Source organism: Pelmatolapia mariae, linkage group LG7, assembly GCF_036321145.2.
Source record: "Pelmatolapia mariae isolate MD_Pm_ZW linkage group LG7, Pm_UMD_F_2, whole genome shotgun sequence".
In the NCBI taxonomy this organism is placed as follows: Eukaryota; Metazoa; Chordata; class Actinopteri; order Cichliformes; family Cichlidae; genus Pelmatolapia; species Pelmatolapia mariae.
This window is the reverse complement of record NC_086233.1, coordinates 36,918,000-36,987,716: the sequence shown is the minus strand read 5'-3', so window position 1 is coordinate 36,987,716 and position 69,717 is coordinate 36,918,000. Positions and strand designations below refer to the sequence as shown.

The 69,717-nt window shown below is 44.7% G+C and overlaps 4 protein-coding genes and 1 long non-coding RNA gene across 13 annotated transcripts; 1 reads left to right on the top strand and 4 right to left on the bottom strand.

Annotated features, from left to right (window-relative positions):
* Positions 1 to 18,371: 18,371 nt before the first annotated feature.
* LOC134631039 (fibroblast growth factor receptor 1-A-like) lies at positions 18,372 to 36,602 on the bottom strand. 6 transcript variants are annotated; one of them, XM_063478945.1, is made up of 17 exons: positions 36,422 to 36,602; positions 31,788 to 31,917; positions 29,437 to 29,541; positions 29,186 to 29,358; positions 28,982 to 29,105; positions 28,649 to 28,839; positions 28,358 to 28,502; positions 28,074 to 28,276; positions 27,053 to 27,198; positions 26,596 to 26,717; positions 26,202 to 26,312; positions 25,911 to 26,101; positions 23,752 to 23,874; positions 23,598 to 23,668; positions 20,392 to 20,529; positions 19,883 to 19,988; positions 18,372 to 18,815 (listed from the first exon to the last, which is right to left on the bottom strand). In XM_063478945.1, the coding sequence occupies exons 2-17, from the start codon at positions 31,882 to 31,884 to the stop codon at positions 18,720 to 18,722; spliced, it is 2,142 nt and encodes a 713-aa protein (XP_063335015.1). In that variant the 5' UTR covers positions 31,885 to 31,917; positions 36,422 to 36,602; the 3' UTR covers positions 18,372 to 18,719. The 6 variants fall into 6 exon arrangements, with proteins under 6 accessions (XP_063335015.1, XP_063335019.1, XP_063335018.1 ...); XM_063478949.1 differs by having other exon boundaries at positions 28,086 to 28,276; XM_063478948.1 differs by having other exon boundaries at positions 29,437 to 29,538.
* Positions 36,603 to 40,710: 4,108 nt separating this feature from the next.
* Positions 40,711 to 43,596, bottom strand: LOC134630249 (uncharacterized). The gene is made up of 3 exons (XR_010094269.1): positions 43,370 to 43,596; positions 41,517 to 41,666; positions 40,711 to 40,955 (listed from the first exon to the last, which is right to left on the bottom strand). It is a non-coding gene; the product is annotated as an uncharacterized LOC134630249 (long non-coding RNA).
* Positions 43,597 to 50,067: 6,471 nt separating this feature from the next.
* LOC134631036 (BTB/POZ domain-containing protein KCTD9-like) lies at positions 50,068 to 56,763 on the bottom strand. Of its 2 annotated transcripts, XM_063478939.1 has the most exons (12): positions 56,607 to 56,763; positions 56,354 to 56,475; positions 56,009 to 56,052; positions 55,637 to 55,730; positions 55,210 to 55,268; positions 55,012 to 55,140; positions 54,871 to 54,938; positions 54,683 to 54,778; positions 54,257 to 54,406; positions 52,902 to 53,007; positions 52,668 to 52,801; positions 50,068 to 52,014 (listed from the first exon to the last, which is right to left on the bottom strand). In XM_063478939.1, exons 1-12 carry the CDS (start codon positions 56,652 to 56,654, stop codon positions 51,898 to 51,900), a joined length of 1,167 nt encoding a protein of 388 aa, XP_063335009.1. In that variant the 5' UTR covers positions 56,655 to 56,763; the 3' UTR covers positions 50,068 to 51,897. The 2 variants fall into 2 exon arrangements, with proteins under 2 accessions (XP_063335009.1, XP_063335008.1); XM_063478938.1 differs by having other exon boundaries at positions 55,012 to 55,268.
* An 874-nt stretch (positions 56,764 to 57,637) lies between these two features.
* Positions 57,638 to 62,164, bottom strand: LOC134631038 (E3 ubiquitin-protein ligase MARCHF5-like). Of its 3 annotated transcripts, none has more exons than XM_063478944.1 (7): positions 61,766 to 62,164; positions 59,919 to 59,988; positions 59,296 to 59,495; positions 58,979 to 59,109; positions 58,740 to 58,911; positions 58,162 to 58,328; positions 57,638 to 58,045 (listed from the first exon to the last, which is right to left on the bottom strand). In XM_063478944.1, the coding sequence occupies exons 2-7, from the start codon at positions 59,954 to 59,956 to the stop codon at positions 57,902 to 57,904; spliced, it is 852 nt and encodes a 283-aa protein (XP_063335014.1). In that variant the 5' UTR covers positions 59,957 to 59,988; positions 61,766 to 62,164; the 3' UTR covers positions 57,638 to 57,901. The 3 variants fall into 3 exon arrangements, with proteins under 3 accessions (XP_063335014.1, XP_063335013.1, XP_063335012.1); XM_063478943.1 differs by lacking the exon at positions 61,766 to 62,164 and adding an exon at positions 60,925 to 60,956; XM_063478942.1 differs by lacking the exon at positions 61,766 to 62,164 and adding an exon at positions 60,882 to 60,944.
* Positions 61,476 to 67,852, top strand: actr1b (actin related protein 1B). Its single transcript, XM_063478940.1, has 11 exons — positions 61,476 to 61,667; positions 63,296 to 63,360; positions 63,449 to 63,524; positions 64,219 to 64,344; positions 64,456 to 64,580; positions 65,813 to 66,029; positions 66,104 to 66,196; positions 66,278 to 66,452; positions 66,526 to 66,587; positions 66,888 to 66,928; positions 67,019 to 67,852. Exons 1-11 carry the CDS (start codon positions 61,620 to 61,622, stop codon positions 67,119 to 67,121), a joined length of 1,131 nt encoding a protein of 376 aa, XP_063335010.1. The 5' UTR covers positions 61,476 to 61,619; the 3' UTR covers positions 67,122 to 67,852.
* The last annotated feature ends 1,865 nt before the right edge of the window (positions 67,853 to 69,717 follow it).

Sequence of the window (69,717 nt, the reverse complement as noted above, 5' to 3'; positions counted from 1 at the left end):
TTCATGGATGCCTGGATGTTAAACTTAATTGCTACACCTGGTAAAGCATCAACGCTGATCATTTTATTAAAGATGAAAGAATTTAGTTTTTAACTCTCGGTGATGCCGCAGTGTTCGTTTGACTTTGGGACCTGAAGCGGACTAAGTTTTGGACCCAGATTACTCCGCGAGGCTCCTGACTACGGTAGCCATGATGCTCAGACAATCCATCAAGTGGTGCGGCTTCGTAGCTTACCAAAGAAGTACAAAAAAATTTTTTGACAGATTTTTAAGCGGCACGTACCACATAAAATCTGTTTGAGGTCAGTAAGCACAACCAGAATTCATACATAAGGCGCACCGGATTATAAGGCGCACTGTTGATTTTTGATAAAATTAAAGGATTTTAAGTGCGCCTAATAGTGCGGAAAATACGGTATACAGAAAAAAAAAGAAGATATCGCTATACATATTGTTACCGCACATGCTTCAAATTATACCGCAATATGGATTTTAGGTCAAATCGCCCAGCCCTAAGCCCCATCCACATGCACCTTCACTCTTTGGTTTAGTCTAGTTTTGAAAGATTATGCCAACTCTTATAATTAACTTTGTGTGAAACAAATGTTATTAAATGACCAACTTACCAGGTTCCAGATACAATAAAAAGAACAGAGGATACAAACAGATGTTCTGTGGTTATTTGTTTATTGCTTGACTTGAGGCAGTGCTTGGGGATCAGGGAGGGGCTCCGAAGCTTGACTGAATGTCAAAAATGGGAAATCCTCCAAAGATAAATGTTCAGATACAGCTCTTGTTGATTCTTTGACTGTCCTGTCCCAGAACTGGGACCTGGGCTGGCACACTACTGGAAAGGCCTGCTGTTTAATTGGTATTAGCTCGAAAGCTCTGACTTATCCAATAGCAATACATCTTTCAACATTTTTCAGTGTCAGTAAATTTTTATCACCATAAAATGTTTGAAGTGAACAAGGTGGACACTGGGAACGTCTCAGTAATAATGGAAGGTGTCTAGTGGCAAAGACTAATAACTGTCTGACCCAGAGTTCTTCACTGTAAACTGATGAGGTTTACCTCGTGGTATCTCCTCAGCAGTGATGGCTCCACAGTGGGTACAGCCAGAAATGAAGAAGCTCTATGCTGCGTTTGTCTCCAGCACGATAAAAATACAATGCAAAGCAACAGGAGACCCGGTTCCCACAATACAATGGTACAAGAACGGGAAACTGTTCAGGAGGGATCACAGAATCGGAGGCTTTCAGGTGTGTTTCTGGCTGTAAAGTGGAAATTTTAGAGGCACGACCAGATTTTAAGCTTTACTTTATTTTCTGTCTTTACCTGTGCTCAATCTTTCAGATCAGAGAACACACAGGGACTCTAACAATGACGTCATTGGTTCCCTCAGATAAAGGGAACTACACCTGTGTGGTGGAGAATAAATATGGGCGCCTCCAACACACCTACCAGCTGAATGTACTTGGAAAGAGAGATTATCTGGCACACAGGGTCGTAATGTTAGTTTAACATAAAATGACAGAAAGGTCTCGGTCCAAACCAGTCTTGTTATTTTTCTTCAGTGTCCTTCCATGAATGGGTGACAGTATTCATGTCACCCATGACATGAATACTGTCACCCATTCATACTGATTGTGAATGGTACTGTGACCGATAGAACCAGAACACTCAAAAGTTCATTATTAACATTTTGCTCACAAACTGTTTCACTGCTAAATGTAAAAAGCCATTCTCTGGAAAAACACGATGGTTCGTGGATGACTACAGTTAGAAAATCTATCCTCAGGTACGTCCTCCAGGTGTTACTGGCGACGTGCTGTTCTCCTCTCTGTGGATATCTAACTCATTCGTAAAGCTTAAGCTTCAAACTGCTCACTCTCTCTCAGACAGGTGTTTGTAATCAGGATGCTTACGTCGCTGTGTCTCCTCGTTAGCGCTGGAGCCGCAGTGGGTGATGCCAGATAAGATGGAGAAGCTGCTTCACACCGTTCCTGCCAGCAAGACGGTGAAGTTTCGATGCCAAGCAATGGGAAACCCACTTCCCTCCCTGTGCTGGTACAAGAACGGGAACGAGCTGAGGAAGGATCAACGAGGCTACAAGGTGAGTTTGTGACATCAGAGGAAGCTTCAGAGTTAGTTTTCCTTCTCATCCTTTTCGTTTACCTGTGTTCTGTCCTTCAGATCAGAGACCACATGTGGACTCTAATTATGGAGTCAGTGGTTCCTTCTGATAAAGGGAACTACACCTGTGTGGTGGAGAACGAATATGGAAGCCTGCGACACACTTACCAGCTGGACGTAGTCGGTAAGAGTGATGGTGAACGTTTCAGGCACAGCCGAAGCTCTGTGAAACCTCATATTCCTCCAAACTGAACAAAAACACAGCAAATCATCATTCTTGTCCTCTTGTTTTACCCCTGTCTTCATCTCCAACCCCCCTGTTTCAGAACGCCCTTCTAGCAGGCCCATCCTGCAGGAAGGGCTGCCGGCCAACCAGACGGCAGCTGTTGGCAGTGACGTGGAGTTTGTGTGCCACGTCTTCAGCGACATACAACCTCACATTCAATGGCTCAAACACATCATCATCAACAACAGCAGTGTGGGACCGGACGGGCTGCCCTATGTTCGTGTTCTTAAAGTACGTACCAACACCACCAAATTCAGCTTTAGACCAGTTTTAGTAATTTTCTTTTGTTAGCTTTACTTTGCTGTGTGACACTCTTTACATCTATAATGAAGGAGGATAAATTTGATCTCCATCAGAGCCCTTAGAATATGTTTAGTGAAATAAGCAGATCTTGGCTTAATTGGCTAAGTGATGAAGGTGAATTTGGTAGTACACACCTCTCCAATTAGAAGGAATACACTTTGTATCCCGGTGGTTTTCCCAGTGCTGGGAATGAGAGTTCTCTACTGGCACATAACTTCAGATCCACATTCGGCCACGTTTCCCTCAGAAAGGAAAAGGAGAAGGGGAGGGCATGTTTGGAGACAGCGAAGGAGAAGGAAAGTCATTTCAAATTGAGGGACTGTGACTGGTAAAGGGAGAGAGCTGCCCATGTGATGACGTGAAGGAAGGTAGATATATTGCGTGTGCATGTCATAATAAAGCTGCTGTGGCAGAATATACATCAGAAGTCCCCAAAATTTGCAATTTGTCTTCATATTTTTGTTTTTCCTACATGGATAGATGATCCCAGTAGTCTTGGCTCGAGACAGGTGAAAAAAAAACACAACTCTTCTGTCCTGCAGTAATACCAACTGTCCACTATTAGCTGGCATGATGGAGTAACGAGTCAGTCATGTGACCATGTGTGCAACCACTTCTTAAGAAACCTGGGCTAGATACAAACGCTGTTGAAAATTTTAGACCAATATCTAAGCTGCCCTTTTTATCTAAAGTCTTGGAAAAAATTGTATATGACCAATTGATCCCATACTTGAATGCACAAAATGTTCAGGAGATTTTTCAATCTGGTTTTAAAGCAATGCATAGCACTGAATCAGCACTTTTAAGAATTTTTAATGATATATTTTTATCATGTGATTCTGGTGAAAGTGTCATTCTCATTTTACTTGATTTAACTGCTGCATTTGACACTGTAGACCATGAAATTTTAATCTCGCGTTTGGAGCAGTGTGTCGGTATAACAAGTGTGGCTCTGAAATGGTTCAGGTCTTATTTAACAAATCGAACCTTTTCAGTTCGCTTAGGAAACTGTGAGTCCTCCCGTGCGCCGTTGTCTCATGGAGTACCACATGGTTCCATTCTGGGCCCTATCCTGTTTTCGCTTTATTTACTTCCATTGCGCTCAATTCTTAGGAAACACGGACTGTCTTTTCACTGTTATGCAGATGACTGCCAGATTTATGTTCCTCTTAAAAAGAATGATGGGTCGCCTGTAAATCGTTTGCAAACATGTCTGGAGGACATCAAGTCATGGTTGGCGCTAAACTTTCTTTGTTTTAACGATTCTAAAACTGAAGTAATGGTGTTTAGACCTGCCTCCACTGCTGTTCCGTGTGTTGATTTGCAATCCCTGAAATCATTCTGTAAACCAGAGATTGTTAATCTGGGTTTTAAAATGGATCCTGAGCTTAAGCTTGAAAGCCAGATTGGGTTGGTTGTAAGGTCTAGTTTCTTTCATCTGAGGCAACTGGCCAAAATTAAGCACTTTCTTGCAAGACAGCAATTTGAAACAGTAATCCATGCCTTTGTAACCGTTCGGCTGGATTACTGTAATTCTCTTTATTTTGGGGTGAGTCGATCTTCTGTTTCTCGACTGCAGCTAGTTCAGAATGCTGCTGCACGCCTTTTAACTGGTACTCGTAGATGCGAGCATATCACCCCAGTTTTATATTCACTTCATTGGCTGCCTGTGCATTTTAGGATCCATTTTAAGCTGCTTTTATTTGTTTTTAAATGTTTGTCCAATGCTGCCCCTCTGTACCTCTCTGAGCTTCTTCATCCATACATACCTTCCCGGTCCCTCAGGTCAGCAGACCAGCTCCTCCTGAGTGTGCCCAGGACTAATCGTAAGCTCAGAGGGGATCGGGCGTTTGCTGTGGCAGCACCAAAATTGTGGAATGAGTTGCCTTTACATGTCAGACAGGCACCTTCCTTATCTGTTTTTAAATCACGTCTTAAAACATATTTATTTACCTTGGCTTTTAGCACAGCAGGACTTGTTGATGTCTCTTAATATGTTAATTATATTTTTAATTTTAAGATATTTTATATGTAATTTAAACTGTTTTTTCTCTGTTTTATATTTGTAGCACTTTGGTCAACATTGTTTCATGTAAAGTGCGTTATAAATAAATATGCTAAATATATGCTAAAACTATCAATCAGATGTGCAAATATCTGTGCAGTTATTAACAAAAAACAATAAACAAACATAAAACCAAACAAATATGAAAATATATCATTATGAACATGAGCAGCTTAAAAACAGAAGAAAACCCTGAGATACATTTCAAAGAAATACATTTAAAGTTACTAAACATCATGACATAATACAAAGGCTCTTGGCACCCGCTGCCTAGTTTTAGTCCGCAGCATTCTTAACTCTCAGAGCCCCCTGGAGCCATTTTTCATCCACAGCCTTTTTTAATTTCAAGCCATTTTCACTGTTTTGAATGGAATATAGCCAAACTTTCCAAACATTTTTTTTTTTAACTTTAGAATTGCAGTCTGAGTTCATTAGATTAGCTTAAGGTGGCTAAGCTACAAAATTCCATCCACTTTACTCCCTAGAGCCAAAAAACGCCCCATTGAAACCCATTATAAACGCTATTTTTCACTGCCCAATCATTACCATCAAATTAAACTTTATCTTTCCAGTTTCACTGAGACTTTGGACTGGGGGCCTTAGAATTGTAATTTTTTTTATTTGTCCACCAGGTGGCGCCCTTTTTTCATTTTTGGGCATTGAACAAAGTGAGGCCAAAAATTCAGGTTTGGAGCGCCTCTTGGAAAAAAGGAGTGGTGTTGTGTGTCACTATCAATGACCTTTATATTTTTTTTAAAATATAAAGGTCTTTATGCCTAAAAAAAAAAAAAAAAAAAAAAAAAAAGACAAAAACTGACTACTTATTTTTCAAAAGTATTTTCTCTGAGACGGCCACACTCTAATACAAACAAATGAAATATAAAAGCAAGGACCAAAACCAAATTACATTTTATTTTCCCCTTCAAACTCATATTTTAAACATAGCCACGGTTGATTGACCCCTGATTGACCTCTGCCCCCGGAAGTAGTCATTGATGTAAGGCTAAGGAGCGCATTTGAAAAGACGCACATTTGAGCAGAAAATGGAGCTTCTCTCATCTCAGTGAGAGAAGGGTTATGTAATGGATCATGTAGCGACACCATATATCTGTCAATCGATCATGTAGCGACACCATATATCTGCAAATTGTGAGCGAAGAGGAGACCGATGGAAGCAGCCGCTGGACGGACGGATTATAGCGGGGCACCGGTCTGACTCGTGTTGTGCGCACATTTGCGCACAGCCTCCGCTGTCGGGGCTGCGAGAAGCGCTGATGTTTTCGTTTGAAAATGTGAAAAATAAGTATCGTTAGATTACCATTGAGTTTGAGTGTTACAACAAAAATGTATATTTTTAAATCTGAAGGCGGGACGTTGACGTCACGACGACTTCCTTCCGGTGTGTCTTGTTTACGTCCTTTCGCTAAATTCTCCCTCACCAAATCCTCTAGTTTTATAGTAAACGACAGCAGATCACTTCTAAATGTCGGTGATATGGTTGCACATGTAATCTTGGACACTTTTAAACCCGACCAGCCTGACCGTCTGCACGTCTGGCCATGGGGCTAATCCATGCGCACAGGCTCCGGTGAGTAAACAGTGCTCGGCTCTTTTTTTTGATATATTTGAGTGCGTCTTGTATACTTGTATAACTATGCATGTGACAAAAAAAAAAAGAATTTTTCTTGCTATCATGCTATGTGACCTGCCGTGCCAAATTAAATGTTGGAAAATGTTTTCCACGATTTGGGATTATGCGCATCTTCATAACACAAAGACACTACGTGTTTGTGTCATGAAAAACAAAAATGACAAATTAGTATCCTTACATTCAGTTTGAGGGCTACAACAGAATATTATTTGTTTTCATGTGGTATCGGACGTCTTGTGCTGGGGACACCGACACTATCCCACCGCTGCAGCTACTGGCACCGGGGACTGCAGAAGCGGCCACCGGGGACTGCAGAAGCGGCCACCGCGGGGCAGCTGGAGCCTCCGCCGGACGCACAACTTTCCCGATTCCCAGCAACATAAATGTTTGTTCATCCTTGTAAAATAAATGTTTTTCTGGTTCAAAGTGATCTTGTATTGTTATTTAGACATTTTTTTTAATTTTTATTTTAGAACAAAACAAGGTAATAAGCATTTAGTGTAAGCAAAACATGATAAACCTGATATGGCACTATATGACATTTAGTGTGCTTCTGCGAAAAAATAGTAACGTATCAAAATGAATGTCAGTGGTAATCTTTGGACCATCCAAAGGCCTAATTATAATTACAATAAAATATTACTTCAAATGTATTTTATGGAAAATATTCAAGTTTTTTGGTTTTTTCCGCTAAAAAAGCAGTAACGAAACTGGGATATAAAGGGTTAAAATCCGCGAAATATAATGAAAACTTTATATGAATATTTCAAGGAGAAGTAGTTTTAAAAGACTGGCTAATTTAAAGTGGAAAAAAATATTAATATATAATCTTTTTATAGCACTTTTTATGGCGTGGTCGATTTTTGGCTCTAGGGTGTCGAAAGGGAGTCTTTTTCTAAGGGGCTCAAGGGTTAAAACCACCTGCTCCTGTAAGGAGCTGCATTGGGATCCCTTTCCCAGCACAAGACTCTAATCCAGGAGATTGGTCTAACAGAGGAGGTTGCTAAGATAGTGTGAGATGAAGGCACATAATCTGCTGCTCCCAAAGGAACAGATCAAGAAAAAAGAAGACTTTCACTCAGGTGTGTCAACCTCTCATAATTTCCAGCCTCTGAACAGAAATGGGTAAAGTTGAGTTTTTTTAAAAGACATTTGCAATAACAACATATGGGAACCATCACTTTTTGAATCAGTGTTCTAACAGCTTACTGCCATTCAGGAAGCAATGTCCTGCTGGGAAAGCTGTTGAATTATGGATGAAAGCTGAGTTAGCTGACTAGACCTCCGATTCATCAGCCCAGTCTCAGCAACAGGAACTCTAACTGAACTGGAAATAAAGCTGAACCAAGTCTTTATGCTTCAATTTATGATTTTGTGTTTTTAAATCCTTATATTTTCTCAGATTTGTGACAGGTATAAAGTACCCCCACACACAGAGTGACACGTTAACAGGTGTTTTATTTCCAGCTGTTTCTGACACGCTTGCGTGGCTTTAAAGCTGCCTCCTCCGGCTTTCGAACCACACAGCTCAGACAGGTGATGAAGAACAGCTGTGTGGGTAAGCCTCCCCTGACACCAAACTCTGAACCCACTGCTCCACCCCCTTGAGATCACTCTGATTTTTCAGAGTGTTCTTAGTCTCCTGCACTAGACTGTTGAAGTGATAAAATTAAAGTTTGCATCCATGAACTGAATTCACTGACTTTGTGAGAGATTTAAGTTTGACTTTTGAGTTTCAGTTTGCTGATGGTGAGGAATTTAACTCAGCTCTGACCTTTGAGGGACACTGATGAAGGATAACACAGATTTTTGTGTGTTTCTCTCTCAGACTGCTGGTTTGAACACCACAGACAAAGAAATTGAGGTGTTGACTCTGAGGAGCATAACCCTGGATGATGCTGGACAGTACACCTGTCTGGCTGGAAACTCTGTTGGGTATTCCCACAGATCTGCATGGCTCACTGTCTATGAAGGTACATGAACATCTGTACAGGATATAATACAGAGATATGATCTCAGATCTCTCCTTCTCTGTTAATATTAATATATTGAATAAATATTTGTTCTATGATTCAATGAAAGTATTGAATGAGGGACAAAATGTTTAGAAGTTGTCAGATGATAAGCAAAGAATCTAAACTGGTAGTTAACCAGTTAATGTTAGTTAATGGGACCACTGTTCGGGTTTGCTCTGGGTTTTTGGAGACAAGGTCAGTTAGTTCATAAACAGTAAAAACATTGAGTGTCACGGCTGGGGCAGCAGTCGTGTGGTGTTACAAGAAAAGGACCCAAAATGCAGATACTGGCTGGGGTGCGAGTGAGTGTTTATTTAAAGTGACGGCGAAGTACAATTACAGGAAATAAGGAACAGGGAGCTACTAAAACCTAGACTGGGAAAAACTAATGAACAAACCTGAAAACATAAGGACACGGGATGATACATGGAGATGACACGGAGGAAGCAAGGCAGAGAGACGTGGAGAAACACTGAATAACACAGACGAACGGACAAGGAACACAGGCAGGCACACGCTATAAATACACACAAGGTAATGCGGGAATGACACACCAGAGGGGAACACAGCTGAACCTAATTAGACACGACGAGACACAGACCTTCAAAGTAAAACAGGAAATTCACAAGCTGTTCTACAACACTAACTTAGGGGCACGAACAGAGCACAGAAGGGAGAACATTAAAACACTAAACACAAGAACCAAACCCTAAGAACTAATACAAAATAAGAATTAACACAAAATCAGAAGAAACTAGAAAATAATAATAAACTCAAAACGCTGGGTAACTGACCCAGGACCATGCCATAGAGTCTCATAAGGTGTGTCACCCTATTTCATAGAAATATATGCATTTCCCTGTTAACCTCTCAACATCCACCAAGTCATTTGCAAACCACCAAAGTTTATGGGTAGGGGTGGAGTTTGTCATACGCAAAATCAGGAACAGGCCAGAGTTAACTCAAACCCCACCTTTTAATAAGGCTGTTGAAACAGAATGTTGCACAATACAAAATCCACAAAGCAATGGGCAGAACAGGATTCAGAGTTTACAGGGAGGACACCAGGATAGCTTAAAAGAAGCTGAGGCAAAGACTGAGGGCCGAGGACCACTCTGAGTATACAACAGGGCAACTGGGAGAAGTGAAAACACCTGGGGAACAAGAACAGCCCTAAACGTTATCAAACCCAGCAAGGTCAAGAGCCAGGAACCATGGCACAAATGGGAAAACCTATCAGAATTACCACTGTTCCAAATGTAACACCTCAGGTTTTTGAGAGTTGTTAGCTCCAAGTGAACCCGGTGCATTTATTTACAGTGAAAAATGTAAAACACAGTTCAAACCAGTCAGGGCAGCTGGAAGGTCTTATACACCTCTCTGCACTTAAGCATTACTTTGTGGAGGCATGTAAGGATGACACGAGAGCTCATCACATTTTATATCAACTTTAATCTCAGCTTCACTCAACCCAGTGACTTCACAAGGCGGCAAAACATCTCCTAGAATCCAAAACATCACTCCTCCCTCTTCCCTTCTCGCTGGGTGTGAGTGGAATCCCCTGGTGGTTTGCCACAACTTATTATTAATCTCTGACTCTCATCCACAGCATATTTTTAGTTCTTTCTTCCTTCTCTCACCCCAACCGGTCGTAGCAGATGGCCGCCCCTCCCTGAGCCTGGTTCTGCTGGAGGTTTCTTCCTGTTAAAAGGGAGTTTTTCCTTCCCCTTATCACCAAGTGCTTGCTCACAGGAGGTCAGTTGATGGTTGAGGTTTTTCTGTATTATTGTACGGCCTTTACCTTACAATATAAAGCACCTTGAGGAGGGAGGGGTCTGCAAAATGCCGGATGGCTCTTGGGCGCCTAGGACCCTGTTCTCGACCTGGAAGATGGTTTCTTTGGGGTGCAAATTTGTGCTCCTTAAGCATTTTGTGTGTCACAGAAGGCAGTTTTTTATGATCCTCAAAGACGCCGCTAATGAGCTAAACCTGTCTTTCAGTTTCAAAATAGATGGTTTTAATTACATGGTGTTTGCTTCATCAGAGAACATGAAATGTTTTGGTTGTGGTGGAAAAAGGCATTTAATTCGACCCTGTTCAGAAAAGCTAAGAAACACACAGCCAGCGGATGATGCAGATGGACAGCGGGTGCCGGCCAGAGCACCTGGCTGGCACCCGCTCGGCCCTGCAGAGCCAGCTGGGGCCACGGGAGCCCTGCTGTTGCTGAGGTGGACCCCAATGCCGAGGCACAAGTTGAAAATCGCCCCCTTATGAGCAGTGAGAGGTCTGATGTAAATGACAATCTGCGGAGCACTGGCATCATAGAGACTCATATGAATAATGACCAGTCTGCAGGTGTTTTTGACATAAATCAAAAAAATCAAACAACTTTTGAGTTTGTGTGTGAGGATCTTTGTGAAGATGACAATATGTTTGAAAATGTTAAAGCCTGAAGAAAGTGTGGAGGATTATGTGGCAGTGCTTTATCAAAGGTGCCCAATTCAGCAGGGTTTTATTAATTTCAATTAAATTCTGTTTTATTTAAGAAGTGCCAAATCACAACAGCAGTCACCTCAAGGTGCTTTATATTGTAGGGTAAGACCTGTAATAATACAGAGAAACCCCCCAAATCAGACAACTTTCTTTGAGCAAGTGCTTGGTGACAAGGGGAAGAAAAACTCCCTTTTAAATGGAAGAAAGTTCCAGAAGAACCAGGGTCAGGGAGAGGCGGCTATCTGCTGTGACCAGTTGGGGGTGAGTCGAGGAAGGCAGGACAAAGACACACTGTGGAAGAGAGCCAGAGATCAAAATTAAAATTAGATTAATACAAAAGTATTTGAAGTGAGCAAGGTCTCCACTGGTCTCCAGCACTGCACGCTAACCCTCAAGCTGATCCTTTTAGTTTCAGTCTTTGTGTTGGAAAGGTGCATACGCAGTATTAATCATGATGTTCTCCTTATGTTGTCTCAGCATCACTGGCACCACAGTGGGTGAGGCCAGACAAGAAACACATCTACAGAGTTCCTGTCGGGAAGACGGTGAAGTTTCACTGCCAAGCGACAGGAAAGCCGCTTCCTGCCCTGCGATGGTACAAGAACGGAGAAGAGGTCAGGATGGACCAACGAGTCAAAGGCCTCTAGAAACAACTTCAGCTTGTAAAGCTTTACGTCACCCTTTCTGTATCTTTCTTTAATCTTGCAGATCAGAGACCACACATGGACTCTAATAAAGGAGTCAGTGGCTTCTTCTGATGAAGGGAACTACACCTGTGTGGTGCAGAATGGACACGGGACCCTCCAACACACCTATCAGCTGAATGTAATTGGTAAGATTATCTGCAGCATGTATACACGGCATACAGCATGCTTTATTGCAAAAACCAGATGGTTCCAGTACTTTGGACTGTGTGTGTCGACCATAACTCTGATCTTCAGTGGGTGTGTCCGAACTTTTCACTGGTCCTGTACAACCGCCCACACCAACAAGGAGGTTGCATGACTGATGGAGGCGGTTTGGCCTTAACAAGTAAAAATAAATTTACAGCACTTTGAGAAGTATAAGAGTGGAAATGCTGGAGTGAATAAAGTGCTGATTTGCTGTAGGGGTGTCCCAAGGGTATTCTTTGTTTAAACCGCATTAAAGCTCACTGAACAAAGTCAACAACAACATATCAAATACACCTAACATTAAAATGTGACCGTGTGAAAGAAACACAGAACTCCCTCCAAATCTGAGATTGCAAATATAACCACATAAAAACTCAATATCACTAAACTATGGCACAGTGAGCTTTAGTAATAACATTAATGCGTTTTCTAAGTACTTACTAAGTGGACAAACATAACGTCAGTAAACTACAAAACATACAGAGTTTCATAAAGACTTTATCCAGACTGAACATCCTCATGTTGCAGGCAAACAGAACGGCTATCTGTCTCCTCCTGCTCTCTGTGGACATTAGTCGTTTGTATGATCTTGCATCATGCTAACCTTAAACCTTGTTTTGTTACAGAGCGTTCTGTTCAAAAGCCAGACCTGCATGCTGGGCTGCAGGCTAACCGGATCGCTGTTGTTGGTAGTGATGTGGAGTTTGTGTGCGCAGTGATCGGTGACCCACAGCCTTACATACGGTGGTTCAAACACAAGGGTAAGGGTAAGGGTTAACGTCATCAAACCGTGATCTTTTCCTAAACCCAAGCTCGTAGTTTTTGTGCATGAGTGTAACAGGGAGAAAAAATGAATGGGAATGAAGGTCACAGACTGCAGCTCCAGCTCCAAAGATGCACATTCTCTGTCATCACATGTACAACCACTCGAGTGAAGACTGGAGCTGAGCTGTCATCTGCTTTGTGGCTGGGGAGGGTACCGGGCAGGCCTGACACATTCAAACATATAAAAAAATACCATTTATAGGCAACGGTCAGGAAGATCGACAGCTGCAACCTCCAGAATTAGAATGGTATTTCGAGGATGGGGCACTGAGCCCAAATGGGACAATTTCTATTAAATTGTCCCATTTGGGCTTAAACCTCTCTATTAAAGAGGTGTCTTATTGGAGCTGCAACATCAACCCTCAAACCACCTGGTGGACACCAGAGATGCAGTAAAAGGAGTCCTATCAAATTTTAGTTAGCTTGTGAGCCTCTGGAGGCAGCTGACATGTATGGGAGGGTAGAGTATAGCTTTGGGTGTCACTAAAACAAAAACTCACATGTTGGTGAAGCCATGAAGCAGGAAATTTAGTCGCTCTCAAACCATCCAAAGATCAGCTGCTGACCTTAAACGGGGTCACCTTCCTCCACCTTTTCTGTGGAGGAAGGTGAGGGGACAAGAGTGACAACTCAGCTATTAGCAGTCGGATGCTATGCTGGTGTACTGGCAAAGACTCCACCTGTTTGCTCAAATTCAGATTCATCAGGAAGGCAGGGATGAGAATCAGCACCTCCAAATCTGACGCAACAGTTTTTATCTAGAAGATGTTGGATTGCCCACTCTGGTTAGTTTCTTTCCATACCAGAGTAAAGTGAAGTCAGGCATTCATAGAGGGCTTGGTGAAATGTCTGCTGTGCTGGGTGAAGGTAAAGCCGCCGATTTACTTGTTAATCTATATTTTTACCATGATCTATGATGATGAGCTGTGGCCTTGGACCAGAGGCATGAGAGTGCAGACAAATGCGGTGGAAAAGAACTCCCTCTGAAGGATGTCTCGGCTCAGGAGGGTTCCAGAGACGATGGATGGGTAGAAGTTAAGACTTGTATAATGTGTTACAGTTTACTGTGCTCTTACCTGCATATCACCACGATATGCCACTGAACCATGGGATTACTTTTCCTTTCCCACACATGGACCGAGTCTAGTCCCGTACTAAAAGAAAAGTAAACTAACTGACGTAAACTGGCCTTTAGTGTCACACTCTTAAAGTTCTCTCAGACTCCTGACCCAGTGTTTAGAGCTGTATCGACCAGCTTTGATTGCAACTTTTTGAGTGAAACATGTTTGGGTGATATCCATGTCCCTCTCCCTCACAGGACGAGGATCTGAATACGATGGATTATGAGGTAGAATTGCTGCTGACTCTGAGAAACGTAACTCTGGATGATGCTGGAGAGTACACCTGCCTGGCAAGCAACTCTGAAGGAGTCTCTCGTCACACTGTATGGCTCATAGTGATCGATGGTATGTGACCTCATCTCTCTCTGTTCACCTGTTCATGCCCACCTGGTCTCTGGTGAGCTGCTTCTGGGTAGGATTATGGTTAGGGTTTCATGTTAACCACATGCTGGTTACCTCCCAAATCAAGTCATTTTGATGCTGTAGTTCATCTATTATAAAATAAACGGGCAGACAGGAAGCTAACCCTGGAGATGTTAAATGCTTATTATTTGTGTTGTAATTTGGTAATGGCGTAAAACAAAGGCCTAATTTTTAGAAAATACAAGATAATAAATAAGGACTGTTAGTTTATTATGAGTTAATTTTACAGACTACCCAAACTAATAAGAAAGAAATAACCAGTCATTGGTAGCTACATCACATCAACATTGCTAATGGATGCCTGTATAATAGAGGGTGTGCAACGATTATTTCCCAGAGGGCGATTCTGTTGACCTGATGTTTGGATTGGGGTGGGATCAGTCCTGACTCTAAAAGCTGATCTGTGGGCCGACCTGTTCAGTGTTTAGCAAACACTGCGTTAGGGATAAGGGAAAAGCACTGCTGACGCTTTCCCCTATGGTTTCACGATGGTTGGAAACCTTTTTTTACATTTTAATGGAGGTGGTAATTTCCCCCAAAATGGCATTTCTCTTTACCGAGCTTATCATACCTTACACAGAGAGCGCCATCTCTCAGAGGAGGGAGCCCTCAGCTGTGAGATTTCTGTGAAGCGAGCAGATCTGGTTTTAAATGCTTTTCTCCTTGCTTCACTCTGCAGAAGCATCGCTGCGGCTCCTCCAGAGGTCTTCTCCAGTCCACTGCTCTTCAGCCCACACATGTCAGCACTGGACCTAGTTTATGTCAGCGGTCCTCTCAGTTCTGTTAAAAAGTCTGTTGTGTAGCTTCAGTTCTGGTGGTGAATGTTCAGAGTTTCAGATAATAATCTCAGCACAGTCATCCATGTGAGCCCAAAGTTCAGACAGTTGCAGTCATTGCTGCAGTTTTCAGACTTCACCTGAGCGTTGAAGAATCCAAAATATAAAAACAATCATATAGAAAACAAACAAAAAAACGTACATTTGGAGGATGGTGGATGGATGGAGGTTTGTGCTTCGCTGATCTGGATTCTGCAGCTCTTCTCTGACTACATTTGACCTCTTTCACATTGGCTCCTTTATGTGTAATGACATGTGTTATAAGAATAAATCTTTAATTTGATACTTTGTTTACTGTGCATCGTGATTTTTTAAATCACCCTTGCAGATTACTAAAGGAAACTCATAAACACTGAATGATCCTCTCATTGATTACCACTTTACTGACAGCATTTATACCGGTAATCAATAATCAATAATTACCTAATAACCCACATTCGTCCAAAGTCTCATTTTCAGGACTCTTTAAAATGTAAAGAGAACATTAGAGATCTGATATTGATCTGCAGCAGATCCTACCGACAGGTAGCTAAAGAACAGCACATTCATCAACTTCTGATCACAGATATTACTGATTATTGGAGGAAACTGCTTCACTGATCACAGCAATGATTGATTCCCTGCTGCTTCTGTTGGACTTCTTAGAGAAGCATGACTGTATGTGTGCTCGTTCCTGTGGGGAGGCAGGACCACAAAAACACCACAGAATCAATGTGGTGTTTTTGTGGTTGTTTACGTGAAGTTTATAATTTAGCTCATATGTAACATTTAACATCTGCAAGGAAACACAAGCTGTGAAGCCAGTAAAATCCCCAAAATGTCATGCTAAATACTTATTTTGCCAAATCTTATAGTGAGAAATACTTCTCTCAATAGGTTATATTGAGGTTACATTGACACCTTCTGGTTTAAATTGGTATTACAACAGTGTCCAGCCTAACTTATGTTGTTGTGTCTGCAGTTGTTTCTTCATTAATTTCCTTAGGGATTATTACAGTATTCTGATTCTGATTAATTAAGAGCTTATTGTAAGGACCTTTAAACAACATGATCACTTCACTACTTCTAATAAATAACTAAGCTTGTTTACATGAACAACCTGGTTTCATGTTATAAATTCAATAAAATGGTAATATGGATTTGGATTATCAATCACTTTTTTATTGTGTTTTTGATCGAAGTGCCCTTTTTGGGAGTGCTTGGGCCTTTCAGGGCTGAGGTATCAGTTCAGTGTGGGACTTTACTGTGGTGATCATTCACCAATAGCGGTCCTTCTACAACGTGAACAGTGTGGTCATGTCATTCAAGCTGATTTGTTCTGTAAAAACTGACATTAGTAAGATGGATATCGATATCAAAGCTGTACTTTGTGGCCTGCTAAGCCCACAGGGCTGGTGCCGATCACATCTTCATCTGTTGAAGATACAGTTAAACTCTGAATCACAGAGAATGTTTTGCTCTTTATGGTTTATGTGTCCTTCATCACTGTTTCCCAGTGAAATGTTGGTTTTCCTGATTTTTCTGACACCACATGAAAGCACCTTCGTTCACAGGTAACCCAGAGTCACATCCACACTCCTGCAGGTGTAATGTGAGCAACCCTCAGCCATCTGTCACTGAAGGTAACGATGGGTCTTCAGCTCACTAGTCTGGACGATTAGCCTCCATCAGGCTTTTCCTGGAACCAGAAACACAGCGCTCTGTGTTTACCGAAGTTTCTGCCTCTGCACAAGTGAAATGAGAGGGTTAGACCCCAAGAGAACAGGTGAGGTGAATGAAGTTTAAGGTCAGAGTTTTACTCTGTTATATTTAACGTTGCAAGATCAGATCAATGATACAGAACATGAAGAACAAACTGAGGCATGATTAGAGGATCTAATGTTGCCTTTACTAAAGCAAACCCTACACCACCTTCATTTTAGCCCAGTATTTGTAGCCTCACCATCATTGACACACTTACACACACCTGAGATAAGCTCTTTAGGCATGACCATGACCATCTCCTCATCTGATCAAAGAAAAGGATCACTTTCATAAGTTCACCACCTCTTTTCATCTTCATACACAAACTGAATCCACAGACTGTACAGGTGTATCACACACACATAAATACCTGCTAATCAGTGTGACATCCAATCAAAATCCTCAGATGTTACTCAGCAAACCTGGAGTTCTGCCTTCTTGGACAGTCTGTTAGTACAGTAACCTCACAGCAGTCATATTATTGATCAGATGATGTCATTAAAAATGCTCCAACAGCACAAACACGGTCCAGTGGTCCAGTTCAGGTGAAGCTAGCAGACAGCTAGCAGCTACAGCCGGCTGTGTCACCATCCACCCATCAGTCAAAAAGGCCACACCCCTAACAATGCAAACTCCCCATGAAGAGGAAATTATTTATAAATGATCAACAGAGACCAAGCAGTTTGTGTATCGTAAAAGTGTAAATGTGTAAACCTGTTTATTTGTACTGTAAAGGTTTAACATGGGAGTGTATGGAAACCACTCAGTGCTGCCTCTGCTGGACACCAGAGGAAGTGCAAGAAGATTGCAATAACTCTTTGTGAATTACAGATAACTTCAGTCCCACAAAAATAAAACAGAACTGTTGAGATGAGATTTCCTCTTACTTTTACCTGCTGATCAGTTATGCTAAGCTAAGCTAAGCTGAGCACAAATGTGAATAACTAAATCTGAAATGTTCCCTGTGCTGCGCTGAGCCGGTCCTGCTGAGTCCTGGTTCTCTGATTCGTCTGTTCATGCGATCATCACATCTTACCAGCAGAGCTCCCTCTGGAGAGGATTTAGACATTCATGGAAGCCTGGGGGGAAACTGATGGTATTAGCGCAGGAAACAGGAAAGACAGGCTGAAGCAGACAGACAAGCACCTGAAACACCATCATGTTTCCTCTCTGTGGGAGCGAAACGCCATGTTTGTGTGAGCCATGATGAAGACTCTCCTCATCAATGGACCCTCCACTTCTGAGGCCGTCCTTCTGCGCCACACCATCTCAAACCCAATATCATTCAAATATATATTTAGACAGAACTCTATAAGAAACCATTTATGAACGCGCTTGCAACCGATCCTCTCGTCTGCACCAGGATGATGTGATCAAAGTTATTACAGCTCAAACTAAAGCTGACCTTAGTTATTATGACGAAAACAAAGACTAGAAAAAAAAAACAATCATCAGAGACATTTTCTAATGTCCGTGCTTCCTTAGACTCATCGTTTCACTTTCTGAGGAAACAAACAGCTGCTCATGAAGTTATTCTAAAGAATAACTCACATTTAATCCACAAAGCATTAAAAACTCTGATATTTTAATATGTTAATCAGTTATTTTACAGATCCAAGAAAGAAAATCCATAAACGAGGCATTCAGGAGCATCAGGGAGATTTGAGTTTTACACATTTATACATTTATACAGACTCTCGCTCCCACCTTGACCCTTTCATGTCCCGTTTCTCAGATGAGACAAACTTTATGTACAATATTCACACTGAGGACGTCTCGTCAGTCCGTGCTGTTTCCTGAGCTCGGCTCAGTCCAGCTGTTCTTCACATCAGGCCGCAGCCAAGCAGCTCGTCCCAGAGCCACCGCCGCCACCGCTGTGCAGGAAACGGGAGGAAGATGATTCAGGAAGGAGAATGGCTCCCGGGAGGATTATGTGGAGATGGAGGAGTAAGCTGAGGAGGCGCTGACCGGGGAGTACTGGACCGGAGTGTACTGGATCAGAGGAACGGCCAGGTCCAGGTACTCCTGAAGAGGCAGAATCACAAGTTAGAACAGGAAGTGGAAGCTCTGGAGACTTTAGCTCTGTCACATGACGCCAAAACTCGCTTCTAACTTTTCTTTGCTCAATGTCACATCAATGCTCTCTCGCCAAGAGACCCACGCCGCTTCAAATAAATGAATACAATCATGACCCCACGTTTTTGAAAGGTCAAAGCAAAGCTGCAGTTCCTCTGACGTCCAGCAGAGGCTTCAGCACTGAGGCAGTCACACAGCTCTGCGTTAGCCAACTGCAACTAAGATGAGAGAAAACCAACACAGACTGTGTGTCTGTGAAGGTTCTCAGTCATCCAGGTCATCGTAGTCTAAGGAGCTTGGAAAGAAAAGCGTCTGGACTTCTTAAAGTTGCTTGAAGACGTTTCACCTCTCATCCGAGAAGCTTCTTCAGTTCTAAGGTCAAATGGCCGAGAGTCCCAGATTTAAACCCAGTGGGAGTATCCCCCCAAAGAGGGACAAAGGACCCCCTGGTGATCCTCTAATCACATGAGCCAAGGTGTGAAAGCGGGTGTGGGACCTAATCAGCCAGGGTTTCGGGTGAGCTCATTGTTAAATAGGGTAGGGTGGGGCCAGGTTTAACAATGAGCTCACCCGAAACCCTGGCTGATTAGGTCCCACACCCGCTTTCACACCTTGGCTCATGTGATTAGAGGATCACCAGGGGGTCCTTTGTCCCTCTTTGGGGGGATACTCCCACTGGGTTTAAATCTGGGACTCTCGGCCATTTGACCTTAGAACTGAAGAAGCTTCTCGGATGAGAGGTGAAACGTCTTCAAGCAACTTTAAGAAGTCCAGACGCTTTTCTTTCCAAGCTCCTTAGACAACACAGACTGTGGTATAAATTTCACAGCAGCTCACAGATAACTTTAAATTTACAGAAATAATAAAATAACTGTCTCAGTCTTCCTGATGGTTAGCGAGTGCTCCACCCATCAGTTAAATGTTTAAAGAGGAACGAGAGGGACCAACTGAAGAGAAACAGCTGAAGTGGAGGATATTTGCAGGTTTTACTCCTTAACAAAGAAACGACAAGTCACCTGGTTGGCCATGATGGAGACAGTTCGATCCAAATCCTCGACCAGCTGCTGGAAGGTCGGCCTGCGGGACGGGACGGCGTGCCAGCAGTCCCGCATCATCAGATACCTGAGAGCACGCAACACACGCTTTACTGCGCAGGTCGGATCAACACATCAACGAACACAATACCAAATAAAACGAAATATCCTCTTTTGATCACAGATGTTTGCAGCTGTGTCTCTGTTTCCTTATTTACATGCAGTCACGTGCGACTACACAAGCGACCTTCAGATTTGGCTGAAGGTTTGTTAGCTGCAGCTGTCTGGAGATACTTGTTTGACTAGTTTCAAGTGAATTTAGAGCATAAAAGTCGTAAATGTTGGATTTTTAAAGTCGGCTCATCCTCCAGGTCTCATGTTTTCAGATATTGGCATTTAATGAAGCTGACTCTTCTGCTGAGTTTTCCAGGAATGACCGGCTCCTCTGCTTAAGTGTCAGACTGAAGCGTTTCATGTGATGATGTACTCACAGCTCCTGAGGGCACGCCGATGGCTTCTCCATGCGGTGTCCCTCCTTCAGCAGCTTGAAGAGCTCCTCGACAGGGACGCCGGGGTACGGAGACCCCCCGAGGGTGAAGATCTCCCACAGCAGGACCCCGAACGACCAGCTGTGAACACAGAGGTGAACAAGCAGCTCTGTAATTTGCTTCCAACTGTCACATGAAAATAACTCATAAAAATCCTCATTTATTAATAATTGAAATATTAAATAGCTAACTATTTCTCTATTTCTCTATATCACTATTTCTATTTCTCTGCTTCAGCTGAAGACGACATCTGAACCATCAAACATGTAAACATTAACCCATGATCTTTAGCACCAGCGTCTAATTTCACACTCCATAGATCGGAGCTGCCAAACAGCTACTTGCTGCTTTAACGTCACCTTCTGCTGGGGTGGAGTAGGAACAGGGTGGAGGTCCACTCCAGGCTGGGATGAGTTTCACGAGTCGGAGGAGAGCGGAGCGGGTGATTGACAGACATTTGTGTTGAGCTTTGAGGGCGAAGTTGCAGATTTACAGCTCGTTCTACGTTCCTGCCCTCACCCGTGAGCACGACCGTGGGAATGAGCTTCCAGAGGGGATTCAGGGACGGGAGTTCAGGAGCTCAGAGCAGATTTGCTCCTCCACATAAAAAGGAGGCAGGTTCAGCATCTGAACAGGATGCCTCCTCATGATGAGTTTCAGGTCTAATTGGAGGAGACCCCAGTGCAGACCCAGGACACGCCGGGCTGTAGGGGCGGGCGGACTGATCAAGTATCGACAGTATCGGTGGCAACACAGGTATCGGTATCAGATCAGTACTTAAGTTTGTTCAGTGTTGTACCCGTTCATCAGACAACAGGCGTGTCTGCAGCCACCCCTCCTCTCATGCAGGCACGCTTTTCTCTGCCCCCTCCTCCCTGCTCTGCTGTGATTAGTCGCCCTGCGGTCACATGAGCAGCACTGAGAGGAGCTGTGCAGGCTGCAGTGCGTGTAGAGCTACTTCACAGCTGTACGTGAAAACACTGCAAACACGATGCTGCTGGAAGGAAACCCCTCACACCCAGCACAAAGGTCAGAGGTCACAGTACTTCAGAGAGAGAAAGAATATCCAAGTGGCTCACACAGAGGTGAAAGCGATGTTTCAGTCATGTCATCGGTCATGACTGAGAGTTGAGAGACAGCATCATCTAATGTGAAAGTGTTTTTGGCCATTATACAGTATCTCACAAAAGTTAGTACACCCCTCACATTTTTGTGTAAATATTTTATTGTATCTTTTCATAGGAGATATGACACTTTGATACAATGTAAAGTAGTCAGTGTGCAGCTTGTACAACAGTGTAAATTTGCTGTCCCCTCAAAATAACTCAACATACAGCTATTATTGCCTAAACCGCTGGCAACAAAAGTGAGTACAGCCCTAAGTGAAAATGTCTAAATTGTGCCCAATTTGCCATTTTCCCTCCCTGGTGTCATGTGACTTGTTAGTGTTACAAGGTCTCAGGTGCAAACCGGAAGGTGTCTTGAATTTGGTGTTATTGCTCTCACACTCTCATACTGGTCACTGGAAGTCTAACATGGCACATCAGGCCAAAGAATTCTCTGAGGATCTGAAAAAAAGGATTGTTATTTTACATAAAGATGGCCTAGGCTATAAGAATATTGACAACATCCTGAAACTGAGCTGCAGCACGGTGGCCAAGACCATACGGCAGTTTAACAGGACAGGTTCCAGTCAGAACAAACCTCGCCATGGTCGAACAAAGAAGTTGAGTGCACGTGCTCTGCGTCATATCCAGAGGTTGTCTTTTAAAAATAGATGTATGAGTGCTGACAGCATTGCTGCAGAGATTGAAGGCATGGAAGGTCAGCCTGTCAGTGCTCAGACCATATGGCACACACTGCATCAAATGGCTGTTGTCCCAGAAGGAAGCCTCTTCTAAAGATAATGCACAAGAAGGTTTGCAAACACTTTGCTGAAGACAAGCAGACTAAGAACATGGATTACCTGTGGTCTGATAAGACCAAGATAAACTTATTTGGTTCAGATGGTGTCAGGGATGTGTGGCGGCAACCAGGTGAGGCGTACAAAGACAAGGGTGTCTTACCTACAGTCAAGCATGTTGGTGGGATTGTCATTGTTTGGGGCTGCATGAGTGCTGCTGGCACTGAGGAGCTACAGTTAATTGAGGGAACCATGAATGCCAACATGTAACTTACTAAAGCAGAGCACGATCCCCTCCCTTCAGAAACTGGGCCACAGGACAGTATTCCAACATGATAACAACCCTGAACACACCTCCAAAAAGACCAGTGCCTTGCTAAATAAACTGAGGGTAAAGGTACTTGACTGGCCAAGCATGTCTCCAGACTTAAACCCTATTGAGCATCTGTGGGGCATCCTCAAATGGAAGGTGGAGGAGCACAAGGTCTCTAACATCCACCACCTCCATGATGGAGGAGTGGAAGAGGATTCTAGCGGCACCCTGTGAAGCTCTAGTGAACTCCATGACTAACGGAGTTAAGGCAGTGTTGGAAAATAATGATAGGTACACAAAATATTGACACTTTGGCCCCAGTTTGGACATTTTCACCTAGGCGTGTACTCACTTTTGTTACTAGCGGTTTAGACATTAATGTTGTGTTGAGTTATTTTGAGATTACAGCAAATTTACACCGTTATACAAGCTGCACACTGACTACTTTACATTGTGTCATATCTTTAATGTTGTCCCATGAAAAGATACAATAAAATATTTACACAAATTTAAGGGGTGTACTCACTTTTGTGAGATACTGTAGCTGTTACTGTAGCAGCATATTTTCAGCTCACTGAAGTGTGTTAAATCATTTTTTAAATAATTATATATATACACCCCAAACATGAGCTATGAAACACGTCTGTGCTGACTGTCTGCTTTGTTTCCAGCCTGCAGCACAGTTAAACTACAGACGCTGAGATAGACTGTATTTACTTTGTATCACATAGCACTACTGGGGAGGAGGAGGAAGACAGAGCGAGGTCTAGGCATCTCTGCTGAGACTGCTTCTCCCTACCAGTGAAAATTATTTTAAAAACACACATTAAACATGATGTGATGAGCTCAAAAAACAGGAAGCCGTAAAATGCTGTGAAATCACAGGAAGAGGAAGTCTTGGTTCAAGTGCTCAGTAGGCTTCAGAGGACTCACACGTCGCTCTGGTGTGTGTAGATTCGGTCAAACAAAGCTTCCGGCGCCATCCACTTCACTGGCAACCGACCCTGCGGACACATTCAAACCCAAAGATCAGCACCCTGTCACCTTTGGCTTTCACCCCCCCAAAATAAAAGTCTGTCCGACTTACATTGGTGGTCTTCTTGTAGTAGTCGATGTGGTGGATGTCTCGAGCCAGACCGAAGTCGGCGATCTTCATTACGCTGTCTTCGGTGACTAGAACGTTCCGGGCCGCCAAGTCTCTGTGAATGCACTGAAGCACAGGGGAGGATCAGCCTTTACATCATGACACCGGGAATTCAATCGACAACCCAATACACTCACAACACAGCTACCCCCCTCCCCCTTTTATTCTTAAAGAATAAAGGCTGGAGACCAATGTTCCCTCTAAGCTGCGCACGTGCGCAATTGCGCACTGCTGGCACGGTCTCTGCGCACAGAAAATCTCTGTTGCGCACAAAAAAAAAATCTAACCTGAATTGAAATAAAAATTAATACTTTAACAATTCTGTTTTGCAGTGTTAGTCAGTAAGTGACTGGCTGCTCCTGTATGGGTTTAGAACGATGCCACCTTATCCCATAGTCCAACCAATCACGCGATTCACATTCATGTATATGCGCAGCTAATCAACGTCGTTGACAGGCTATGACAGCGTCCTTATGTGCCGACACCGGTGTTTGAGCTGTCAAAGCGGCGTGGCTGATGTGGAGTGAAGCCACATTAATGACAACGTGTACAACCATTGGAGATGTGAGCAGGACAGAGGGAACAATTGACGGAAAAAGTGGGGACTTTATACCAGTTTTTAAATTGTGTTGATAGGCCATGTAAAACCAGAGTTATGATAAAAATATATGCAATGTTTGGTTTTCTTCCTGAATACTATCGTTGTTTATATTTACTGTGGCAAGAAACGGTAAAAACAGCGTTTTATAAGGAAAACGCTCGAAAGCACTCTCCGCCTGTGAGCAAAAACAAACCCCACCCCCCTCTTCCTTTCCTATTCGTCCACAAAAGTACCATGTCGACCAATCAAAAAATGATATGGCAACGTGGCATCTAGTTGTTAAGAAACGGGGGGAAGTTTTAGGAGTCACGGTTGTGTTTTGAGATGTGAGAGATCTGCGACGTTTAGCGCAAATCTTGTGTAGTTAGTGTGTAGTGTAGTCAATAGTTTTGTTGTGTGTGTCAGAACAATGAGGCGACTGCTGAATGTTACAGGTGTTACAGGAGTGATACATCTCCTGTTGTCAGGCCTGCAGGTATCAGGCTGTTGTTCTCCTTTATCTCATAGTGGACAGAAATTATTTTTTGGAGTGGCACAAATAATTTGTGTGGCATCAGATTTGATGCAGAACAGCTGATTGTTCTGTAAACAGTGCATTAAAAAAAAAAAAAGCTGCAAAAAACTTTGTTTGCCAAACTCGGTTACTTTTTTGAAGAAGTAACTATATAATTAATTGCCCAGCATTGGTCATTATATACTATATTTTGCAGACAGAGTTACAGGACTCTCTCCCAGACCACAGACTCACAATACAAGTCAGAGCTTTATAAAAAAAAAAAAAGAAAAAAAAAAAGAAAGTTGTGTTTTCGAAATTGGAGTTCAAGTTATTTTTACTTCCAATAGTGTTAACATACTACACAGGTCAATGACTAGATTTTTTTAAATTTTCATTGTAAGTGGGCTAAAGCAGTTAATTAAATGTAGTCTAACATAAATGTAAATGCTGTAATTTGATTATATTAATAAACCATGTCACTTGGATTGATTAGATGCTGGCGTGACCACAGTGCACACGTCTGATGTCGCTCACAGTGGTCCAAGGGTTCGCTCAGGGAGTTTGTGTGTTCGCTCAGACACATGAAAAATTAGAGGGAACATTGCTGGAGACCCCTTCAGTTCATCCAGCTCCATATTTTTAGTAAGTTTGCACCAAGACGCAGCACAAGACAAAAAAATGATGATCAGTTATAATTGTAGGGTCTTTATCTCACAATATAAAACACCTCGAGGCACCTGTTACTGTGCTTGGTGCTACTTAAATGAAATGGAATTAAACTGAAGCATGATTCTTCTGAGCAGCAGAGTCCAGGAATAAACGTATGGAGATGGGTGTACCTAATAAAGTGGCTGTGAGTATATTTCTGCACTGCGTGTGTCAGGTTTCTCGTCAGACGCTCTGTGTTTACTGGCAAAAGAAAACCGATGCCCACAGAGTTCACAAGATCGTTCAAGCATGAAAAGGAGCAGAGTCTGCGCCCTGATGATGAAAAGTCTCTCTGACCTTCTTTGATGCGAGGTATGCCATCCCTCGGGCCACCTGGTACGCTGCCGACACCAGCTCCCTGACCTCCAGGCTGCCCAGCGACGCCTGCCTGGAGCCGCTCCAGTATTCCACCCCGACCGGCCGGCGAGCTCGCAGATACTCCCTCAGATTACCCTGTGCAGCGTACTCCACCACCACATAGAGAGGACCTGCTCCGGGTCACGGCGACCCGAGAGAATGAAAGAAACGCGTTAATATCAAATAGTCACAAGGCAGGAATTTAAAGACCTCAGACGCGGCGGCGCTCACCGTCCTGCGTGCAGGCGCCCACCAGGTTAATGATGTTCTTGTGTTTGCCGATCATCTTCATCATTTCCATTTCAGAGATGAGGTCAGACAGATCCTTCTCCGTGGCATCGGCTGCACGCAGCAACAACACGTAATCTTTCAGCGACAACCTCAATGTCATGCCCCCTGCAGCTCACACTTGCACAAGTTTCCACATTTATATTTGGAGCTCTGCTGAGACTTCACTGAGCACCACGACAGTCAGAACTTTACTTCCTTCTAAAGTAATTTGCATTTATTTTATTAGGGGCACACACACAAGCTGGAATGGAGAAGCTAGGGTGGAGGTGGGTTGCAAAGAGGCAGCTGCAGGGGGCATCTTTCACCCTAAACTGCTGCCTGCAAGTTCTCTCACCTTTGAGCATCTTCACGGCGACTTTGGTGACCCGTGTCGGTTTGTTTTTGTCGATCCCGATGGCCTCGGCCAGAACCACCTGACCGAAGCAGCCTTCGCCCAGAGGCTTCCCCAGAGTCAGCCTGAGGACGACAAACAAACGGTCAGCAGATACAGGAGCACGCTGAACTCACTCTCACTTTCATTATATTTAAACCTTAAGGACAGACCGAGAAGACGAGGCTGACGTAATTTCAGAAACATGCTGTGCAGCTCAGTGACAGTGAGCTCTCCAACTCAGTCTGTAAGCTGGTTGTTTGGTCGTGTTAGTGATAGGTCAAAGGTCACAGAGACAGGCAGGTTACATTAGAATGTAACAGATGAAGAAATAACAGTGCAGTCTTTGCCCTGATGTCAATTGCTGCAGCAATCTCAAGTGCAGATTGGGAGGGGCGAGGGGCAGAAAAGGCGTGGTTACCGGTCACGAGGCAGCTCCCACGCAGGGTCGTAGGGAAGTTCGTACTGCGACGCGCCCACCAGGACGGTGGTGGCCGCGCTGGAGAGACGAGACTGACGCATCAAACACATCCCCGATTGCAGTGAGGACGACGACTCGACTGACACCTGTGGACGTAGAATTCAATTCTATTTTATTTATACAGCACCAAATCACAACAATAGTAACCTCAAGGTGCTTTATATTGTAAAGTAAAGACTTTACAAAAGTAAAGTAAAGTAAAGACTTTACAATAATACAAAAGAAACAGAAAAAAAAACAACAACCATATGATCCCCTGTGAGCAAGCGCTTGGCAACAATGGGAAGGAAAAACTTCCTTTTAACAGGAAGAAACCTCCAGCAGAACCAGGTTAAGGGAGGGGCAGACAGTTGGGGAGGAAGATGGGACAAAGACATGCTGTAGAAGAGAGCCAAAGATGAATGATAACTAATGATTCAATGCAGAGAGGTACAAACACATGTGAGTGAAGAAACACTCAGTGCATCATGGAAATCCCCCAGCAGCCTACACCTATTGCAGCACAACTAAGGGAGGATTCACGGTCACGTGATCCAGCCCTAACTATATTCTTTATTAAAAAAGGAAAGTTTGAAGTAGTGCTGTCAGCGTTAATCTCGTTAGAATGATGCTAACGCCATAACCGCATTAACGCAGCAAATCTCCGTTAGCGAGTTAGCGCGGATCGCCCCACGCATGGGGCTGCATCATGGTGCAGCTATGGGCTAACTCGCAACAGAGCTCTGACTTTTTTGTCAGCCTGGCTACAGTGCTGAAGAGAAACCTAGGGTTGTTCCTATTTTCTTCAATCAATGAAATAGTAAAATGTTCTGGCTTTGCAGAGCAGCAAACTATTTCTCCAGGCTAAATGATGATCTTCTAAATTTGTGATACGCAATTTCCTCTCCAGCTAATGAGTTATCTGGTTTAGGGTGCGCGTTTGAGAGCACATCTTAAAAAGGAGAGAGCGAGGGCGCCTCACCTGTCTCCTCACCTGTCTCTTCAGAGGCATGCTCTTGGCTAATTTCTGCACGACCAGCTGGTTGCTGAAGTCACTTTTCTTCGGGACACAGCAGAGCCTGCAGATGACTGCTGTGGCGGTGAGGACGATGATGATGAAAAACCCAAGGCAGTAGATGAAGATCTCCAGGTACGCCTGCGAGGTCAGTGGGGAGGGCGGAGGGTCTGAGGAGAGATCACATCAGGAACCTTAACAGAGATTTGAGCTCGTTTCTGTGCGTGGCAAAACTGCAAACCTTCACATACCATCGACCACAGTGAGCCACGCAGAGTGGTGAGACACCCCAATGGAGTTCGCGGCCAGGCAGGTGTACTCTCCAGAGTCTTCCAGAGTTACGCTCCTCAGATTCAGCACCTCCATCTCTCTGTCTGTGGCGTTCACGTTGGCAGTCTAAGAGAGACAAAGGGAGCGGCGCTCCTGGGATTATTCATGTTTATGTAAAGCGCTGCTATCCAGGCAGCACGCAGGTATCCCCTGAGGTGTGATCGGGATGTAAAGGGAACAAGTTTGACTACATTTATATCAGCTTTCCATACTTTGAGAACACGAGCGTAGGGCAGTCCGTCCGGTCCCACTTTGCTGCCGTTGATGACGATGTGTTTGAGCCACTGGATGTGAGGCTGTGGGTCGCTGAAGACGCGGCACACAAAATCCACGTTGCTGCCAACCACTGCCGTCTGGTTGGCTGGCAGCCCGGCCTGCAGGATGGGCCTGTGAGGAGAGCGCTCTGAAACAGGTAGGATGGAGATAAAGACAGAGGTAAAATAAGAGGACAAGAATGATGATTTGCTGTGTTTTTGTTCAGTTTGGAGGAATATGGGGTTTCATAGAGCTTCGGCTGTGCCTGAAATGTTCACCATCACTCTTACCGACTACATCCAGCTGGTAAGTGTGTCGCAGGCTTCCATATTCGTTCTCCACCACACAGGTGTAGTTCCCTTTATCAGAAGGAACCACTGACTCCATAATTAGAGTCCACATGTGGTCTCTGATCTGAAGGACAGAACACAGGTAAACGAAAAGGATGAAAAGGAAAACTAACTCTGAAGCTTCCTCTGATGTCACAAACTCACCTTGTAGCCTCCGATTCGTTGGTCCTTCCTCAGCTCGTTCCCGTTCTTGTACCAGCGCAGGGAGGGAAGCGGGTTTCCCATTGCTTGGCATCGAAACTTCACCGTCGTGCTTGCAGGAACGGCGTGAAGCAGCTTCTCCATCTTGTCTGGCATCACCCACTGCGGCTCCAGCGCTAACGAGGAGACACAGCGACGTAAGCATCCTGATTACAAACACCTGTCTGAGAGAGAGAGAGCAGTTTGAAGCTTACGCTGCTGCAGCTTCTCGCTGCTCGTCGACAGCTCGTCGGACAGCTTGTTTTCCTCTGACGAAGACTCGTCATCTTCTTCGTCTTCGGAGGATTTCACAGTGTCTGCTTCAAAATAAAAGGCAGTAAGTTTAAAGCATGCAGCTTTTACAGTTCTCCATTAACCTCAATGACCACACATGATGTGTATCACAGGAAGATGACTGAGAGCATCTCAGAGGACATCAGACGGTCTGATTCCACATTCAGAAGAATAAACTAACATCCGGCCCTTTTTAGACATGAATCGGAATCAAAACACTTTAGTAATCCCAGAAGCAGTGATGTCACAACACTCCAAGACAGAACAGAAGCTATATACTATATAAAAGCATTCTAATTTTAAATATCCCAGTATGTTACACAAATCAAATATATGGTTGACACTGAGGTGCCCCTCTTGATGCTTTGATTCTGTGGAAAAGCTCATACCAGAAGAAGTGTAATGCCAAAATGAATCTGTAAGACCTGATGGGAAACATCAGCTTGTGAAATGTGCACATTTAACATGTGGCTGAAATAAACTGCTAACTGTAAACAGGGCAACAGCTTTAGAAGACTTTCGTTCCAGATCAGGAGGTCGGTTTTCAACAAGACAAACCTATAGCAGCTGGTTTCAGACAGAGGACCGAGGCCCAGGGTCAGATAAAGAGGGATTATTATGAACTGTGAATCATGCAGAGCAGCTCTGGGAGAGTCTGAGAATGAAACCTGGAGCAGGAAGTGAGCAGAACAGTTTCAGCTTAAACGCTTCAAAGAAATATCCTCAGCTGTTTCATATTCTCTGACCAACGGTCACAAACAGAAAACCAAACCAGCATCAGGAGCCTGGAAGGCCTTCTGCTGTAGACTGACGGTGTAAGAGGCTCTGTGGCTCTGAAAGTACAGCTCCTGGTAAACACATCAGAGAAGAACAGTGAGACAGGGACGCTGTTTACGAGAAACCAGCTCAGGATCGTTTTCTGTTACTGCGTCTGCCACAAGGAGGCGTGGCTTCAACCTGAGCCGAGCAAAACAAGAAACTACAGATTCAAACACTCAGCTGGAGTCCAGATGGTTGGACCGGCACATACCCACCCACATACACACACACACACACACACACACACACACACACACACACACACACACACACACACACACCACCCGAGGCAAGCATGTTTGTTGTGTCTGTGCTGCACAGCGCTTCATGTGTTCTCACAGGACCAGTCTGAGCGCTGTCCTCGCTCTCACCAGGAAAAATCACTCTAAACGCTTTCAGATGCTTTGCAGCCACAAACAACCAAACCTTGAAAAGTCACTTTCCTGTTACAGAACTTCTCTCATTGGAAACTTTTAGGAGCTTTTATATAATGTGGAGACAGAAACACCGCGACCACAGTCAAGATCAGATGTGAACGAGCCTCAAACAAAGGAGGGCGAGGCCCAAACAAGCGCTGCAGCACTTAAAAAGAGGCTGACGTACCGGCGCTGCCAGGAACCCGATTTATCATCACAGCGCCACGCTGAGCACCAGGCTTTAACCATGAACTGTGGTTATTCAGATAACCACAGCTCTCTGCTTCAGGCTAAAAATAGTAATAAAAGCCAGTGACAGTGACAGTAAAAAAAGCCAATTAAAAGAAACAAGTTATTGTGTCTCAGATTCTCTGTTAAGAGAATATTTGTGAGTTTATAGCGTTTCGCTTTCATTTCAGTTTTTCAGAAAAGTGTTTATGTGTTTATCATAACTCCCACATTTAACAGCGTCTGAAGCTGCAGCCACGCCGACGACACCCCGCTTTACTTCACTGCAGAAATTCACCTGCACATGCTTCAGTTTGGTTTCATAAATTAATAAAATGCATAAATACCAAATATTCACCTGCTTCAGAGTCTCCAAGAAGAGAGATGCACTTCTCTGACAAATCTTCAACTGAATTTTAGGAGTTTGGATTAGTTAGTTTAGTAATATCTTCCATAAACACCAGGGTCTTACAGCAGGGCTGTCACAGCTCAGAGCTCAGCCTCAGTGTTTACATGTATGAATGGCTCTAACTGCTTCAAGCCTCCATCAGGAGGCTACATCGTCTCGTTCCACGCTGGGATCCTGGATCCAGTTAAACTGAAATGCTAAAGCCAGCTGTCTAACTGTGAGGATTTGCTGCTGCTCGCTGGTGTCAGTTATACTGACGTGTCTGAGTTTGGGACATTAAACACGGCTTTAATTCAAGTTTAAATGAAGCAATCTCAGGACTGTAGGAGGTGTCTGAAAAGTGACTTTAGATACGTCTTTCAGTCATGGTGTCCACCCTCAGACCTCAGATGCTCCTCACCTGTGCGTGTGTCCTCTGTGGCTGGCCTGGACTGAGCCGGAGGGTCGTGAACCAGCAGAACTAGCAGAACCAGCAGGAGGCGGTGAGGGCAGGACATCGTGTCCCAACACAGCGACGTGCTCCGAACACACTGCAGCGACAACAGACACACAATGTCAGACTTCCTGCTTTCTCTGAGAGTCAGACTAGTGCAGGTCACCGAGGATGGAAATCTGCCTGCTTCAGATAGCTGTCAGTTTGAAATTAAAAGGCTGTGTACTGTATGATGTGAATGATTGGTGAGCAGAAGAATCCGAAATGTGCAAAACGCTGCCACAGGGAGGGTTTGTTCCAGTTTTAAAAGCTTTTTTCTACCTTATAAAAGTTTAAAAATACAGAAAATAGTGCTTCAACTTAAACTTAATACACTTTTTATCATTATTATCATTTAGTTTGTTTAAATGTACGATCATAAAATGAAAACAGGAAGTCAATAAAACAAACGAGCTGTGAGGAAATGTGAAAAGAGGATGACTGAAGCTCACACTCACATGCACCACAGCATCATTCATGTTTTGTCTACGGCTGCTGATGACCTTTGACCCCTCTGAGGTGACTCCAGCAGCACAAACTGCATACAATGATTGCGGTCATGAATAAACTTTCTAAAGCTCCAACCTCAACGCGCCGCAACATTTAGGAACTTTGTTTAAATCTGTGCCAGGAAACCAACCAATTGAAATTAACTTCACCAGTTTTGACAAGGAGCGTGGTCTGATATCAGCCAGAGCTTTTGATGGATACCAGAAGAGTTTGGTTGATGTGCAGCTGCTAAGAGATATTTAACCAAATATCAGTGAGTGTGAACAGACACACTGCCAAAAGCACTCACTTCACACACGCATACACACACACACACACACACACACACACACACACACACACACACACACACACACACACACACACACACACACACAGCTTGAGTGACATCCACCTGTCCATAGGGTTTAATATAAATCTCAGCTACCCTTTGCAGCTATAACAGCTGAAGGCTTTCCACAGGTTTAGGATTGTTTATGGGAATTTCTGTCCATTCTTCCAAAGGCACATTGTGAGGTCAGACACTGATGTTGGAAGAGAATGCCTGGCTCTCAGTGTCTGCTCTAATTTATTCCAAAGGTGTTCTGTCGGGTTGAGGTCAGGACTCTGTGCAGGCCAGTCAAGTTCTTCCACACCGAACTCGCTCATCCATGTCTTTATGGCTTTTGCACTGATGTGCAGTCATACTGAAACAGGAAGCTCCATCCCCAAACTATTCCCTGTGCCAAACAGTTTGGAGGTCCTTAGCGACTAACTCGACAGAAAGTTCCTCTGTGCACTTTGATCCTCAGCATCCACTGACTCTGCTCTGTGAGTTTACGTGGCCAACCACTCAGTGGCTGAGCTGCTGCCGTTCCTAATCACTTCCACTCTGTTATAATCCCACTAACAGCTGACTGTGGAATATTTAGTAGAGGAAACTTCACGCTAGACTTGTTGCAAAGGTAACATCCTATCACAGTACCACGGTGGAGTTCACTGAGCTCCTGAGAGCCACCCATTCTTCCACAGATCTTTGTAGAAGCAGTCTGCATGCCTAGGTGTTTGATTTTGTACACCTATGGGCATGGAAGTGATGGAACACCAATGATCTGGATGGGTGACTGAATACTCTTGGCGATATAGCGTATGTACCTGTGTGGATCAGAGAAAACCCAAACTTTTTCTTTAAAGTCGTTAAAGACGCATGCTGCACAGCTATTCCACTGGAGAAAGAACAGTTCAAAGGATGACCCTGACATTCATGCCTGTGGTGAGTAGACGAAACTGAAGGAGCTGAAGCAGCAGGAATGAACAGCTCCTCCTGACTGACCAAGACAAGCAGCATCTGACAGGACGCCTCCATTACACCTCCATTATGCCTCCAAGACACCTCCAGGCTCATTTGTTTCAGCCCCAACCAACCGGGATGAGACCCCCCGTGTGAAGACACCATTCATACAACACACATACACACTCACACCAGCATTGTTGCACTGGGAGTCAAACAGTGAAGCATCCTGTCACTGAGGACTTCACGGCCCATCCTCTCTGAGTTTCAGAGCTGAGATGTGGTCCTGTGTGAGCCTCAGCTCCATCCAAAGTATCGCTGAACTCTGATTATTGTTGATTTTTATTGATTATTGTTGATTGTCTGTAATATCTGTGGTGCAGCTCTCTTCAGTTTTGGTGCTTTCTTTATTTTCTTTAACTAAAAAATCTTTAAACATGAAAACTGGATCCAGATACATCTCTACGACTTCCGCTCCTCATTTCTGAGCCCGGATGATGACTTTTTCCTCAACCCAAGTGTGATTTGAACTCGGGTGTGATGGGTCAGCTAAGTTGGGGTAATGCTGATGGATGATGAGGGTGGTGTCTTAAACCAGCCTGATGCTTTCATTAGGAGTCATTTTGGAAGCTGCCTCCACGTCACTAACATCAGTCAGAGCAGACCCTCTGAATGAAACCTTACCTGCAGCAGACTGTGTACACCTGTCCATCTGACACATCCACTCCCAAAACAGCTTCTCCCTAACACCACCCTGATCTACAGCTTCACCTCAAACACCACCCTGACCCTCTCCACTCCATCCTTACAGTCTGAACATCACATATTCTTATTTATGAGTGTTTACAGAAGGAACCGACTCACAGACACCTACACCACCTGCATCACCATCCACACCATCACAGACTCACAGACAGAATGATCATTTTAATGTGGTCGGAGGTAAATAACCTTAAAGCTTGAATCAGTGCCTGAGCTCGTGGTTACTCATGATTATTAGGGTTACTCTAGTTCAGAAATATTCTCCGTGCTATAATAAAAATTGTCTAGAAAAAGTGTCTAGAAACTTCCAGCTGCTCACATGAGAGGAAGCTGCGGTTCTCCTGCAGGGATCTGAGGATGGAAGGAACCATTTGGAGCTTTCAGCTACTGGCACGATGCAGAACCACCCTGTGTAGCTCCTGTCCTGTACAATGAATCCAGTTTTAATTTGATAAACTATTTTGGCTTCCTGCAATGACTGAGCATGACTAAGGCGTCTCCCTGGTGTCACGGTAACGCTATGACCTCAGAGAAACCCACCCGAGTGTCTTTCACTTCAATAATCCACTTTTCTGTGAGGGTGAAACAATCTGACCCTGGCCAAAGCGAGGCTGACGCACCAGTGCTGCCAGGAACCCAATTTATCATCACCGAGCCACGCTGAGCACCAGGCTTTTACCAATCTGGGATTTCTGAGACTAATCTGGTTGGTGGAGGAGACTTTTTGTGAATCTGACACGCTCGAGTAAGCAGGAGAGCGAGCAAACAGCCAGTCACAAAGCAATGCGCTTCAGTCTCTGACACAAACGCCAAAACATGCTTCAAACCCCATCAGACACCTGAAGTCATGCCTACTGCTCGCAAATTTCAAGATTAAAGCAAAGTGATGATGATGATGATGATGGTAGTGATGAGATCACTGTGAACCTGTTTACAGACTCACAGCTCACAAACAGGAACAGGAAACTGTAACAAGCTCCAACTACACCTTCACAGGCTCAGGTGTTCTGTTCTGACCTCACTGGTGATGATGACGATGATGATGATGATTGTGTGTGTGCTGGCACAGAGGAGGACTCACACACAGCCTGCAGCTGTCACTGACCCACTAACACAGACAAAATATTAGGAACACCTGTGCCTAATAAGCTTTTGGTCCTCACGCTGCAGCAAAGCCCAACCTGTGAGGGTCCCTGTGGTATCTAACACAGGACGCTAGCAGCAGATACTCAAATACTTCGAGTCCTGTGTACTGTGAGTCAGAGTACTGCAATTCAGACCTCTCCCAGCACAGCATCAGTCTCTGCTCCGCTCTCAGCACAAGAAAAAGTGTGTGGCTTTTGCTTTACACTGATCCACACCACCTACACCACCCACACCATCACAACTCTGGTGCCAGCCTCCTGCTTTCAAACTAATCATTTTACATTAAACTGTTCATTTTTCTTCATGTAATAAAGGATGAGACACACACACACACACACACACACACACACATGTCTGGTTTGCTATCCTCGTGGGGACATCCCATTGACATAATGCTTTCCCTAGCCCCTTACCCTAACCCTAACCATTAAAAATGAATGCCTAACCCTAACCCTTACCCTAAACCTAACCATAACCTAATTGTAACCCTGACAGTAAAACCGCATTTTGAGTGTGAAAATTGCTTTCAACCCCGAGGGGACCTGGATTTTGGTCCCCACGGTGCAGAAAGTCCCCACCAGGATAGTAAAAGTCAGATTTTGGTCCCCACCAGGATAGTACGAACCCGTACACACACACACACACACACACACACACACACACACACACACACACACACACACACACAGTAAACCCCTGGTCGGAGCATCTGGTCCGGTGTGCGTGTCAGAGAGAGAGTACACCTGTACCTGTGAGCAGGTGAAGCTGTGAAGCTTCAGAGCCCTACAGGTACAAACATATCTGAGCTGACCTCAGAATAGTGAGCCCCCTCCCTCCTCAGAGCAGTAGTACCTCTGTTTTTCGCAGTACTTACAGACACACAGATCCCGCTAAACCTCAGATCAGAGTACCTGTGGAGCTCCACGGTCTGCGGAGGAATCAGCGTTATTCCCGGGACTGGGCACCAACAGCAGCCTGCCCGCTACTCCGTCTGCGGCTCTAGTTCACGTTAAAGCCCCGGCGGAGTGATCCAAACTCCTCTTGCTCTTCGCACCGAGAGCCGCGCGTGCAGAGCACAGTCCCTCACGGTGTTTGTCGGTGCACGGTCAGCGGGAAGGCCCGCCCACAGGGGGCGTTTCTTCCCCTCCTCCCCAGCGCACCGTGGCAGGGCTGGTTTTACCGGTGCTGTGGGGACGCGTGTATACGGCCGCTATGTGGGGACAGAAAGGTCCCCACACTTGTAACTTCCAGCATGGGACATCGGGCTATTGGGTGTGTTTATAGCTGGGTTTAAGTTTGGTTTAAACATAGCCAGACTAATCTTCTAAGTGGCCCAGGGCAAACACTTTTGGCCCCCTCTTAGACACACAGAAAGAAAACAAAACCTTTACGTCATTGGATTAAGAAACTTCATCTGAAAGACTGATATGTCAGTGTTGTTGTGGTTGGGCTGTACAGTTTTACATGACCATTTACAGTTTCTGGAAATTCTGCAAAGTTTTGTGGCTTCAGTTTTGACTTCAGTGTGGGGACTTGTTTTTACGAAAGTGTCAGATCTTCATCATCATCATCATCATCACCATCATCATTATCTTTATTTATAAAGCACTTTAAAAACAACCACAGATGACACAAAATGCTGTACATTAGAACTAAATAATCACAGTTTCATAAGATATTAATAAAAGCCAAATAAAAATAATAATAATTAATTCATTAGTTAATAAATAATTTAATTAAAAGAGAAACTAAGTCTCACTGCAGTCAAAAGCCAAAGAATAAAAATGGGTTTTAAGTAGTGCTGTCAGCGTTAATGTTGTTAAAATGACGTTAACGCCATAACTGCATTAACTTGGCAAATCTCCTAGTGAGTTAGCGCGGATCGCCCCATTCATGGGGCTGCATGCCATCAAAGTGTTAGCGCGGTTAGCTCGTTAACACGTTAGCGCTGTGCAGCCCTAACTCGCTAACGGAGATTTGCCGCGTTAATGGGGTTATGGTATTAATGTCATTTTAACAACATTAACACTGACAGCACTAGTTTTAAGATGTGTTCTAAAAGGGGGCTCTCTATTGTGCAAGGGCAAGTTATTCCATAATTTAGGAGATCTGTCTCACAGCATTAAACTGTTATTTATGAAGTGAGTGTTAAAAAACAAGTGCAGTTTAAATCCATGTTTATGTCATGTTACCTCTTTGGATCACTTTCCTGTGATCATAATCAGCTGTTTAGTCTTGCCTCAGTTGCATCACCATAAGCTCTCACACAGCCAAGCCTCAGTCACTTCAGAGCCCTTCACACTGATTTAAATTCTCTCCTGGAAGCCTAAATTACCTTAAAGTTGATCCAAGTCTTCACTTTTTGATTTTATTATCTGCTGGATAGGAGCTTTACTTTTTGTCCCCACAAAGTCACTGCAAACTGACTGTCCCCATAACACTGATAAACACCTACACTACACACACTCACACAGATGGTTTCCATTGTGAATTCATTGGCAGATTGGTATAATGTGTGTTTGAGAGTGTCAGGCTGTGAACAATGACTCTGACTGTGTGTGTGTGGGGGGGGGGGGGACAGAGGCAGTATTGTGAGTCCATCCAGTCATACAAAGTAAGGTCAGAGTCATTAGAGGAGTGGGCAGGATGGACGCTCCACTGTCATAAACATTTGGGAACAGCTCATAAATCAAAGTATTCACCATAACACTGCACTTACGTCTTTTTAGATAAAAAGCCGTTAACAAAAACTACTTTGTGGAAGTACTCCTGTTCTAGTGTGGCTATAAGCATTTTACCAGAAAGTCTCCAACCCAATGTTAAAGTTAAAGACTTACATTACCATTAGCATATATTACATATATTTTAAATGATCTATTCTTTCCTCTCTGAGGGCTGCAGGCCTGCCTCCAGAGATGGAAAACTACTCGAGTATTTCCTCTTGTTGTTTTTATCTTCTCTTATCTTTGGTTCATTTGCAGGAGCCAGCACAGGTGCTGATATCAGGTGCTTTCCAGGTGCTTCAGCTACTGTTTGTAGTCCCACTCACTGATTCCTGTCCTTATATGTTAGAAACGGCATCTCCTCCACCTCTCAGTGCTCTCCACAGACTGTATATAAAGGACGCACATGTGCTTCATGTGGGACGGACTTCACTGCAGACAGATTGGCTAACCGTGCATGCTTTTAGCTACAAACATAAGGCCTGGGGCCAGAATCGGCCCGCCAAAGAATTCAGTCCGGCCCAATCTATGGCTTTCAAAAATGTGAAGGTGGCCAGAAATTTCGGTCTTTGAACTGTTTTTATAAGTTTTACAGCTTTTCTCCTGACAGTAACCTCCATCATGGTCAAATACGCCAAAATAACAAAGTAATAGATGTAAATGTTTAAAATTACTGTAATTTTAAACATTTACTGAGCTCAGACATCAGCTGACAAGCAGGATCATTTACTCACAGACTTCTACACAGTCAAACCACAGGAGTCACCCCCTGCTGTTGTTGTGCGGTATTTTCTGTTGTGTTGCATTCAGGGCCCATGGAAACCATACAACCTTGCAGCTCCAGTCTGACTTAAGGTTGTGTCTTTTCAGATCAACACAGAGACGTTTTGGACATAAAGTTCACTTCAGAAGGATTTAGGTTAAACATGTGGACCAATGAAGAAGAGCATCTCTGACCAGAGCTTTACTGACCCACAACACAGCATGTGCTAGTTTCTCAGTGAAGGCACTAAAAGTGTGATATGGCCACTGTCCTGTCAGCTGAGACAGTATGGTCAGCACTGTACTGAGAGACAGATGTTTGATTTTTCCTGTCCTAACTGAATAACTTTGCTGTGTTCATTCAGAAAAATCCTCTGAATAACCACAGAAAGCTCTGAAAGTGCTAAAAGCTGCTGACCTTGGATCGAAGCCAGCAGTGAGAAAATTCCTGTATTTATTATAGAAGCCACACAGGAGACGAGGGAAGTTTTCCCTGGATGGTGTCCAGGCATTAATGCCCTGCAGGGTTGAGGCATCCTGAGGAGGATGTGGGTTTGATTCCTGGTAAAGTGTGGTCACGGGGCTCTCAGTGCTTTCTCTGCACCTGCTTTACAAACATAGGACGGACTTTGGACTTCACAGCACTGATTAACGTCTGACTGCTGGTTAATAAAAAGCTCCGCAGTCACAATATGCAAGGTTCATATCCTCTCTCTGTGCATTAGTCTCTTCTTGCCTGAGCCAACTTGTTTTCTCAGCATTACTTATGTTCTTTTACCTGAAGAATCTGGATAAACTGAGCTTTTAGCCCTCCTTGAGTTAAAAAAAAAAGTCTGCAGTGGAGCCCTAAAGAATAATGTGTAAATATGTCTCCTTTAAACTGAATCTGGTCGTCTTTATGTATCCCAGCTGTGTTCCTTTCATGGATAACATCACTGAATTGCTCTGCCAGCCTCTCTGAGTCAGCAGTCAGTCCCGCAGCCTGGCCACTTGGATCCAGTCATTATTCTGGACTTTGCCTTGAGAGCCAGAGCAGCCCCAGGCCCAGCCCGGCACTAACTACTGAGCCTGTTAAACCACACAGTCAGACCCACCCAAACCCAAACCCAGAGCCAAACCAGAGCACACCAGAGCCAGGACGCACCAGGCCAAGAGGAAAACGAAAAAGCACAGGATGAGCGTGTACTCTGCTGCAGGTCTGCAACACTTTTCTGAGCAGGAAAAAGTGCTTGTGGATGATCAGGAAAACTCGGCAAGACCCAAGTTCATGATCCAAAAAACTAAACCTTATGAAACAGTACGTTTCCAAACTTACAGTAAAGCAGTCAGAGGTGGAAGCAAAGTACACTTACCTGATTACTGTACTTCAGCAGCATTTTCAGGTATTTACTCGAGTATTTATTTTAGTCCCAGCATTAAACGCAAACACCTCAATGTCCTCTCGTCTCATTTTTCCAACCAGGCACATTACTTTAGCTTTAAGACACCGAAGGGGAGTTTTTATTTTCCCCTCCAAACATCGTAAGTGACTCGCAGGAGGAACAAAAACACAGAAGATGATCTTGTTGGAACATCCATCACTGCTTTTAATGCTGACGCAGTCAGCAGAGTATACAGAGTATTTTTAACACAGGTACATGCGTGCGTAGTCTGTACAGCACAACTGACCACAGTGATTTAGAGGACCTAAAAACAGGCAAACATAACACAAAGATAATTTTTTATTAGATTTACAGCCTCAAAGTGACAGAGTAGACAGAGTGCACATCACAGGAAACAACACAAGAATAAAAGAGCTGAAGTAAAAAACTGCAAACATTAAACAGAAGATTTAGGTTCCATCCCCGTCTGCTCCTGTCTGCATGACATATATCCTCGGACAAGACCAAAACCCCAAGCTGCTCGCAGTGCATCCATCAGAGTCTGAATGTGTGAAAGAGGCCAAAGTTCTGTAATGTGCTTTGAGTGCTCAGAGTAGAAAAGCGCTGTATAAGAACCAGTCCCTAAACTCAAAGCAGCTCAGAGTTCAGTTTATTTATGCAATAAAAATAAAATCCTGAGAGCTCCCATAAAAATGAAAAACAAAAAAACAAAAACAAACAGAGCAAGACAGCTTCTTCGGATTTTCTGACGGTTAGTGCCTGCATGACTGTTTGCATTTAAATATTTGTTCTGAACTTGCTAAATCTGCCCTGCCCTCTGCATCCTCCATATAATAATACAGAATAACTTCACTGAAGCTAAAAATGTTCAAACAAGAACACTGTAAACACCTTACAGTGAATCTGATGCAGTTAAATTCATACTCATTTAGAGTGAGTTATACTATCATAAAGAAAGGCTGCACGTTTCCTCCATGTGTTTGTGGATGCAGATGTTTGACCCTAAATATGCTCACAGGTGTTGTTGAATAAAAGGTTTCTTTAAGATCGTGGTGAGTTTAATGTACGTCAACTTGTGTTTGTGGCCTGGAAAATATTTCACCTGTGGCTGTGATCTTGAGTCTCTCTCCTGCTGGAAAACTCAAACTTCATGTCAGAGTTTTCCCGCTGTGGTGTTTCTGCTCGTCTTGCACAGCTGGATGTTTCATAGTGTGCTGCATGTTTGGGGTTGTTCTTTCCAGGTCCTCTTCAGCTGCGGGAAGCCAACAAACCATGTTATGCAAATTAGAGCTGAAGTGACCTTGAAGGCTGAGACAGACCGTCTGAGCAGCTCAGAGGTCATTTCACAGCCATCAGTCTGTGAAAATGTGTGTTTGAGAGTGTCATGGGCCCCCAACTACCAGCTGATTATTAAAAAAACAGGCAGGTTCTTAGGGTTACTGAAGTTGGGCTAGCTGGTATATAATGATGTGCTACGTGATCGCTAGTGACACAGCTATGTTAGTATAATATAAACAGTCAAGCTGGAGGGTGAATGCTAACTTTTTTCCACTCAATAAAAGTTAACGTGAGAGTTCCCGAAGGTTTGGGACAAATTTAATGGCATGGCAGGATGCTGTAAACGGACCGAACAACTGAGATAATCTATCCACAATACGAGGTTAGTCATTAATATATTGCTGCATGGGTTGGGCTGTAGTTACATCGTAAGGTTTTAAAAATGGCGCTTTAAAATGAATAGCGATAATAATAAAAACCGTGAGAGGCCGACAGTGATCACTGACTGTTTTAGGGGCTTGTTGAGATTAAATAGAACAAGATACAAAGCATTAAAACATGTTAAATACACAACAGCCTTATTAAACGCAGGGTAGTTTGGGCCCGGAAGCAGAATTCATCACGTCATCACTTAAAAACCGGCTATAAAAGGTTAAATTTAAAAAAAAAAAATATGAAAAAGTGTTAATCAACAGATGAGCACAGAGAGTACATCTCGTCCTCAGCCTCAGGCTCAGGCTCACCTTCACCTGCACAGTTATGATCCAGGTGCTGTACCATCATCTCCATCCAACAGACTATTCAGATATGCATAAACCCAGCAATAACAGAGATGTTGAAAATCATCTGAGGTGGAAACAAAACCATGGAGTTTCAGTAAAACCGTCTGTCAGGACACTGCAGCAGCTCTGTAATATCACCAGACTGAGCATCAGCCAATCAGTGTGAGCCACACAATGCACAAAGGTGTTGGGTGAAAACACAGGTACAGTTAAGGCAGGTCTAGTTTAGACTTGTGTAATGCATTTGCTTCAAGTTAAAGCCATGGTTTTCAAAATAAAAGCACTGTTAGAGACGTTAATGTGGAGGTCTGATTTAAAAAAAGAATTTGCAATTGTTTGTGTGTCAGTGTGTATGTGTGTGTGTATGTGTGTTAGTGTGTTAGTGTGTGTACTTGTGTGTGTTTGTGTGGTAGTGTGTTAGTGTGTGTGTGCTGAAGCTCTGGACCTGCCTGCAGGTTTTCTGGAGTTCAGCAGAGTCAGAGTGTAATTTTGGCTGCTCTGTAATCACAGAGCTCCTGCAGGGCGGCGTGATAACGCACCATAATGCTGCCTCAGTGTCATCCTCCCTGTGTGGGCTCTCATCGCATGTAATTCACCTCTGAGTGTGTGTGAGTGTTTTTGTGTGTGGTTCTTTCAGCGCATGTCCTGAGGTCACATGGGCTGCAGACTTGTCCTCAGACTGATTAAAGGTTTGTTTAAAGAACAGATTCAGTCTCAAAAGTCTCCAGAGTGCAGGAAGGGAGGCGTCTGAGGAACTGCTACACCCAGGAGTACAAGTACATTCTAAGTACTGTAAGGACTGCAGTGTATTTTATCAAAGTATCAGACAGTACTTCAGGAAAGATTAAATTTAAAGTGAACAGCAGGTTCGTCTGTGGGTGTGCAGATGAAGTACCTCAGGTTTGTACTGCAGTACTCGCAGTAGTGAATGTAGAATGTAGTTTCCCTCCCAGATCTTCAGAGTTGTTCCAGCTGTTCAGTCTGCAGAGAGGACGAGGTCTAACTATCCCTGACCCTCCGCTTTCACTGCAGTCAGCACAAAGTGTGTGAACCTCACGCACACTCAAACACAAAAACACAGACACACACACACATACACTCACACACAAAGACACAAAGACACAAACACACACACGCACACACATAGATAGCCTCCTCCCTCCATAAAGAAAGTCAGACGCACCGCAGAGTCAGGAATGTGGAGTTTACATGGGCAGCTTTATTTGGCCTGAAGAAAATGTTCCAGAAGCCACATCCCACACACACACACACACACACACACACACACACACACACACACACACACACACACACACACACACACACACACAATAAAAGCTCCATCTGTTATTAACATTTAATAATTCAGTTCATCGGCACAGAGCAAAAAGTTTGTGGGAGGAACTCAGCTGAAAACTCAAGTCAGTAAGGTTTCATGAAAGACACAAAACAGAGAAAGCCAGCCAACAAACACAGAGGATAGAAAACAACCATAAAGAGGAAAAAAGTTCCTCTAGTGTCCAGGAGAGGTAGCAGTGAGTTCACTCCCATAGACTCCCATGGTAAAACTAATAAACATGTGTACAGCTTGATACACAAACTGTTCCGATCTTTATTGATAATTTTCCCCTTCCTTCATAACATTTTCAGAACTCACATTAACACTTAAAGTTTGCATTATTAGGGGCGTGGTCTCTGTGATTAAGAGGTGGATGGTGACACAGTTCGATGTAGCTGCTAGCTGTTTGCTAGCTTCACCTGAACTAGACCTCTGGGCCATGTTTGCGCTGTTGGACATCATGTGACCAATAATATGGCTGCTGTGAGGTTACTCTACTAGCAGACCGTCCAAGAAGGTGGAGCTACACTTCAATAGTGAGTGAAATTCGAGTTTGATTGGATGTTACATGTTATGTTAGCAGGAAGGTGTGTCTGTGTGATGCTCCCACACAGTCTAGGATGCTAGACATACAAAATCCATCCATACAAAGTAGTCAAACCCAGTGAACGATATCATGATAGTTGTGTCCATCTTTTATATACAGTGCAGGAAAGCACCTGCTCTGCTGGGATTTGGAAAACAAATATGAATCCAGTGGATTATTTTGTCTGTATGACATCACTACCTCCTGCTGGATCTCTCTAATGCTTGACATATTAATAACAACATTTTCACTCATTTCTGAGGAGTGTTGTGGATTCTCCACATAACTGAGGTGTCCACAGACTTCTGAAGGTGGAGTTTCCTCCCTCAGAACTTTTGGCAGCAGTAAACGAACATATGCTGCTTGATTTGGAGTGCTTTTGTGAAGTTGACATTCACTTTGTTTTGGTCTTAGAAACACATTTGATTTGTAGGCGTGTACCAGCCAATGTGACCAAAGAGATTCAAAAAGACACAAAACAGTCAAAAATCCACAAAAATTACAACAAACGGGTTTAAAACAGACACCAAAGAAGCAAACCAGATGAAAACAGCAAAGAAGAAGAAGGCGGTAAGAAGGAACACTCTGACATGTTGTTGTTCCACTGATGTCATGGCAACACACGTGGCGCTGACTCACGTCATATTGAGCGCATATCTGCGTGGGCTGCTGTCATCTCACACACACACACACACACACACACACACACACACACACACACACACACACACACACGCACGCAGTGATGTAAATCGGGGATGTAGATGACATCACTCAGCATAACAAGCAGGGGAGCTTTGGTATTGATCATGTTTTGAAGGATCACACAGAAAGGAAGTGATGCGTGAGGGCAGGCGGCAGATGTGCAGCATCTGCAGACCCTGAGCGACACACCTGCAGCGAGCAGCCGGGAATGTTGTCGGTCTTTAACCCCAGCCCTGCTGAAAGCTCAGTGAGCAGTTAGTCACGTGATAACCACAGCCCTATCCAGGTCGCAAACAGGACGTTGTTGACGGTCATGTGGCAGGAAGTTTTCGGCCCCTTCCTGATTAAGGCGGACCTACAGAAACGCGTCAGGAACCCATCGCTGTGCTCACAGCATTGAAACTCAAACACTTCCACCCACGCCGAGCATTTTCTCCCCTCCTCAGAGCTGACCGTCCAAACAGAAACCAGCTCTGTCTCCATGAAAACACCCACAGCTTCCTCTGATGCATCGCCACAGGAGCGCATGGATCCAGATCATGACGTCAGTCCACAGCCTTTACACTGTGAGACCCTCTGCACTGATGGCTCCACCCGCTCCAACTTTCTGACCCGGAGCTCCATGGTTCATCCAAAAACGACTCAAACAGGAAGAGGAAGCACTGTGTTTGTTTGTAACCTGTGGTTTGCACATGTGCACTGAAGTCTGATTGGACACAATGCTCTTGTCTCTTAACCACAAACCACCAATCAAGCTCCTCCACCACCAGCCTAATTTCCCCATCTAAACATTGTCCGATATGGTTGGACGAGAATAAGGAGATGCAGCAACGCTGAGAAACGCCGCCTCCTCCACCATCATCATCATCATCATCATATTCTGGCTCCAGCGGGCTCACACTGCTTTCTGAGGACCTCCTGTTTACAGGAACAGACCACAGACAGAAACCAGATCCTGAAACAGGCATCAACAGGACGCTGCTGGGTCGGGTCAGGAGTCCTTTTTTAATATCTTAGATTATCTTGCTCAGCTTTAAGCAGTGATTTTTTCTACATTACTCACTAAAAGTGACATTCACTCAATGATCTTAAACATTTCCCCTGAGTTAAGTTTGTGTTTGTGAAGACCACAGCCTGTAAAGATGGAGGGAAGAAGAAGAAGTCTGAGATGAGAAGACGTGGTCTGAGAGCAGTACAGGAGGCCATCCACACCCATTGTGAGCAACCGTCACTGAGCAGAACTGGTGGCCTATGAAACCAGCCGTCAGCAGTCCTGAAATCCCATCCCATGCAGTTCAATCCTGACTTTCGATCAGAGACCTTCAAATACAGACGAGTAACAACGACAGGTGAAACAAACAATCGTGGCACGAGCATCTACCAGCAGTGCTGAAATCTACCGCTGACTGACAGACGAGGTGGTGGTAGATCCATCTGAGGGTTACCTACTTAAACCCAAGCCTGGAGTGGTGACCAGCCTTTAGCTTCAAAGTCCACAGTTTGAATGGACTGAGTGATTGACTCATCAGCTGCTTTAAAACAGATCACATCGAACTAAAAGGTAAAGAAAGCAATTGAAACAACTCAAATTCTCAAGTGAATAAACCTCATCCAAGGAGGTCATCAATCACGCCAACTCTGCGTCTCTGAGGCCGGGATGGGAACAATTGGGAACAGATCAGAAGGAAGACGTGATGGTGTCTGCAGATTGTGCTGCTGTTTGAAAGACTTCCTGTTGAAGAACTTCAAGGATGGAGATTTCAGTGTGGTTACTGTGGTTTTCTGTAGCAACAGTACACACCTGCATTTTTACAAACTCACAGCTGCACTCTTATTACTCAGGAACATGCGTCTTGATACATGCTCAATCATCCAGGTGACTTCTTGAGTTTCAGCTGACTGCAGGGTTCCAATCTTATAAACAGTATATTTGCATAATGACTGAAACTAGCACCACTCATGAACAATGAGGTCAGTTTCCATCTGTGAATCGAGTGTGTGTGTGGTTCTTTGATCAGTGGTCATGATAATTTGCATATTAATGATCATAAACTAGCCTCACAGCCCATTTATTGTGACTCGTGCTAGTTTCAGTCATTATGCATATGTAATATTTGTAAGGTTGGGGAAACCTGCAGTCAGCTGAAACTCAAGAAGTCACCTGATTGACGATGGAACGTTTCTCCCACTTAAAGTCCAGATGACCAGAAACTTTTTTGATGACTCAGGAAAAATAATGTCTACAAATAAATCTCACCAGGTTTATTTGTGGAGTTCATTTCACGTTTGGCCTAAAAAAAATGGCCACAAAAATATTGTTTCCATAAACTTTTCATAATTTCTTTTTCTTCTTCTGAGGAATCTGAATTCACTGTTTTTTACGACCTGCTGAAACCTTAAAAATGAACCGCGGCGCAACAAACTGCTGCTCAGCTCATAATCATGTTCATACAGGACAACAAGAACACCACCAACCTGTGACTCTTTAAATCTTTTACTCACAGTAAATCATCACTCAGGGTGGTGATGCTGCCCTCTGCAGGCAAACTGAGCATCCAGCAGCACTTTTAAAAATGTCCAGTAATCATACATCATCAGTTTGTTTTAAAACATATTTACATTTCCCAGGATATTAAAGGAGTCCAAAACTATAAAGAAGAATTTACTCAAAATATGAAAAACACACATTTGATTTCATTCAAATGTCTTACAAACTCAGAAGGTATGACACACCGAGACACACTAAACTGGTTTAAAGTAACTCCCTTCACTTCATACATGGAGCAAAACACTGAGTTTCACCTGCTGAGAATGACAGTTGCCCCAAAATTTTAAGGGTCAACATGAAGTTTTGGCTCTTCCTGAGCGCTGCAGCTCAAACCTGTAATCACCTCTGTTACCATCACAGGCCTGACTGGTGTTATCTACACCCAAAGATGTCTTTCATTTCACTGATTCATTGTTTAATATAGGATACACAAATACAAATGTAAACAGCATGATAGAAAATCTTCATCACCTCGTGATGAGAGCAGATCTGCTTCAACAAGTTTTGGTGTTTTGAAAGTCTGAGAGTCATAGTGAGGTTGGAGGTGTTTCTCACAGTAGGAGGCCCCACAGACCCTGGTTGCTTTAAGTTTCCTCCCACTGCAAACATCACAGGCCACATCTTCAGGTCGAGCAGCGTGGAGCTCAGGCTTTCTCAGCTCCTCCACTAAAGCTGCTAGTCCAAGCACCCCCACAGGCTAGGCAGTACCGGTCAACCATACAGCCTCCATTGGAACATAAAGGCCCCCCAAAAACAAAACCAATAGGAAACCCTACTAACTCATCCCGGGACCCCTCAAGAGATCAGTCGCTGCCTGCAAGAAGAAAAATCCTGCCTGAAAAATCCTTCCAGAATGGAAGAGTTAATAACACAGAACAATCCATTTATATCAATAATATCAGTGATGATAATGTAATTAGTACATTTTTATAAATCCAGTCAGTGATTAAAATATTCTCAGAAAGTTAAATTACTCGTGTCCAATTCAATCTCATGCAAAATCAAGATACTACAGTTATATCTAATGAGTTAATGAATAGAGACCATGGTTCAATAACAGAGGCAGACACTCTTTGCAAATGTATATTTACAAATCTGTGTCCAAAAATCTGATTCTGAGGACAGCTGAAAGTCTATCTGGAGATGGGGAAACTGATACAGTGAAATTAATCTATTCAGTTTGGAGAGTTTTTTGTTTTTTGGTTGAATGACTTTCCAAAGAGCTGCAAAAAGAACTGCGAAAAGGAAGGACCAGCTGACTTTGTCAGAGGCTTTTTCTACAATCACACTTGTGTGGGCTGGTGAGGCACAAGGGAAAGGTTCAGCAGGTGGAGACCACAGACTGCTGCACTCTCCTGGCTCGTTCTTCTTTTAGCAGATAAGATGATTTTCTAAGTTTGCGCTTGTTGAGTCTCTACTAAAAACTTTGCTCCTTTGCCACCTGACAGCCAATTAAGTCCTTTCCTGCTGGGTTCACCCAAAAACAGCTAAACTAGTTTTGTTTTAATTACAACATGCTGAGGTCAGCCTGATGACATCAGTTTTCATGGATCATTTGTGTTGATATCAACACAGTTAATATGGAAATCTAGTGTTGTATATAAATCTTTGTGAAGTCATAATGTTGCACTGAAAAAAAATGTTTTAAAGCAGGGATGTACCCCAAGGACTAACACATTGTTGTGAAGTTGAGAGATGATTCAGTAGAAACTAAAGCGTTTACTTAATCGCTGATTACATGCTAACCTGTGTATTTTATTATCTGTACACATATGACAGGAGCACATTGGCTGAAATCTTGGGCTCCTAAAAGCTGTAAAAACATCTATTTTAGAAAAAATAAGGCGTGCTGTTCAGCTCTCTCCATGCCCTTTCATGTGATATATTACTCAGTGTGGTTTCTTGGAACTTTTTTCAAGGTGAACTTTGAAACAATGATCAAATGCTTAGCCAACCGAATGAAAAATGAAATCAGCTCCAGCTCTTACTAGCGTCTGCCATGTGAAAATAATAACCGCAGACACCAGACGGCTAGCAAACAGAGCAATTACATCCTGCCTCCATTCAGGGAGAAAATGAAGAGTCATTTAAATCGTGTGGTTTTGCTTTTGTACGTGTGAATCCTGAATGTGCTCATCGATGTCAGCTGGCACACTGGTGAGGCAGGAGCATCAGACAGGTCTGAGATTTATCCTCCATGTTTTCAGACTCTGCCGACGACATTAAGGTGCAATCTTTCTGAGAATAACCTACTAACATCAAAGTTAAAGAAAAACCAAAGAAAATAAGAATAAACTGAAAGAGGAAAACAGGAACCTGTAATCACTGATTTGGTTCATGCAGATAGAAACATCCAATTCAGACATTTCAGTTCTGGTCCAATAAACACACAGAGGGTGATAAACTTAAGAAACAACAGATTTATTAAACAGGATGAAGAGCAGAGGAGACGCCCTGCCTCACTCCTGACAGTCACTAAAATCTCAGAAACACTGACGTTTATGTTTTATTACAACAACACCTGTTTCTGCTTCTTATTAAAGGCTCATTCCAGTTTATTTCAGCCTGCTGCACCTCCCACGCCGAGGGGAAATCAGCCGCTCAGAGGTAACATGAGGGAGGTAAAGCTGGTCCCAGCTCCACACTGAAGGGGGTGAGCAGGATTGACTTCTCACTCATCCTCATTTTTCTTCCATGAAACTCTTTCATATGAAATTCTGTTTGCATGTACATGATACAGAGAAATGCTCATTGATTTTAAAGAGGACCTGCTCTGCTCTTCCTCACTTCCTGTCGTGCATCATTTCCTGTTCCAGAGCAGAATTTCATGTTAAATGTAAGTTTCTGATAATGTGCTGATCGAATCACTCAGTTCATCTTAGTTTTTTCTACTTATGGCTCTGTATGTCACAGAGAGGGGACACAGAAGCACCACCCACCACTGTTCTGGTAGGGAGGGGCAGCCAATCAGATTAAAGTTGGCTTAAAGTGGGGGAAGCTTAAAAAACAAACAAACAAAAAAAACCTAAAACAAAAAAGATGATCTAATAACATTAAGTCACTTCTTAGCAGTGAGGTCAAAGGAGAAGCATGGATTAAAGGTTTGTGGTGTGAACTAAGCCTACACACTAAAAGAAATACCCTACAAAATAATAAGTTCATCCTAAAATAATTCAGATGACGAAGGCCTGAGATTTTAATGGAAAACAACATGCTTCAGAGTTTCCACCACAAGCTGGCCTTAAACCAGAGAAAACTTTAACAGCTGTAAAGCTGCAGAAAAATTAGTTCACAGGTTGATCCTCTGTTTTTCCGTGGACCTGCTTTAAACTTAATGCTTCATCTATCACTGACTGGATTGCTGTGGTTCCCTTTGACTCTCCTGATCATCAGACTAAAAATACTTCAGCCTTCTACAGCTGAGGGGTTAAAATGTTTATAGACATCCTGGTTTTTTATCCTTTTACAGAGCATTAAAGTGACTGCTGGGAGTTTTTGGTCATGCTAAATAAAACAGCTCCATAACGATGAGAAAAAATATTATGCTTTCTAAACATAAGCCCTAACAGGAAGCAGGTATAATGAAAAATAAAAAGACCAAGAGTAGATCCTTGAGGAACATCACAGAGCTCAGGAGCTGCACTGAGGCCTAGTTTGTGATGGGTTTTTTTTTTTTTAAAGAACTGTCAGTGATGCAAAGAATAGGTCCCCTTTAAAATATACTATATACAAGCCTCAACCACAAACCTGCGTTACATTTACAAAAAATAAATAAATAAAAAAAATTCAGAAATACTGCAGGCATCAGAATTTCAGACATGTCTGAAAACGCTGAAATAAAGCTGACGTTATGAGCAGCCACAACATTAAAGCCTCTGCAAGACACCGAACATCTCACTGGGATCCAACGGGTCCTGGTGTTCAGGTGGACATTTCTGACATGGTCCACTCGCCCAAGCACAGTAAGCCAAGCATGGCACGCCCCCGGTGGCAGCAGTCTCCCACAACAACATCAAACTGCTCAGCAGCAGCTAAGAGAACAAAGAGCCCAAACTGGGTTTAAAGAGGTTAAAGCAGAACGCAGAGGAGCCACCGCCTGTGAAGGTGGTTCAGGGCAGGAACAGCAGGTTTTAATTTTGTGGCTCACCCACTTTTTTGGATCGAGAGCAGAAAAAAAAAAAAAAAAAGTTTGGCATTCATTGGTCGGTGTGGCACTGTGAGTGTACATGGTTATGGAAAACGGGTTCACCGCACGCTCTGAGACATGTGTAGAGGCGTAAGCATCTCCTCAAAGATGGCACCCTTCACGTTGGAGCCCCGCAGGTTTGCCTCCTGAAGGTCACAGCCGGACAGGTCGCAGTTCTGCAAGAACAAGAGAGAAAATGAACCTGAAAGCATCACGGACAGCCCGTGCATTTGTGGAGCTCGTTGAGGTTTTTATGCGTTTGTGTCTCCACCACCTCCTGAAGATTTCTTAAGTTGAATAAATGGAGCCAATTAAATTATATTAGTCATGCTGTGTGGGTTCTCTCCAGGTACTCCGGCTTCCTCCCACAGTCCAACGGTGTGCAGTTAGTGGGGTTAGGTTAACTGGTGATTATAAATTGCCCATAGATGTGAATGGTTGTCTGTCTCTCTGTGTTAGATTGGCAACCTGTCCAGGGCATACCCCGCCTCTCGCTCCAAGACAGCTGGGACAGGCTCCCCCCGCAACCCTCAGTGGGATCATTAGAAGATAATGGAAGTGATCATGTCTGACTGAAGCTGCGTCAACAGCTTTTTAATGTTACAGGTCAGATTAAATCACATCTTTAGCATTTGGACCGAGCACGAGTCCATGGCTCAGTCAGTCTTCCCGCACAGGAAATACATCTGATTCAGCGTGGCACAGGCACTTGCACAGTGTGATGTGTTTAGGAAGCGAGACATTTATCAAGCTCAATATGAACAGGACACACAGGTCAGATCTGTTTTGAACTCCAGCCTCACGTGTGAGTGTGCATGTCTGTACGGACCTCGAGGTCAGTCCCAGCCAGAGTCGCCCCGCGCAGGTTACAGTTCTTCAATTTGGCATTCTTCAGCGTGGCGACTCTCAGGTTGATGCCCGTCATCTGACTTCCCTCCATGTCCACACCCTTCAGGTTGGCCCCTGACCCAACACACAAAAATATAAATATATCTATCTCTCTCTCCACGACAACCAGTGTCTGTGCGTTTATCTATAGATGGTTTGTGATTGGCTGCTTCACCCTCCAGGTTGGCCTTGACTCCTGCAGGATCCTCAAAGTTGCAGCCTCGCAACGACGCTCCTTCAGCGTTGGTGCACAGCATCTTCACGCCCTGCAGGTTGGCGCCCTGCGTGCACACACACACACACACGCACAAGATTCTGATACAGAGGAATCACAGCCAGATACAGCAGACGCCTGTCCCACCTGCCGATCTGAACCTGAACCCAGAATGCACTCAGAGTGATCAGAAACAAGTGTCAAAGTGCTGCAGGTCATTCAGACTGTGACAGATGATCACCCAGGTGCTCAGACACCAGGCTGAATCATCAGATTGTGAAAATTAAACTGATCTGGGTTCAGTTTCTAACAGAGCTGTGGAGATCTGCTGGGCTGAGCATTATTAGCTGTGTCCAAATTCATGGGCTGCATCCTCCTGAGGACTCGGCCTTCGCGGTCTACGTGGGCTGGGTCCTCAGAAGGTCGGGTAGGCCCGAAGTAAACGGCCGTGAAATTGGACGGTCTAGCCTTCTGATTAACGTCACCGATGTCTCGGTGGAGTTTAATAAACTCGGTCGTCTGCTCCTTGCTATTTAAAATATAACAGGACACTGGCGTAAATTCTCGACCGTCTCATACTTCTGTTTAATCAGTTTTCTGTTTGACGTTTATTCAGTGGTGTAAAAACCAAGGAGGAACCCACCCGGGGGATTAATAAAGTTTTATTTTATCTAATAACTTTAATCTCAGCCAAACCGATTTACTCACGAACAAATAAAACACTGAAAAAAGCCAAACAATAACATTTTTAGGTTGTCTAAGTGACTTATATATTACGTTTAACCCGTGTAGCGAAAGTCGGCGGTGATCTGAAAATGATGTGCCGGGAGTGGTGCCGTTCTCGGCGGCTTCAGTGACCCTCGAGCTATCGGCTAGCTATCGAGCTGGTGGGTAACAGACGTCTCCGAAAACGTCGAAGCACTTATGCGATATCTTGATAAACCGAGTAGATATTTCAAGTTTACACACCCACATTCTCGCCTGAAAATATGTTAAAAGTTTATTTTGTGACCCAGAAGTTTAATTAATAACAGTAATTTTAAAACTTAGTAGCGGCCGCCATTGCCGGAAACTGCAGTTTGGCTGGGCCGCGCTATGAATTCTGGGATATGGTGGGCCACGAAGGACACACCCGACCCATCCTTCACATTCGGGGAAAAGGAGGACGCATTTGTAGGAGTCTACGAATTTGGACAGCCTTCGGCGCGTCGCTGTGATGTAATCGGTCTACAAATGCGTGCTCAGGAGGATGCAGCCCATGAATTTGGACACAGCAATTGTACACGACGATTAGGTGATGGTGGGCGGCGACTCACGTCAAGGCAGGCCGCGGACAGGTCGGCTCGCTCCAGGTTGGCCCCGCTCAGGTTAGCGTGGGTCAGGTTGGCTCCTCTCAGGTTGGCCATCTTAAAGTTGATGTAACGCAGGTCCAGACGAGACAGGTCAGCACCGGTGAAGTTCAGACCCTGAAACAAAACCCACAGAGCGCCCACTGTTACTCAAGTTACCTGTGGTGTCTTCAAATGCCTGACCAAGCCAAAATAATCAGAGCACAGGTGATCACGCCCCCTCACCTGTCAGGTAGCTGCTGTGGGTAACCAGCAGGTAGGGAGTGTTAACTCGACCAAACAGGAAAAGGCAGGATGGCCGATTCACAGAGGGACTGTTTGGTTCCCAGGGGTTAATCTCAGCTAATGCTGTTGTTACCATGACAACCAGGTACACAGACACACAGTGCTCACCTGACAGCGCAGCTCAGACTTTGTGGTCGTGGCCAACAGGAACCTGATGAACTCTTTCCGGGTCAAAGGTGAGTGATCGTCAGGAGGCTGAGAGGACTGAACACAAAATACCAATCACAGCAGAGTGCGCACACACACATACACACAGACAGACAAAAAAAAAAAAAAAAAAAAAAGGAGGCACACACCTTTATGAGGGCCTCCAGCTGTTCGGCAAGCTGCTCGATCCCAAAGAAGCGGGCTTCCTCCAGCACACCTGCACAGGTAAGAACATGGTTAGCAGACGGTGTCTGTGGGCTGAACGGGCGCTGTGAATTTATGTGGCGTACCGAGGGGGTTGATCCCCTCGTTGATGATGAGCTGTCCGTGCCGCAGGTAGTTCAGGATGGGCTCGAAGTAGTCCGGGCTGCGGTCGATCAGGTATGCGCCCTGGCGGTCACGCTTGTTTGCCCACACGTCTGAAACGTGCGCATGATTAAAGCACGCTGCACATGCACCACTTCCTGCTGACGTGAAGCTGTGCTCACCTTTCTCTCTGAACATGTGGGCCAGCATACTCTCCGGCTCCTTACTGACTAACGTGCTCCTGAGCAAGCAAACACACACAAGACACAGATTAACAATGACCTTTAACCCTCCACGTCAGGGAGGTTCAGCTTCACAGAAACAAAATCATGAAATTTGTAATAAAGCTCAGGACAAGCTGATCAGCAGCCTCTGATCACTATCAGCAGCCTTCAGGTGAGTGACAGAATAATCTGGATATTCTGCATCGCTGGGGGACAACAGCGGCCCCAGCATGTCACTCTGCACATTACAGCACCTCCAACTCCACTTTTAAAGATTTTGACTTTGACAGCTGAGCGTCATTAAAGACTGATTATTAAGGTCATCACGAAAACAAAAACAGCCGATTTAAATCAGTGTAAAACCTGCCGTGACGACGGTGCTTACCGCGTTGTCGTAAAGCAGCGTCCACCGACGTTGAGAGTCAGCCAATCAGTGTGAGTCTGATCCTTATCAGGGCCTCTGGGGTCATCCTGAGGATCTGGACAGGTGAGCGCACAGGTAGCATTAGTGCAATAAACATGAGTCCAATCAGCTCTTTTACCAGCAGACACCAACAGGAAGTCTGCACAAAAGGTGGGTGGGGCTTACGTGTCAGATTAGGGACATCATTTGGATGTCAGTGTAGAAAAGAAAAGAAAAACCCCCAAAACAAAACAAGTTCAGAGCATGTGCAGGAACTTCTGCACACTGAGCTCAGAGTCAAAAACACCCCAGCAGCACACCTCTGACCCCTCGGCTGCAGGTCATCACACTCACCTTCAAATGAGTCTCCCTCAGAAACGTAGAGCACGTCATCGTCTCTGCACACACAAACATAGGAAACACAGTGAGGGTGGGGCTGTCTCAAAACAAACAAACACACAAGAAAGGCAGACATACTTGCATATTAAATAAACATAGAAAAAGATAAATAAACAAAAGTGTGGAATCATTAAAATGATCTAAAATTAAAAAGGGATTATATCTATGTGCCCGGTTTTTATTGTCACTTGCGTCACTTTTTGCCCTCCACAGGAACATTTCACCTGGTCACAGGTGGAAACACCTTGAACGCCTCTGCAGTTCCGTGGATTCACTGTTACACCTGGACAGGCCCCTCACCTGATCAGCGCGATGTCGTCGATGAGACCGCCGTTCCCGTTGTACACGTTGGAGGCTCGAATGCCCAGTTTGGAGCCGGCCACACACAGTAGATCCTCCAGCGATCCGTACACGGCCACCACCTGCGCGCTCGCGGACAAAACGCACCGTTACCGCTTCCGCCCGCCGAGAGATCCGGGGGCGTGCTGGAGCGGGAACAGGCCATTTTTGTCCCCGCCAGCACACCGACTCCCGCCTCACCGTTATAGCTTACCTTTCCGTTCGTGCACGTGCCGTTAACGAACAGCGTGACTCTCCTCATAGCGGACAGCTTCAGCCGAACCGGCAGCTCCCGCTTCTGCCCGGGAAAGGAGCTCCTTCGGCCACAGCAACAAGCGCTCTCCCTTTCCTCTTCCACAATCCGCTCAGACACCCAGCGAGCCAATCAGCGGGCCAGACTGGAGACCGACAGCCAATCAGTGAGCAGAGGGGGCGGGGCCCGTGAGTTTCCGTAAAGAAACTCGCGGCCTGAGGGACAATTATTAAAAATAAATACATTATCTTAAAGATTTAAAAAGAAAAAAAAAGAAATATAGGGAAGGGACAAAGTATCCAACTATCAAACAAATTAAAAAAATTGAAGTGAACATAGTTAGAATTTATATTTAGAATCAAATAGAAAAAAAGTGAAGCAAATAACTGAACATGAAAAGCAAAGTTAGAAATGTATCAAATGATTAAAATAAAAGCAATGCAGACATACACAATTTAAAAATTAAAGCGGGGGGGGTGGGGGAGAGACAAAAAACACACCCCTCAGACACTTTGCTGGTACTGGTTTGGACTTCTGAGCAAATTTAATTCTTCAGCATGCTTCTGGAAACTGGTTGACATTGATATTACATCACATCATTATGACATCGTCACACAGCTGCTGCAGATGTATCAGCTGCCTCCATGCCAACAGTAAAAATGTGACTGGAGGCCACCTGAGTGCAGCTAACTCCCCATCATGTTTGAGATCTGAGCTCAGTGAAATCAGAAGATAGGTCACTGAGGTCAGAGGAATGGATGTTGTCAGCCACAACACTCAGGTTGGCTGCAAGCCCCCCCCCCTGAACGCAGTGCTTTCAAGTGTCACTTTAAAGTTTTGAAAGGGTCAATTTGAAGCACACAAGCTCTTTAGAGTTGTATGTGATGTAATATTACTGAGTGGAGGTTTCCATTATAACTGTCATTAATAAATCAGAGGCTGTGAATAAAGATGACAGACATGCCTGATTTAAAGAAAAAGCTTTATTAAAAATAATAATCCATATGGAGCTGCTGACAGACTGCAATCAGAGCAATCCGCTAGTTAAAATACACCAGAAACACCATAGTCCAGTTACAGTCTGGTTCTGACCCACTGGGCTCCATAACTGTGTGAGCAGGTTCAGCTTGTCGTATTGCAGATCATTTGACCAGAGTGAGGCAAGACGCAGTGTCAGTGTTCACATTGTCTGGTAAAAACAGTTTAAACTACTCCAGGATTCAGTTAAAAACAATTCTGCACCATCAGCTCCGCCTCTAATTGCCGCTGTCATGCCTGTGGCGCTCTGCTCTCTGAACGTCACCATAGTTGAGGATGCGCCTGCTGGCGTGCATGATGAACAGCTGCTGTGTGAAGTACACCTTCAGCACACCTTTGAGCAGCACGTAAGCACTGCCACCCTGTGGAGCAGACACCAGTAAACCCAGTCAGTACCACCGGCTTCTTAGCCAACCAATAACCTCAAAGCGTGTTACAGAGCACATCATTCTCCAATCAGAGGTCAGAGTACATTTACCAGCAAAGCGCGCTGCAGGTGAGAGGTCACAGATGGGAACAGTAGCCGCCCAGTTAGAACAGCAATGGAGGGAAACATGAGTGCGCCACAAAGCATCCTGGAAGTCAGGAACTGACGCTTCCCTCTGGGCTCATCCACAGGAATGGGGGGCAGGTACCGCCGGTTATCTGTGGGGGAGGGGCAGACTCACCTTTAAACAACAAGATCTGACAGAGCAATTCCTCATTATAGTGAGCAGAGTCAAAAACAGTAACACTGACGTTGCAGCGACAGATGTCTAAACTAGGACAGGAACAACAGCACCCCCTCAGACGGCATGCAGTACTGCACCTGCCATTTACAGCAAACCTTAACGGACTTTACAAGGTCATTTTTGTCCCGTGGCAGCAAATATGGCACAACTTACAATTCTGTTTTATTTATAACCAGTGAATCACAAGGAAATTTTATACCATAAAGAATATAAATTCATGAGTTAATCAACACACCTGAAAGAATATAAAAGGTCTTAAAACATTTAACTTTAAGTGAAACTGCTCATGCATCTGCACTGCGACATATTCCGGGTGTGCGTGTACCTGGCGGCAGCTTTGGTTCGTAGCAGCATTTCTGCCACAGCTTCAAGACGCAGTCATTCCAGCGGATGGTCTTCCCGAGAATGAGCAGTACGGGGATGGCGGGCAGGCCGGCGAGCAGGAGCACAGGCCTTGCTCCCCGTATAGCCATCATACCATTTGCCCGTCCCATAACCTGCAGAACACAAGGTGCTGAGGACGCTGCCAATGTGATGCCCTTACAAGACATTCCCTCTGTGTACCTGCACGACCGTCACAGCGCCGTAGCTCAGAGCTGTCCAGTACGCCGTCCCAACCAGCAACCCAAGGGTCCCGTATGGACCGATGGCTGTCAACGTTCTGTCCACCACTCGCAGAAAGTCCACCAGTGGGCCTGAGGAGAGACAAGAACCCAGGATCAACGTTAACCCACTACGCGTTCTCCACTGACAAGACGCACCACCCTTCCTACACCTGTTAAACACTGTGTTCAGTTTCTCCCTTTGCCTGAAGGGGCAGTAGAGAGCTCCACCACACCTCTGAGGACCTATGATATGACCCTGAATAAGCTAACACTCACCCATCTGCGGGAAGATGACAGAGTATGCCACCTCACACAGCTGACATCTGATTGGCTGCTGGCTCACCCTCAGTCTCGTGTCCAGCCAGTACTGCAAGCAGGTCAGGTGCACCCACTTAGTGCTTCCTCTGCACCTGCAGGGACTCAGCCACTCAGCACCGGGGTCATCCTGCTCTGTGGCGAAACACACCCAGCAGTGCCTGAAACGAGACATGCATGAGCCTCAGCTTCAAGTTCGCTCATGAATCACGCAGTTAAAAGGTGTTAAAACAAGGCTTCACTGCAGCTGCACAGCTTATACACAAGGCGGCAGTATAGCCCCTAAATTACCCGGAGTCACCACACACGAAAGAGTTTAGCCTGAAAATGAGCCGAGCAGCAGCATAAAAATAAAATTAGAAAAAGTTAAAATTTTACAAAAATGTCTTCATAAATATTCTAAAGGAAAATACAAAATATATTAAGATTTAGAATTATAATCAGCATCTTAATAATTGCAACAACCTGAAAGATTCAGTCACTTGAACATCTGCATACACATAAATATAAGTGAAAAGTTTATTTTAACTTTCAGCTTCGTGGAATTAAATTAATTTAAAGTTCATCCTGAGGATAAATCTTACTTTCCAGATGGCTGCAGAGCTATGATGTTACCAGGCATATTCTGAACCACAGCAGGCTGCTCCACTCAGTCTGGAGAGTTAAAGGTGACATCATTAAACAGATCAGGGAAAATTAAGAAAAAACAAAAACTCGATTTAAAGAAAAAGCTGCGACTGTCAAAAGATTTAAACTTCAGCATCATTTTAATGACGCAGGAGAGAAACGGACAATTCTACAAAAACACTCAAAACTGCTAATATGCATTTAACCTGCATATTAATTGAAATTTGTTGGAATAAACTTCTTTAAACTGTTAAACAGTTTAAAACATCAGGGTGAAAAAGGTGAAGACCATTAACGTAAAAGAATGAAAATAAAGAAAAGTGGAGGGAGGAGGAGGCGTAACACAAACCTTTAACATTTCCAAAGACAAACCATCAGTGAAGCAGAACAGAGTGAAAATATGCTTTAATCAAAAACTGATGATCAGGCAAACTCCAAAAACACGGCACAGTCTCAGGGTGTGACACGTCTGCGAATAATCAGAGTTCAAAACCCACACCTGCGTTTTTTTAACACCCCCCCCCTCCCCCGGCAGGATGTGGGTCAACGAGTGCCCAGATTTCTGACAGGGATCCGAACCAGCAACCCTTGGAGGTCCGTCAGAGCCTCACACCTGTGCTCAATCACATTTCCACTGTCTGTGAGCAATCATCCAGCCAGCAGCAGCACCGCCACCACCATCACGCCTCCTCACTCTCCAAAACGCGTTTTAAAGCAGTTTTCTAAATTCAAACTTTACTTTGTAAATAGGGGGGGGAGTTACGACTATATCACACCGGAAGCAGCCACTTTTGTTTCATTAAACCTGAACTCTCTTAGAACATAAAGACACTTAAGAGTTTTTATCATTTAACTAACAGCACATTAGCTACGAACCTACACATCGCGCTCGCACAAGACAGCACCTCTACAAAGCTTACCTGCTAAAACAACGCGTGCCACCGACGTAAACCCACCACTCACCTGCTCGAGCCCCGTGTCAGCTGTGTTTTATCAGTCCCCAGGCCCCGTGGACCCGCCCACTTTGGCTTTTTTTCTAGCTTTCTGATTGGCTGGATCCCGTGACACTGGTAATGCCTTGAGGGTACCCGGAAAACGTATTTAAAGCTGCATTTGCCGACTCTTAGTGCAACTACTGGACTTTTTTTTTTTTATTACGAGCAACATGAAGTTTTTATTTTTTAAGTTGTCACTTTCGGTGAATTCACTGTCATCCTTTTTTACCGACTATTAAAATGTAAATGTTTGTAAATGTAGATTAAATAAAATTTTTAGCTGATATTATCGTTAGAAAACACTGCTAAAAAAAACCTCTGTGTAGTAAAGCGCTTTAATGGCATTATTAGTTAAATGTTATAGTTAACTGTGATCTGCCAACAGACCAGCAGAAACGCTGCCGCTCGTTGACAGCGTACAGACATGCTGATTGGCTCTCCGTGCTGCTAGTCAGGATGTCTGGAGCTTGATTGGCTGTCTGCACCGTGAGCCCGCCGCGGTGCTCTGGTTGTTGTGGTCGGGGCTGCAGTAGCGGCAGAGGAGCGTCGACAGGCGTAGAGCGGAGCGGCTAACCGGCGCTGATTTTTACATGATTAAAACACTAAACGGGAACGAAGACTCACGCGGATCGATAGAAACACACCTGAAGCGCACGTGCGGTCATGGAGTCCTATGACATTTTAGCTAACCAGCCGGTGGTGATTGATAATGTAAGTATGATGATGTCATTCATCCACACCCAGCCCGAGGCCGCGGGCTAACCGTTAGCCTGCCGCTATTGTGTCGGAGCTAATAGGTCGGTGCTCACCTTTCCTGGAGGTGCAGCGGGGTTCCTCTTTCCTCTGTGTTCCCTCTATGATGCTGTCAGCTCGGCTCCTCTGGCCGGCTCACTTCTGCAGCTCTCAGCCGCGTTAGCCGCTAGCCGGATCCGCTGCTAGCTCCGGGCAGCAGCCGGTTAGTGGAGCCGGATCCGGGGCGTGCTAGCTGTCCGTGGTGCTGTAGCGGCATCAGCTCACTCCTCCACCCGGCTCTGCTGCTAAATAACCGGCAGACAGGATGCGCGAGTCACCCTGAAGCCCCAAATGCAGTACAGCAGACGGCTGCTAGCATGTTAGCATGGCCGTGACACTGTCAATAACCGGGAGGGAGCTTCATCATCACACAGAGCTAACCTTCATTCAATCAGTGAAAGTAAAAACCTGACTATATTTTTCATTTCTCAGTGACGTGCCCTGTGACGTGCAGCTCTCAGCTGGAGCTGTGTCTGATTTAAACGTAATGAATCCAGTATATGTTCCACCCATGCTTCTCCACCCGCTCAGGCCATCAGTCTGAGCAAAGATGTTTCAGCTCCTGTCTCTTTAAGCCTCTTATTTTCTCATTGGATGATCTCAGGAAGCCAGCTGAGGTGCTCTGAGCGTTGTTTACAAACACAGAGACTGAATAACCTGTGAGCAGGAGTCTCAGTTTAGTGTGTTTCAGGTTCAGAGACTGAAGGTTTCTTATCTTGGGCTGATTCTGTGAATTTAGGGAGGACCCCCTCCTCGGGCCATGAAAGGAGGAGCCTCACAGACCTTCGGGTTGTACAAAGAGAGCAAGTTTACAGTCACTTACTCGGACTCACTCGAACTTGGCATATTTTGTCTACAAGAAGCGGGAAGGTGGCAACCAGGAAGGCAATGCTTTGGCAGCTGTTGTATTTCAAACCAAACCTAATCAGGTGCGGGTGCCTAAACTCCACCGGGTGTGAGTTTAATGGTGGGACGAGCTCCACCCCCCACCTTCCACCTGCAGGGATTATTTGCCTTCTAAAAGTTAAAATAAGGTTTCATGTGCATGTGTGGGTGTGAGAGTGCGCTGATGAAGAGTTCAGAAACACAAATCAATAGGTCAAAGATCAAGACTGAAACAGTAATCAGAGTGAAGCTGATAGTTGGTGCGTTTAATGAACAGTTTTCAGTTCAGTTTATTTCAGCGTTGGTACGTTTCACAGATTTTACTTGGTTGTCTTTACTCAGGTTTTACTTCATTGAGATGATTTTGGTATTGAGCTTCAGATCGCTGAGCTTCTCTGAGCTCTTTGTGAGACATGGTTTCAGATCTTTGGGATAATTAAGCTGCCGTCGTCGGGGTTTGGTGTCTGGCGCTCCTTCCTGTTCGCTCACTCACAGCGGGAACTGAAGCTTTGTGCAGCAGAAAAAACTTTTTTTTACTTGGAGGACAAAGTGTCTGTTGAAGCAGAGGAGCTGTGACTGCCGCCAGCCTCGGGCGGCATCTCATGACCTCTCAGCTTCTTTAACCCTGTGATGCTCAAACGTCATCTTTCTTTTCCCTGCAGGGGTCGGGGGTCATCAAGGCCGGCTTTGCGGGAGACCAGATCCCCAAATACTGCTTCCCCAACTAGTAAGTTAACGGAGACTCCATGATCTCTGTTGCTGTTTAACCAAGCCTGCAGCTCACTCTCTCAGTGCTCTGTGTGTTTCATGTGCAGCGTCGGGCGTCCGAAGCATGTGCGCGTGATGGCGGGAGCCCTGGAGGGAGACCTCTTCATCGGGCCCAAGGCCGAGGTACCGCTGCTCCTCCTCACTGCAGATTAAACCACATCCCTGCTGACACTCACTGCCCTCTTATGATGCTGTTATCTTTATTGTTATTATTATTATTATTATCATCATCATCATATCATCATTGTAATTATTATTATCATCATTATCATTTTTATTATCATTATTGTTGATGTTGTTGTTATTGTGTGGAGCTTCGATGGGCCACACCTTCATCACAAACGCTCCTTTAAAGTCGACTCTTTATTGTTCCTGCTGAGGTCGGTGCAGAGGTAATCAAGCCTGAGCTTGCAGACCTTAGTGAGGCAGTGTCATCTTTACCGAAAGGCGTTTAATGTGTGAGAGCACGTAAATGTCATGTATTTAGTAACCTTATGATGGCGATTGAAGGTGATGAAGGATGTGATGTGTGGCCATGCTTGAGCTGCTCATCTCTAGCGGCTTCAGGAGGTCCAGCAGCTCTGCTCTCACTGGAGGAGGAACAGGAAGTTATTGCCCTGCAGGATCAATAAAGTTTCTTGTTTTGAATACAGGTTTTTTGGGTTTTTTTTTTTTTTTTTTTTTTTCCCCAGATAATTGTCACATGACCTTCTCACAGCATCTGCAGCTCTCTTTTTTCCATCAGATCAAAGCATGTGACTGTATCACATTTTCAGGGAATAATAAACTCTCCTCCTCCCCCTCCTCCTCCCGTCAGGAGCACAGGGGCCTGCTGTCGGTGCGGTACCCGATGGAGCACGGCATCGTGACCGACTGGAATGACATGGAGCGGATCTGGCAGTACGTTTACTCCAAGGAGCAGCTGCAGACATTCTCCGAGGAGGTGAGCTCCTCTCCGGCTCTCTCAATTCCACACACAAGCTTGTCGCGGTGCCGCTAACCCTGTGTTTTTTTTGGTTTTGTTTTTGTTTTTGTTTTTTTTAACCTTTCCCAGCATCCTGTGCTGCTCACAGAGGCTCCTCTGAACCCGAGCAAGAACAGGGAGAAGGCGGCTGAAGTGTTCTTCGAGACTTTCAACGTGCCGGCACTCTTCATCTCCATGCAGGCCGTGCTCAGTCTGTAAGAACTCACTTCCTGTTTGTGTCCTCCTGTTGCTGACTCAGCATTGAGCTCAGGGCCGTGTGAACCTCAGCCTCATGTTTGCTCAAGAAAAAGTTAAAGGTGTTAAACACACACGAGGGCTCACTGAAGACTCGCTGCAGTTGCATGGCTCACACACAAGGTGGCAGTATAGGCCCTAAATTACCCTGAGTCACTGCAAGCTCTCACACACTCACACACACACACACACACACACACACACACACACACAGGATTCTGTGCTGATTGTAGGTGTGTTCCTCATTTAAAGGGGAGGACCCTGTTCACCATCTGTGACAGCTCACTGAGTCTTTGTGTGCTTTGAACCAATCAGATGTGACTTTGGTCACATTATGATCTGAGCCTCTCTGTGATGGAAGGCCTTCACACACTGGGCAAGTAAAATCAGCATGAGTGTTTCTGTTCTTAAAGCAGCTGTCGAACTTCACAGAATGAATGTGTGACATTCAGAAGCTTGGAACATGCTCGACGTTTCAGATTTTTGACCAAACGGATCGCTGCATTTGGCAACAAGTAGTAGCTCAAAGTGTACACTGGTACTGAATCTACGCTACGTCAAAACAGTAAATAATGCGTTTTGGCATCAAAACTAGCTGCTGCTGCCTCCTCAGGTGTTGTCTCAACTCTGCCAAGGAGCTCAAACTGCCCACTGACATGAAACATGGCCAAAGCTTCGACCCTGGATCACAACAGGAAATCCTCCTGCTGCTGCCTGCATATAAACCAGAATCTGTTTCTTCCTTTTCTTGTTCAGAAATGCCAGTACCAGCTCATCATTGCTTCATGTCCACTCCGTTTTTTTGTTTGTTTGTTATTTTCACGGTGCGCATTGTGAGATCAAATTTTCGTCAAAAAGTTCAGATCTGAAAAACATGCTCGGTATGTCCCAACCCCGGAACAGAGTCTGTGCAGGACGCAGAGGATTATTAAACACGTGAAGCCTGAGTTTAACGTGTTGCTGGGCTGAGAAACGTCCTGATGTTAACATGACTGGACCTGATGGGGTTTTGATGGTTCTCCTGTTGTGTCTGTGTGCTGATGACATTTTAATTGTCTCTGTAAGTTAGAGAAAAGTGCATGTGATGCATGTTGCGTCATCTTCGCGTCTGTTCACCAGACAGAATCAGAGCAGGCTAGAAGACGTTTGCTGAGTCTCTATCATAACCGTGATGGCCTCTGTTTTCCTGCAGGTATGCCACAGGCCGCACCACCGGCGTAGTGCTGGACTCGGGCGACGGCGTGACCCACGTGGTGCCCATATACGAAGGCTTTGCCATCCCACACTCAATCATGCGTGTGGACATCGCTGGGAGAGACGTGTCGCGGTACCTGCGGCTGCTGCTGCGTAAGGAAGGATACAACTTCAACACGTCGGCCGAGTTTGAGGTCGTTCGCACCATTAAAGAGGTGAGGTGGCAGTGGCGGCGCTGAAGTGTGAGTCAGGTGTTATGAGAGTTTCTAATGTTCTCATGTCCCTGCAGAGAGCCTGCTACCTCTCCCTGAACCCTCAGAAGGACGAGACCTTAGAGACCGAGAAGGCTCAGTACGTCCTCCCTGACGGAAGCACTTTAAACGTAAGTCCTGTTCCTACTGATTGGTCGTTCCCGTGTCGCGCTCCTCCCCATCCCCCTGACATGTGACCTCGCTGTTTTCAGATTGGCCCTGCCAGGTTCCGCGCTCCGGAGCTGCTGTTCAGACCCGACCTGATCGGAGACGAGAGCTCAGGCATCCACGAAGTCCTGGCCTACGCCATCCAGAAGTCCGACATGGACCTGCGGCGCACGCTCTTCTCCACCATCGTGCTGTGTGGCGGCTCCACGCTCATCAAAGGTCGGTGCACGCGCTGCAGTCTGTAAAACGTCCTGTTCGCAGGGGCGAGTAACACTGTACTGTCCTCACTCAGGCTTCGGCGAACGGTTACTGACTGAAGTGAAGAAGCTCGCACCCAAAGACGTGAAGATCAAGGTAAGCTCTGACTGGGACACGGCCACAGTAACCTCTGACCTCCTTCTCCTGCTCACTGAAGTACTTTAGCACAGAGGCATCCCGAGCCTGTTTCTCATGAAAATGCTCGGGAGGAGGAGGAGAGCAGACATGAATACAATTAAAAGAAATATATTTATGTATTCACAAAGAAAACAAAATGCTTTGTAAACCGTGAGGAAGTCTTGGAGAGGAGGACTCAGTGAGGAGATGTCATTTAGGAGGTGTGAGTGAGGATGTCTCAGCAGGAGGTGTCAGTGACCTGTGCTTTCTCTTTGGCAGATCTCGGCCCCCCAGGAGAGGCTGTACTCCACGTGGATTGGGTAAGTCTTTGATTCACTCGTGTGTCACTGTGTGTCTTTGTGGCTATCCCCTCTGATTGGTCCTTTCTCTGACCTCACTTCTTGATGCAGTGGCTCCATCTTAGCGTCGTTGGACACCTTTAAGAAGATGTGGGTGTCGAAGCGGGAATATGAAGAAGACAGAGCACGTGCCATCCACAGGAAGACCTTCTAGGCCAATAGCCCCTCAGAACTGTCCTCATTGCTCCCCCCCACCATCAAACGCTAGAGGCTCCCTGACATCAGTGGGTCCCTCCTCCCCCTCCTCCTACCTACATCCACCTGCTTCTAACCCACCGTTGGCCTCCTGCTCCTCAACCTGCACACACACACCTTTATGTGTGCTCGTCTCCATATTTACCTGCTCTGACCCCCTCCCCTCCATTCCCTTCCCCTCCATGTTCTTCCTGCTGTCAGGTGGCGGTGACAGCACGCTCTGAACGTGACACGCACACCCACACACACATGCACACACACTCGCACACAAACATACACTTGCATGCGCACACACAGACGTGCGCGCACACACACAGGGCTGTGGGGCGTGCTGAAGGTTGCGGGTGGTGCTGTGGATGCTCTGAGCTCCACACTGAAGCCTGTGAGGCATGATGACATCATAAACCTGAATGTTTTGTTTGCTGATGTTCAGATTTGATTTCATGTCTGTTTGTAGCTTCTCTCTGACATGAAGCTCTGTGCTATTAAACTGTATTATAGATCTGATCTGCACATGTATTCTGTCAGCACGGTTCATTTATCGTCGCCGCTCATGATCTTCTTTACCAATGAAATGTTTTTTAGGTGAACATGGCATCACGAGTTTGTGGAGGAAAATGTTCAGCAATGTCTTTATGTCGGCTTTTTGTCCGAGCTGACAGATTAAAACAAAATTTGGGAAAAGCTTCACTCAGTTTTCTTTTTCTTTGCTTTAGAATTTATTTTATCATGAAATATTTCATTACAAAGTCGTCATCATGGTAATTTATTATAAATTAATTTTTCATGAAATAATCCATCATAAAATCATCGTAAATTAATTTACCTACAAGTAATCTATTAATTCATCAAATTCATTATTATAGTCATTTGTCTATGTCCAGCCCACGTTGCACCCAACTCCTACGATGCCTCCTTCAGGTGATGGGCCTACAGGAAGGTGGACCCATGTCCCTTTTTTGAGCTGTGCCCAGCCAGGCTCAATGGATTAAGGCCCAGCCACCAGACTATCGTCCTCGGGCACCCTCCCTGGCACTGGCTTCAGGGCGGGGTGAATGGTTCCCTTGGTCTTCTGCTCATGGGGTTTTTTGAATTGCTCTTTGTCTGGTCCCTCTCCCGGGACCAATTTGCAATGGGAGACCTTACCAGGGCACAAAAAGCCCCTGACAACATAGCCCCTGCGATTCCAGGGACACACAAACCCATTCACCATGATAAGGTACCGATTGACAGATGGGTAATTTATGATAAATGAATTGATAAATGATAAAGTAATGCATCACTAAATAATCCATCATAAAGTCATAATTCTTTGTCATAAAGTAGTTCATCTTAAAGTAACTTTGACTGTGCCCGTGCACAGCCAGCTGGTCATGTCATGTTATACAGTGATACAGTCGACCATCAGAGTGAAGTGAATCATGATGTCAGCAGCTGATGAGCTTCTCTGTTCCCCTCAGGGAATGAAAATCAAACATTCAGTTTTTTCTTAAGGTCTGAAAGGATGAAGGGTCATCTCAGGAAATGGTACTTACTTACAATGTTTGAATTTAGCCTGACTCTTGGACTCTGTTAAGTTGTAATTCCAAATGGCCATCTTGGAACTTTCTGACCTGTGCATTAAAAATACATAACGCATTGCATATGCATTTAAAAAAAAGCTAGAGGAGTACACAAGAGAAGACAGGAATACAGAGAAGTATACAGGTGAACAGAGGAGAACACAAAAGTACACAGGAGAACTGAGGTGTACACAGGAGTACAGAGGAGAACACAGGAGTACACAGGAGAACAGAGGTGTACACATGGGGTACAGAGGACAACTTAGGAGTACAGAGGTCCTGCCCCTCATTTATCTGTTGCCTGTGCACTGTCAGGGTGTAACGGTGCAAATATATGCAAACTTCTTCTCCATACTCCCCCCTCAATGCCTCAACGTTGGCATTGTCGTCCAGGTCAAAGGTCACTTTTCACTTTCATATCAGGGTTTGGTCAATGTGCAGGGAAGGTGTTGAGACTTTTACCCTGAATTTCATGTTTTCTTTAAATAAAACATGTCTGTTAGAGTTGAGTAAACGACCCCTGACTCACTTAAAGGACCCACCTCAGGGTTGGTCCTTAAGATGAGCCACGGAAATTTGTCCATGAATGGAAAACTCTAGATATGACTTCGGCCGGTTTGGGGAAAGGCTGCCACTGCTCCACAGACCTGTTCTCTCCTGGAAGGTCCTGTGTAGTTGGGATTCATTGAACTATCAGCCATCCACCTGAGCCAGAGCTGCTGTTACTGACCGTATGAAGAGACTCGGAGCAGCACGGATAAACATCAGTGAGGACTGATGTTTATTTGTTACCTTCATACAGAGTGCGGTAAAGAGCAAAAAACGGTGTCAGCCCACCTGCTCTCAGGTGTGTCACAATTTTGGAAGCTTTGAGAACTTGTAACAGATGTTGTGGGTCTTCATTTTCTGTCTTCGGACTCGCCCGGGATGTTTGGATCTGAGCTGAGTGCATCTGTGACAGGAACCAATCAGACATCTGCTGATGCTGATGGA

What these genes read in the sequence shown, in the direction of transcription:
- LOC134631038 (XM_063478944.1), bottom strand. Translation starts at nt 59,956, where the DNA reads ATGCCTGGTAACATCATAGCTCTGCAGCCATCTGGAAA. An exon ending in GCTCTGCAGCCATCTGGAAA is followed by an intron (nt 59,496 to 59,918) that starts GTAAGATTTATC and finishes GTCTCGTTTCAG; the next exon opens with GCACTGCTGGGTGTGTTTCG. An exon ending in GCGCTGTGACGGTCGTGCAG is followed by an intron (nt 58,912 to 58,978) that starts GTACACAGAGGG and finishes TGTGTTCTGCAG; the next exon opens with GTTATGGGACGGGCAAATGG.
- LOC134631036 (XM_063478938.1), bottom strand. Translation starts at nt 56,654, where the DNA reads ATGAGGAGAGTCACGCTGTTCGTTAACGGCACGTGCACGAACGGAAAG. An exon ending in TGTCCGCGGCCTGCCTTGAC is followed by an intron (nt 53,008 to 54,256) that starts GTGAGTCGCCGC and finishes GTGTGCACGCAG; the next exon opens with GGCGCCAACCTGCAGGGCGT. An exon ending in AGTCAAGGCCAACCTGGAGG is followed by an intron (nt 52,802 to 52,901) that starts GTGAAGCAGCCA and finishes GTGTTGGGTCAG; the next exon opens with GGGCCAACCTGAAGGGTGTG.
- LOC134631039 (XM_063478945.1), bottom strand. Translation starts at nt 31,884, where the DNA reads ATGTCCTGCCCTCACCGCCTCCTGCTGGTTCTGCTAGTTCTGCTGGTT. An exon ending in CACAGAGGACACACGCACAG is followed by an intron (nt 29,542 to 31,787) that starts GTGAGGAGCATC and finishes TTTATTTTGAAG; the next exon opens with CAGACACTGTGAAATCCTCC. An exon ending in AGAGACAGGTGAGGAGACAG is followed by an intron (nt 27,199 to 28,073) that starts GTGAGGCGCCCT and finishes CTACGTCCACAG; the next exon opens with GTGTCAGTCGAGTCGTCGTC.
- actr1b (XM_063478940.1), top strand. Translation starts at nt 61,620, where the DNA reads ATGGAGTCCTATGACATTTTAGCTAACCAGCCGGTGGTGATTGATAAT. An exon ending in TCATCGGGCCCAAGGCCGAG is followed by an intron (nt 63,525 to 64,218) that starts GTACCGCTGCTC and finishes TCCTCCCGTCAG; the next exon opens with GAGCACAGGGGCCTGCTGTC. An exon ending in CTGTACTCCACGTGGATTGG is followed by an intron (nt 66,929 to 67,018) that starts GTAAGTCTTTGA and finishes TTCTTGATGCAG; the next exon opens with TGGCTCCATCTTAGCGTCGT.